The sequence below is a fragment of the Chiloscyllium punctatum genome, chromosome 49 (assembly GCF_047496795.1).
Source record: "Chiloscyllium punctatum isolate Juve2018m chromosome 49, sChiPun1.3, whole genome shotgun sequence".
Lineage (NCBI taxonomy): Eukaryota > Metazoa > Chordata > Chondrichthyes > Orectolobiformes > Hemiscylliidae > Chiloscyllium > Chiloscyllium punctatum.
The window spans coordinates 31,001,376-31,072,581 of NC_092787.1; the positions used below are offsets into that span (position 1 = coordinate 31,001,376).

Genomic DNA, 71,206 nt, shown 5'->3' on the forward strand with positions numbered 1-71,206 from the left:
TTCTAATCTAAAAAAAGTGAGATAACAGAGTTTTACATAAATTCATGCAGATGATGGAAACAAATTGAGGAGTAAATTACACATCATTTCCAATGCGTGGGTGGGAGCGGCAGGGGAATGAAGAACCAGTCTATGGTCGCTATGATTGCTTCGTCAACCGTTATCAGACAAAAAAAAACTGCAAATGCTGGAATCCAAAGTAGACAAACAGGAGGCTGGAAGAATACAGCATGCCAGGCAGCATCGGGAGGTGGAGAAGTGGACGCTGCAGGTGTAAATCTTCTTCAGGACCCATTATACTGGGAAGTCTCTTCGAAGGATGCCAACATTGAAGAAGGTCTCTGCCTCCCTGAGAGATGCACTCAGTGAGTCCCTTTCTCACTACCATAACACTGTGACCTCCTTAGCCCTCCAGCTCTTTGGCCACAGTGCCATTCCTCAGCTGCTATCTTTGCAACTTACACATGCCTCAAGGCCTCCGAGTACATTTTAAACCCTCCAAATTTGGACCCACCTTTGATGCTCCATACTTGCAATACCTCCACAAACAATTCTCTCTCTGGAATCTCTGCTCCACCGTCTTGGCTTTGTGGAGACACCTCCATTCCCTTGCCTCATCCCTCACCCAGCCCACTGCCACCTCCCTTTCCCAAACGTGTGGAGGACCTCAACTATACGACATCCAATGGCGAATCCACCAGCTCAACAAGTCCTGAAGAAGGGTTACACCTGAAACATTAACTTCTCCATCTCATGATGCTGCCTGGCTTGCTATGTTCTTCCAGACTCCTGCCTATCTACTTTAGTCAACAGTTATGTTCAGAAAGTAGAAGCAAGAGGCTGTTTAAGCTGATTTTAATTTGTTTTTAAAAACAATAGAGATGTCTGTGTATGGGTGTTTGTTGAGAGGGAGCGTGCAGTATCCAAGAACACAGTGGTGGCCTTTCAAGACCAGTGGGCATCACAGAGACTGGGGCGCATAATCGGAAAATAACATTTTGATGTAATATTGATAAGTTTCCATGAATTTTTGATTTTGTTACTATGCCTCACCAAAGGATATTGAAACTGTTTATTTTAAAAGAATCAAAAGTAGAGGTGAAAATCGAAATACATTTGGAAGTCCATTCACAATAAATATGATGTACTACTTGAAGAAAATAAAGAAAAAGGTCAACGTAACATTGGATCTCAACAGTTTGAACATCAGATGATACAGAGTCCACATTTGAATATTACGTACAATTCTGGGCATCACATCTCAGAGTAGATCTTGATTATGGAGACAGTACTCCGTCATTTAAGTAAAGGATGTGTCACTGATTAGGCCAACATTTATTGCTCATCCCATTAACAGTTGACAACATGGATGTGAAGTTGGAGTCACATGTATGCCAAACAAGTTAAGGATGACATATTTATTTCTGTAAAAGGCAGTAGTGAGCCAGTTGGGTTTTTACATCAATTGACAATGGTAATTCGGTTTTTATTTTTTAATCAAGATTTTTACTCAATTCCAATTTCACCATCTGTCAATGGTGAAGTTCAAACCCATGTCATCCAAGCTGGATTACGACAACACAGTCATTATTATTAGCCAACATCTCCCCATGTTAGTGAAGCAGTTCTAGGATTCTGATCCAGCAACAGTGAGGGAACAGTGATATATTTTCATGTAAGAATGGTGTTTGGTTTGGAGTGAAACCTGCAGATGGTTGTCTTTCCTGGTGTCTTCCATCCTTGTCTTTCCCCATGATAGAGGTCACAAGTATGTTAGGTGCTGTCAGAGGAGTCTTGGTGAATTTCTGCATTGAATCTTGTAAATTATACTCACTGCTGTAACTGTGCATTGGTGGTGAGGGTGTAAATTTTGAAAGTAATTTACCACAGAACTCCAGTCCTCTGACCTCTGGATGCACAGTTTCTACATAGCTGGTCCAGTTCAGTTGCTCACTACTTATCATCTTAAACTGCAATTGCCGAGATCTTGCTGCATTTGGACATGGACTGCTTCAGTATCTGAAGAGTTGTGAATGGTGATGAACATTATGCTTGGCTCCAGTTCTGTGTTCTTTTTTAGTGCAGATAAATAATGATAACCATTGAAAAGATGCAAGAGGCTGAATGACCTCCTAATCCCAAAACAAGAGTGAGGGCCTCTCCATATTCACCTTATTGCATATAATGTTAAACATTATACCTGAGGGTAGCAATGCTTGTTTAGCCCACTGACCCCATTCACACCCTCCTGAGCTATGAGCATAAACTCACAGTCTGTCAGGAACAATGATCACAGAACAAGATTTATGATGTCCCCAAAATGGTTGAGTGTTTGGACAAGTCTTTAAAAGGTCTCAGCATAAAAATAATACTTTACCACCCCCTGAGAAAAAGAACAGGAAATGACATCACCAACCCAAAGAAACCCAAACATACAAATAGAAAAAAGGAATCATCAGCAGTACTTCATCTGGAGGCTCACTAAAGATGTTACCTAGAATGGTGACGAAATGTCTGAAAATGAACCCTCCAGCTCAGCGAGCAAACCGACATCCAGAACCTCAACCTGAGCTACAAATCTTCTCAAAACTCTATAATACTTCACCTTCTGAAGAGTAAATCAGTACAGAGTTTCATAACTTGGTGATTTCTGTTTTTTGTGTTTTAAAATTTTAGTATCTGTACAGTTAACCTGACAGCAATCATATTGTATAGCACTTCTTAGCATTAACGGTGTGAGCAAAGGCTTTATGTTCAGCTAACAGGAAGCAAAAAAAGATAGAAACGAGAGGAGAATTGAGCTCAGTCAATTTACAGTTAGCAATACACATTGCACTTGAACATTAATTCCAAATTGATAACTAGTAAAACGTTTTGAGGAAAATGTAAAGCAACAGGAGGCCACTCAGCCCCTCAAGCCTTTGTTGCTATTCAATTACATCATAACTGATCTGTATCCTAACCCTGCCCATTCTTTGATCATAAGAAAATGCAAGACACCCGATCTGAAACAAGAATGCTGGGGATTGGAGAACCTTAACAGCTCTGGCAATACTTATAGACAGAGAAACAACATGACTCAAGACCAACATGACTCTTTCTTTCACTTTCCATCATTTTCTGATTTTATTTCAAACAGTTAGTCTGTGGTCTCCGAAAGTGTGATTGAGTCCCAACTGCACCAGGACTTTTCTGGAAGAGATTGACAGATTTTCACAGATTTGCAAAATATTTCCCAATGTTATCCTTCAACAATATTCGTCAAATTTTAAGATTCTGCTCCTTGTTCAGGACTCATTCTTACTGCAGGCATGGTGGCACAGTGGTTAGCACTAGGACCTCACAATGTCAAGGACCTGGGTTCGATTCCAGCCTCAGTAGACCATCTCAGTGAAATTTGCACATTCTCCCTGTGTATGCATGAGTTTCCTCCAGGTGCTGTGGTTTCCTCCCACAGTCCAAAAATATACAGTTTAGACAGATGGTGATTCAGCACAGCCACAGAGTGACCAGGGTTGTGCAGGCTAAGTGGATAAACCTGGGAAATGCAGGGTTAGAGGGATGGGGTGAGGGTGGGATGCCCTTCAGAGGGCGATGTGAATTTGATGGGCTCCTTCGTAACTTTACAGATTCTATGATTAAAGGAAATATAATTCGGTATCTATTGTGTTGAAGTTTTTAATCCAATGAAATATTTTGCTTGAGACACATTTAATTTCTTATTTTGAAGCAAATGCAAGGCTGAGTCTGCATCTGTCTTCACAAATCAATCCATCCATTCTGAAGGGTCCACAAGACCTGAAACATTAACTTTGTGTTGTTTCCTCCTTAGAAACAACAAAACTTGCCAAGTTTTTCTAGCTGCTTTCCATCATCATCAGTACTCTCATTTTTATTTTGTTTAATCCATTGGTTTCCAGGATTTTCTTCGTCAATTAGTGATGTGATCCTCACGGTTTGAAATGTTTGGCAAGATAACAGAGTTTCTGGAAACGATGGCGCCTGCAGCACAGAGTCTGAGAAAAGAAACTGCTCACCCTGTGCTGACCCTCCGACAATGCAGCACTCCCTCAGCACTGACCCACTGACAGTGCCCACTCCCTCAGCACTGACCCTCCGATAGTGCCCACTCCCTCAGCACTGACCCTCCGACAGTGCGGCACTCCCTCAGCACTGACCCTCCGACAGTGCGGCACTCCCTCAGCACTGACCCTCCGACAGTGCGGCACTCCCTCAGCACTGACCCTCCGACAGTGTGGCACTCCCTCAGCACTGACCCACCGACAGTGCGGCACTCCCTCAGCACTGACCCTCCGACAGTGCGGCTCTCCCTCAGCACTGACCCTCCGACAGTGCCCACTCCCTCAGCACTGACCCTCTGACAGTGCGGCACTCCCTCAACACTGACCCTGTGACAGTGCGGCACTCCCTCAACACTGACCCTGTGACAGTGCGGCACTCCCTCAGCACTGACCCTCCGACAGTGTGGCACTCCCTCAGCACTGACCCTCCGACAGTGTGGCACTCCCTCAGCACTGACCCTCCGACAGTGCACACTCCCTCAGCACTGACCCTCCGACAGTGCCCACTCCCTCAGCACTGACCCACCGACAGTGTCCACTCCCTCAGCACTGACCCACCGACAGTGCGGCACTCCCTCAGCAGTGACCCTCCGACAGTGCAGCTCTCCCTCAGCACTGACCCTCCGACAGTGCGGCACTCCCACAGCACTGACCCTCCGACAGTGCGGCGCTCCCTCAGCACTGACCCTCCGACAGTGCGGCGCTCCCTCAGCACTGACCCTCCGACAGTGCGGCACTCCCCCAGCACTGACCCTGTGACAGTGTGGCACTCCCTCAGCACTGACCCTCCGACAGTGCACACTCCCTCAGCACTGACCCTCCGACAGTGCACACTCCCTCAGCACTGACCCTCCGACAGTGCACACTCCCTCAGCACTGACCCTCCGACAGTGCCCACTCCCTCAGCACTGACCCTCCGACAGTGCCCACTCCCTCAGCACTGACCCTCCGACAGTGCGGCGCTCCCTCAGCACTGACCCTCCGACAGTGCGGCGCTCCCTCAGCACTGACCCTCCGACAGTGCCCACTCCCTCAGCACTGACCCACCGACAGTGCGGCACTCCCACCGCCGCCTCCCCCTCTCGGGTCAAGTCCGTTATTTCGATCCCAGTATTTACTGCCTCACTGCGCCTGCGTGCCCCTTGCTTGCTGGGATCTGTAGGCCGGGCTGGTGGTCTCCGCGCGCAGCAAGAGGGATAGCCAGAACTACAACTCCCGGCGGCCACTGCGCAATCCCCGCGCAGCCGCATTCTCTGGGCGCGCTCCGCACGACCGTCAAGGTAGCGACGGAAAGAGGTAACGGAGAGAGAGGGAGAACCGGGCGGGGGGAGCGGGAACTGAGGGGGGCGCAGAGAACTGGGGGAGAGAGAGGAGGGGGACGAAGAAGTGGGGGGTCGGAGAACTGGGGGAGGGGGATGGGGGAGTCGGAGAACAGGGGGGTGGGGGGGTCGGAGAACTGGGGGGAGGGGGGTGGGGGGGGTCGGAGAACTGGGGGGAGGGGGGTGGGGGGGGTCGGAGAACTGGGGGGAGGGGGGTGGGGGGGGTCGGAGAACTGGGGGGAGGGGGGTGGGGGGGGTCGGAGAACTGGGGGGAGGGGGGTGGGGGGGGTCGGAGAACTGGGGGGAGGGGGGTGGGGGGGGTCGGAGAACTGGGGGGAGGGGGGTGGGGGGGGTCGGAGAACTGGGGGGAGGGGGGTGGGGGGGGTCGGAGAACTGGGGGGAGGGGGGTGGGGGGGGTCGGAGAACTGGGGGGAGGGGGGTGGGGGGGGTCGGAGAACTGGGGGGAGGGGGGTGAGGGGGGTCGGAGAACTGGGGGGAGGGGGGTGAGGGGGGTCGGAGAACTGGGGGGAGGGGGGTGGGGGGGGTCGGAGAACTGGGGGGAGGGGGGTGGGGGGGGTCGGAGAACTGGGGGGAGGGGGGTGGGGGGGGTCGGAGAACTGGGGGGAGGGGGGTGGGGGGGGTCGGAGAACTGGGGGGAGGGGAGGGGGGTGGGGGGGGTCGGAGAACTGGGGGGGGGAGGGGGGTGGGGGGGGTCGGAGAACTGGGAGGGGGGTGGGGGGGGGAGGGGGGTGGGGGGGGTCGGAGAACTGGGGGGGGGAGGGGGGTGGGGGGGGTCGGAGAACTGGGGGGGGGAGGGGGGTGGGGGGGGTCGGAGAACTGGGGGGGGGAGGGGGGTGGGGGGGGTCGGAGAACTGGGGGGAGGGGGGTGGGGGGGGTCGGAGAACTGGGGGGAGGGGGGTGGGGGGGGTCGGAGAAGTGGGGGGAGGGGGGGGTCGGAGAAGTGGGGGGTGGGGGGGTCGGAGAAGTGGGGGGGGAGGGGTGGGGGGGGTCGGAGAAGTGGGGGGGGAGGGGTGGGGGGGGTCGGAGAAGTGGGGGGGGAGGGGTGGGGGGGGTCGGAGAAGTGGGGGGGGAGGGGTGGGGGTGGTCGGAGAAGTGGGGGGGGAGGAGTGGGGGGGGAGGGGTGGGGGGGGTCGGAGAAGTGGGGGGGAGGGGTGGGGGGGGTCGGAGAAGTGGGGGGGAGGGGTGGGGGGGGTCGGAGAAGTGGGGGGGGAGGGGTGGGGGGGGTCGGAGAAGTGGGGGGGGAGGGGTGGGGGGGGTCGGAGAAGTGGGGGGGGAGGGGTGGGGGGGGTCGGAGAAGTGGGGGGGGAGGGGTGGGGGGGGTCGGAGAAGTGGGGGGGAGGGGTGGGGGGGGTCGGAGAAGTGGGGGGGGTGGGGGGGGGGGGTCGGAGAAGTGGGGGGGGAGGGGTGGGGGGGGTCGGAGAAGTGGGGGGGGGTGGGGGGGGGGTCGGAGAAGTGGGGGGGGAGGGGTGGGGGGGGTCGGAGAAGTGGGGGGGGTGGGGTGGGGGTCGGAGAAGTGGGGGGGGAGGGGTGGGGGGGGTCGGAGATTGATTTCTTTCTTCCACAGATGCTTTCTGGGGGGGGGGGAACTCGGAGAAGTGGGGGGGGAGGGGTGGGGGGGAGGGTCGGAGAAGTGGGGGGGGAGGGGTGGGGGGGGTCGGAGAAGTGGGGGGGAGGGGTGGGGGGGTCGGAGAAGTGGGGGGGGAGGGGTGGGGGGGGTCGGAGAAGTGGGGGGGGAGGGTGGGGGGTCGGAGAAGTGGGGGGGGAGGGGTGGGGGGGGTCGGAGAAGTGGGGGGGGAGGGGTGGGGGGGGGTCGGAGAAGTGGGGGGGGAGGGGTGGGGGGGGTCGGAGAAGTGGGGGGGGAGGGGTGGGGGGGGGTCGGAGAAGTGGGGGGGGGTCGGAGAAGTGGGGGGGGAGGGGTGGGGGGGGTCGGAGAAGTGGGGGGGGAGGGGTGGGGGGGGGGGTCGGAGAAGTGGGGGGGGGAGGGGTGGGGGGGGGTCGGAGAAGTGGGGGGGGGAGGGGTGGGGGGGGGTCGGAGAAGTGGGGGGGGAGGGGTGGGGGGGGGTCGGAGAAGTGGGGGGGGGAGGGGTGGGGGGGGGTCGGAGAAGTGGGGGGGGAGGGGTGGGGGGGGTCGGAGAGTGGGGGGGGGGGGTCGGAGAAGTGGGGGGGGAGGGGTGGGGGGGGGTCGGAGAAGTGGGGGGGGAGGGGTGGGGGGGGTCGGAGAAGTGGGGGGGGAGGGGTGGGGGGGGTCGGAGAAGTGGGGGGGGAGGGGTGGGGGGGGTCGGAGAAGTGGGGGGGGAGGGGTGGGGGGGGGGGGTCGGAGAAGTGGGGGGGGGGGTCGGAGAAGTGGGGGGAGGGTGGGGGGCGAGAGTGGGGGGAGGGGTGGGGGGGGTCGGAGAAGTGGGGGGGGAGGGGTGGGGGGGGGTCGGAGAAGTGGGGGGGGAGGGGTGGGGGGGGGGTCGGAGAAGTGGGGGGGGAGGGGTGGGGGGGGGTCGGAGAAGTGGGGGGGGGAGGGGTGGGGGGGGGTCGGAGAAGTGGGGGGGGAGGGGTGGGGGGGGAGGGGTGGGGGGGGGTCGGAGAAGTGGGGGGGGAGGGGTGGGGGGGGGGGTCGGAGAAGTGGGGGGGAGGGGTGGGGGGGGGTCGGAGAAGTGGGGGGGGAGGGGTGGGGGGGGGGTCGGAGAAGTGGGGGGGGAGGGGTGGGGGGGGTCGGAGAAGTGGGGGGGGAGGGGTGGGGGGGGTCGGAGAAGTGGGGGGGGAGGGGTGGGGGGGGTCGGAGAAGTGGGGGGGGAGGGGTGGGGGGGGTCGGAGAAGTGGGGGGGGAGGGGTGGGGGGGGTCGGAGAAGTGGGGGGGGAGGGGTGGGGGGGGTCGGAGAAGTGGGGGGGGAGGGGTGGGGGGGGTCGGAGAAGTGGGGGGGAGGGGTGGGGGGGGTCGGAGAAGTGGGGGGGGAGGGGTGGGGGGGGTCGGAGAAGTGGGGGGGGAGGGGTGGGGGGGGTCGGAGAAGTGGGGGGGGTCGGAGAAGTGGGGGGGGAGGGGTGGGGGGGGGTCGGAGAAGTGGGGGGGGAGGGGTGGGGGGGGGTCGGAGAAGTGGGGGGGGGAGGGGTGGGGGGGGGTCGGAGAAGTGGGGGGGGAGGGGTGGGGGGGGGTCGGAGAAGTGGGGGGGGGAGGGGTGGGGGGGGGTCGGAGAAGTGGGGGGGGGAGGGGTGGGGGGGGAGGGGTGGGGGGGGGTCGGAGAAGTGGGGGGGGAGGGGTGGGGGGGGGGTCGGAGAAGTGGGGGGGGAGGGGTGGGGGGGTCGGAGAAGTGGGGGGGGAGGGGTGGGGGGGGTCGGAGAAGTGGGGGGGGAGGGGTGGGGGGGGTCGGAGAAGTGGGGGGGGAGGGGTGGGGGGGGTCGGAGAAGTGGGGGGGGTCGGAGAAGTGGGGGGGGAGGGGTGGGGGGGGGTCGGAGAAGTGGGGGGGGAGGGGTGGGGGGGGGTCGGAGAAGTGGGGGGGGAGGGGTGGGGGGGGGTCGGAGAAGTGGGGGGGGAGGGGTGGGGGGGGGTCGGAGAAGTGGGGGGGGGAGGGGTGGGGGGGGGTCGGAGAAGTGGGGGGGGGAGGGGTGGGGGGGGAGGGGTGGGGGGGGGGTCGGAGAAGTGGGGGGGGAGGGGTGGGGGGGGGGGTCGGAGAAGTGGGGGGGGAGGGGTGGGGGGGGGTCGGAGAAGTGGGGGGGGAGGGGTGGGGGGGGTCGGAGAAGTGGGGGGGGAGGGGTGGGGGGGGTCGGAGAAGTGGGGGGGGAGGGGTGGGGGGGGTCGGAGAAGTGGGGGGGGAGGGGTGGGGGGGGTCGGAGAAGTGGGGGGGGAGGGGTGGGGGGGGTCGGTGAAGTGGGGGGGGAGGGGTGGGGGGGGTCGGTGAAGTGGGGGGGGAGGGGTGGGGGGGGTCGGTGAAGTGGGGGGGGAGGGGTGGGGGGGGTCGGTGAAGTGGGGGGGGAGGGGTGGGGGGGGTCGGTGAAGTGGGGGGGGAGGGGTGGGGGGGCGGAGAACTGGGGGGGCGGAGAACTGGGGGGGAGGGGTGGGGGGGCGGAGAACTGGGGGGGGCGGAGAACTGGGGGGGAGGGGTGGGGGGGTGGAGAACTGGGGGGGGAGGGGTGGGGGGGCGGAGAACTGGGGGGGGAGGGGTGGGGGGGCGGAGAACTGGGGGGGGAGGGGTGGGGGGGCGGAGAACTGGGGGGGGAGGGGTGGGGGGTGTGGAGAACTGGGGGGGGAGGGGTTGGGGGGCGGAGAACTGGGGGGGGAGGGGTGGGGGGTGTGGAGAACTGGGGGGGGAGGGGTGGGGGAGCGGAGAACTGGGGGGGGAGGGGTGGGGGGGCGGAGAACTGGGGGGGGAGGGGTGGGGGGGGGGTGGAGAACTGGGGGGGGGAGGGGTGGGGGAGCGGAGAACTGGGGGGGGGGAGGGGTGGGGGAGCGGAGAACTGGGGGGGGAGGGGTGGGGGGGCGGAGAACTGGGGGGGAGGGGTGGGGGAGGCGGAGAACTGGGGGGGGAGGGGTGGGGGAGGCGGAGAACTGGGGGGGGAGGGGTGGGGGAGGCGGAGAACTGGGGGGGGAGGGGTGGGGGGGGGGCGGAGAACTGGGGGGGAGGGGTGGGGGGGGCAGAGAACTGGGGGGGGAGGAGAGGGGGCGGGGGGGCAGAGAACTGGAGGGGGAGGAGAGGGGGGCGGGGGGGAGAGAGAGGGGGAGGAGATGGGGGCGGGGGGAGAGAGAGGGGGGCGGAGAACTGGGGGGGAGGAGAGGGGGGCGGGGGGGAGAGAGAGGGGGGCGGAGAGGGGGGCGGGGGGGAGAGAGACGGGGGCGGAGAACTGGGGGGGAGGAGAGGGGGGCGGGGGGAGAGAGAGGGGGGCGGAGAACTGGGGGGGAGGAGAGGGGGGCGGGGGGGAGAGAGAGGGGGGCGGAGAACTGGGGGGGAGGAGAGGGGGGCGGGGGGGAGAGAGAGGGGGGCGGAGAACTGGGGGGGAGGAGAGGGGGGCGGGGGGGAGAGAGAGGGGGGCGGAGAACTGGGGGGGAGGAGAGGGGGGCGGGGGGGAGAGAGAGGGGGGCGGAGAACTGGGGGGGAGGAGAGGGGGGCGGGGGGGAGAGAGAGGGGGGCGGAGAACTGGGGGGGAGGAGAGCGGGGCCGGGGGGAGAGAGAGGGGGGCGGAGAACTGGGGGGGAGAGAGAGGCGGCGGTGGGGGAGGAGAGGGGGGCGGTGGGGGAGGAGAGGGGGGCGGGGGGGAGAGAGGGGTGCGGAGAACTGGGGGGAAGGAGAGGGGGGCGGTGGGGGAGGAGAGGGGGGCGGAGAACTGGGGGGAAGGAGAGGGGGGCGGTGGGGGAGGAGAGGGGGGCGGAGAACTGGGGGGGAGGAGAGGGGGGCGGGGGGGGCGGAGAACTGGGGGGGAGGAGGGGGGGGCGGGGGGGAGAGAGAGGGGGGTGGAGAACTGGGGGGGAGGAGGGGGGGCGGGGGGGAGAGAGAGGGGGGCGGAGAACTGGGGGGGAGGAGAGGGCGGCGGGGGGGAGAGAGGGGGGGGCGGAGAACTGGGGGGGGAGGAGAGTGGGGAGGGGGGGCGGAGAACTGGGGGGGAGGAGAGGGGGGCGGGGGGGGCGGAGAACTGGGGGGGAGGAGGGGGGGGGCAGGGGGGCGGAGAACTGGGGGGGAGGAGGGGGGGGGCAGGGGGGCGGAGAACTGGGGGGGAGGAGGGGGGAGCAGGGGGGCGGAGAACTGGGGGGGAGGAGGGGGGGGAGAGAGGGGGGGGTGGAGAACTGGGTGGGAGGAGAGGGCGGCGGGGGAGAGAGGGGGGTGGAGAACTGGGTGGGAGGAGAGGGCGGCGGGGGGGGAGAGAGAGGGGGGCGGAGAACTGGGGGGGAGGAGAGGGGGGCGGAGAACTGGGGGGGAGGAGAGGGGGGCGGAGAACTGGGGGGGAGGAGAGGGGGGCGGGGGGGACGGAGAACTGGGGGGGAGGAGAGGGGGGCGGGGGGGAGGAGAGGGGGGCGGAGAACTGGGGGGGAGGAGAGGGGGCGGGGGGCGGAGAACTGGGGGGGAGGAGAGGGGGCGGGGGGGCGGAGAACTGGGGGGGAGGAGAGGGGGCGGGGGGGCGGAGAACTGGGGGGGAGGAGAGGGGGGCGGGGGGGCGGAGAACTGGGGGGGAGGAGAGGGGGGCGGGGGGGGCGGAGAACTGGGGGGGAGGAGAGGGGGGCGGGGGGGCGGAGAACTGGGGGGGAGGAGAGGGGGGCGGGGCGCGGAGAACTGGGGGGGGAGGAGGGGGAGAACTGGGGGGGGAGGAGGGGGAGAACCGGCGGGGGGAGAGGATGGGGGGGGGGAGGGGAGAGGAGGGGGAGAACCGGGGGGGAGGGGAGGGGGGCGGGAGAGGATGGGGGGGGAGGGGAGAGGAGGGGGAGAACCGGGGGGGGGGGGGGGAGAGGATGGGGGGCGGGGGGGGGAGGGGAGAGGAGGGGGAGAACTGGGGAGGTGGGGGGAGGAGAGGAGGGGGAGAATCGGGGGGGGCAAGGATGGGGGTGGGAGGGGAGAGGAGGGGGAGAACTGGGGAGGTGGGGGGAGGAGGGGAGGGAGAGAGGAGGGGGAGAACCGGGGAGGAGGGGGAGAACCGGGGGTGGGGGGAGAGCGGAGAACTGAGGGGGCGGGGAGGACATCGGGGAGGGGAAGAGGGAGCACTGTGGTGGGGGCGGGGGAGAACATCGGGGAGGGGAAGAGGGAGCACTGTGGTGGGGGCGGGGGCGAGAGGGAAAACCGGTGGGGGGGGGGAAGAGGGAGGGAAAATGGCGGGGGGGGGATGGGGATGAGAGGGAAAGGGGGGGTTGGGATGGAGGCAGTAGTTTTGGGGGATTGTGAGGGAGCGGTGAGTGGGGCGGTTGTGGTGGGTTTTGAGAAGAGTTGGTGAGGGGTGAAGGACCTTTGTGATGTATTTGTGAGTAGAGACTGCTTCCACAGGGAAGGTAACTGAGGTTTCTGTGGGGGAAGTGCTTGGGGCCAGCGACCATAATTCTATTAGTTTTAAAATAGTGATGGAACAACATAGACCGGATCTAAAAGTCGAAGTTCACAATTGGGGAAAGGCTAATTTTGAGTGTATTAGACAAGAACTTTCAAAAGTTGAAGGGGACAGATGTTCACAGGTAAAGGGACGGCTGGAAAATGGGAAGCCTTCAGAAATGAGATAACAAGAATCCAGAGAAAGTATATTTCTGTCAGGGTGAAAGGAAAGGCTGGAAGGTATAGGGAATGCTGGATGAGGTAAAGAAAGTGAGGGTTTGGTTAAGAAAAAGAAGGAAGCATATGTCAGGTATAGACAGGATAGATCGAGTGAATCTTTAGAAGTGTATAAAGGAAGCAGGAGTATACTTAAGAGGGAAATCAGGAGGGCAAAATGGGGACATGAGATAGCTTTGGCAAATAGAATTAAGGAGAATCCAAAGGGCTTTTACAAGTATATTAAGGACAAAAGGGTAACTAGGGAGAGAATAGGGTCCTAGGAGAAAGTGAGGACTGCAGATGCTGGGGTACCAGAGCCGCCTTCAGGAAGGCTTATTCCCGAAATGTCGATTCTCCTGCTCCTCGAATGCTGCCTGGCCTGCTGTGTTTTTCCAGCACAACATTTTTCAACTCAGAGAATAGGGCCCCTCAAAGATCAGCAAAGCGGCCTTTGTGTGGAGCCACAGAAATTGGGGGAGATACTAAATGAATATTTTGCATCAATATTTACTGTGGAAGAGAATATGGAAGGTATAGACTGTCGGGAAATAGGTGGTGACACCTTGCAAAATGTCCAGATTACAGAGGAGCAAGTGCTGGATGTCTTGAAACTGTTAAAAATGGAAAATCCCCAGGACCCGATCAGGTGTACCCGAGAACTCTGTGGGAAGCTAGAGAAGTGATTGCTGGGCCCCTTGCTGAGATATTTGTATCATTGATAGTCACAGATGAGGTGCCGGAAGACTGGAGGTTGGCAAACGTGCCACTGTTTAAGAAGGGCGGTAAAGACAAGCCAGGGAATTATAGACCGGTGAGCCTGACCTCGGTGGTGGGCAAGTTGTTGGAGGGAATCCTGACGGACAGAATGTTCATGTATTTGGAAAGGCAAGGACTGATTCGGGATAGTCAACATGGCTTTGTGTGTGGGGAATCATGTCTCACAAACTTGATTGAGTTTTTTGAAGACATAACAAAGAAGATTGATGAGGGCAAAGCAGTAGATGTGATCTATATGGACTTTAGTAAGGCATTCGACAAGGTTCCCCATGGGAGACTGATTAGCAAGGTTAGATCTCATGGAATACAGGGAGAACTAGCCATTTGGATACAGAAGGTAGAAGACAGTGGGTGGTGCTGGAGAGTTGTTTTTCAGACTGGAGGCCTGTGACCAGTGGAGTGCCACAAGGATCGGTGCTGGGTCCTCTACTTTTTGTCATTTACATAAATGATTTGGATGCGAGCATAAGAGGTATAGTTAGTAAGTTTGCAGATGACACCAAAATTGGAGGTGTAATGGACAGCAAAGAGGGTTACCTCAGATTACAACGGGATCTGGACCAGATGGACCAATGGGCTGAGAAGTGGCAGATGGAGTTTAATTCAGATAAATGCGAGGTGCTGCATTTTGGGAAAGCAAATCTTGGCAGGACTTATACACTTAATGGTAAGGTTGTGGGGAGTGTTGCTGAACAGAGAGACCTTGGAGTGCAGGTTCCTAGCTCCTTGAAAGTGGAGTCGCAGGTAGATAGGATAGTGAAGAAGGCGTTTGGTATGCTTTCCTTTATTGGTCAGAGTATTGAGCACAGGAGTTGGGAGGTCATGTTGCGGCTGTACAGGACATTGGTTAGGCCACTGTTGGAATATTGCGTGCAATTCTGGTTCTCCTTCCTATCGGAAAGATGTTGTGAAACTTGAAAGGGTTCAGAAAAGATTTACAAGGATGTTGCCAGGGTTGGAGGATCTGAGCTATAGGGAAAGGCTGAACAGGCTGGGGCTGTTTTCCCTGGACCGTCGGAGGCTGAGTGGTGACCTTATAGAGGTTTACAAAATTATGAGGGGCATTGTTGTGGTTCTGTTCGCCGAGCTGGGAATTTGTCTTGCAAGACAAATTCCCAGCTCGGCGAACAGAACCACAACAATGAGCACCCAAGCTACAAATCTTCTCCCAAACTTTATGAGGGGCATGGATAGGATAAATAGGCAAAGTCTTTTCTCTGGGATCGGGGAGTCCAGAACTAGAGGGCACAGGTTTAGGGTGAGAGGGGAAAGATATAAAAGAGACCTAAGGGGCAACTTTTTCATGTAGAGGGTGGTACGTGTATGGAATGAGCTGTCAGAGGATGTGGTGGAGGCTGGTACAATTACAACATTTAAGTGGCATTTGGATGGGTATATGAATAGGAAGGATTTGGAGGGATATGGGCTGGGTGCTGGCAGGTGGGACTAGATTGGGTTGGGATATCAAGTCAGCATGGGCAAGATGGACCGAAGGGTCTGTTTCCATGCTGTACATCTCTATGACTCTAAATGAGATAATGAGAGTCCGGAGCTAGTATGTTCCTGTTAGGGTGAAAATGAAGGCTGGTAGGGAAAGGGGATGCTGGATGACGAAAGAAATTGAGGTTTTGGTTAAGGAAAAGAAGGAAGCATATGTGAGATATAGACAGCAGAAATCAGCTGAATTCTTAGAAGAGTATAAAGGCAATAGGAGTATACTTAAGAGGGAAATCAGGAGGGCCAAAAGGGGACATGAGATAGCATTGGCAAATCAGGTTAAGGAAAATCCAAAGGGATTCTGTGAATACTTTAAGGGCAAAAGGGTAACTCAGGAGACAATAGGACCCCTCAAAGATCAACAATGGGCGAGATACTAAATGAGTATTTTGCATCAGTGTTAATTTTGGAAAAGGACATGGAAGATATAGAATGTGGGGAAATAGATGCTGACATGTTGAAAAATGTCCATATTACAGAGGAGGAAGTGCTGGATGTCTTAAAACACACAAGGCTAGATAAATCCCCAGGATCTGATCAGGTGTACCCTAGAATTCTGGGAAGCTAGGGAAATGATTGCTGGGCCCCTTGCTGAGATACTTGTATCATCGATAGTCACAGGTAAGGTTCTGGAATACTGGAAGTTGGCAAACGTTGTGCCACTGTTTAAGCAAGGTGGTAAGGAAAAGCCAGGGAACTATAGACCAATGAGCCTGACACTGGAGGTGGAAAAGTTGTTTGAGGGAGTCTTGAAGGACAGGATTTATGTGTATTTGGAAAGGCAAGGATTGATCAAAGATAGTCAGCATAGCTTTGTGCTTGGGAAATCATTTTTGAAGAAGTAACAAAGAGATTGATAAGGGCAGAGCAGTGGACGTGATCTATTTGGACTTGAGTAAGGTGTTTGACAACGTTCCCCATGGGAGACTGGTTCGTAAGGTTAGATCTCATGGAATACAGGTAGGACTAACCATTTGGATACAAAACTGGCTCAAAGGTAGAAGACAGGTGGTAATGGAGGGTTACCTTCCAGACTGGAGACCTGTGACAGTGGGTCCACTGCTTTTCGTCGTTTATATAAATGATTTGGTTCTGAACATAAAAAGTATAGTTAGTAAGTTTGCAGATGACACCAAAATTGGAAGTGTAGATTAGATTAGGTTAGATTAGATTACTTACAGTGTGGAAACAGGCCCTTCGGCCCAACAAGTCCACACCGCCCCGCCGAAGCGTAACCCACCCATACCCCTACATCTACATCTACCCCTTACCTAACACTACGGGCAATTTAGCATGGCCAATTCACCTGACCTGCACATCTTTGGACTGTGGGAGGAAACCGGAGCACCCGGAGGAAACCCACGCAGACACGGGGAGAACGTGCAAACTCCACACAGTCAGTCGCCTGAGGTGGGAATTGAACCCGGGTCTCTGGCGCTGTGAGGCAGCCGTGCTAACCACTGTGCCACCATGCCGCCCTGAGCAGCAAATAAAGTTACCTCAGAGTACAACGTAATTTTGATCAGATGGGCCAATGGGCTGAGGAGTGGCAGATGGAATTTAATTTAGATAAATGTCAGGTGCTGCATTTTGGAAAAGTAAATCTTAGCAGGACTTATACACTTAATGGTAAAGTCCGAGGGAGTGTTGCTGAGCAAAGAGACCTTGGAGTGCAGGTTCATAGCTCCTTGAAAATGGAGTTGCAGGTAGGTAGGATAGTGAAAAAGGTGTTTGGTATGTTTTCCTTTATTGGTCAGAGTATTGAGTACAGGAGTTGGGAGGTCATGTTGCAGCTGTACAGGGCATTGCTTAGGCCACTGTTGGAATAGACTTCAGAAAAGACTTACAAGGATGTTGTCAGGGTTGGAGGATTTGAGCTACAGGGAGAGGCTGAATAGGCTGGGGCTGTTTTCTCTGGAGCATTGAAGCCTGAGGGGTGACGTTATAGGGGCTTATAAAATCATGAGCATGGATAGGGTGAATAGTTAAGGTCTTTTCCCTTGAGTAGGCAAATCCATAACTAGAAAGCATAAGTTTAGGGTGAGAGGAGAGAAATCTAAAAGGGACCTGAGGGGCAATGATCCCACACAGAGGGTGGTGTATGTATGGAATGAGCTGCCAGAGGAAGTGATGGAGGCTGGTAAAATTATAACATTTAAATGGCGTCTGGATGGGTATATGAATTGGATGGGTTTAGAGGGAAATGGGCTAAATGCTGACTAATGGCACTAGATCAGGTTCAGATATCTGGATGGCATGGACGAGTTGGACTGAATTGTCTGTTTCCATACTGTCCATCTCTATGACCACCGTCCCTGCCTCCAGCACCGAATTCCCTAGCATCCAGCCATTCATCATATGCCCCCTTGCCTTGCCAGTCCTCATGAGTTGCACCACTTCACAGTTTTCACTTTTAAATTCAATTTGCAATTGTTCAGCCCGTCTGACCAGACCAACCACATCTCCTGCAGACAATGGCTTTCTCCCTGAATATTGACTGTCTTCTACGAACTTGCTCATCAATCCTTCAACATTTATGGTTTGATCATTAATGTCCACTCCAAACAACCACAAGGGACTCAGAACTGAACCCTGTGGTATGCCCTGAACCCAGGCTCCAAGTCACAAAAACAACCTTCACCCAGCAGCCTCTACATTCTGCTGTTTGGCTAATTCTGAAGAAGTCCCAATTTGAACTGAAGTCACTGCCAGGTTTCTGTCTCCACAGTTGCTAAATTTGTCCAGCATTTTATGTTTAGTTTTGGGCTCTACTTTATCCTCGATTATTCTTTGCCTCAAATATTCTTCTAAAATGCCTTTGAAATTTCCAATATTTCACCTGCTGGTGTTCTTTCATTCCCCCTCTTTGGTTTCCTAACATAAAACAGCCCCTTGCACTTTCTTTATGTTACTGTGAATTTCCATGCCTACCTTGTATCTTACTGAGTTCTTGTTACTGCCACCAAAGTGCACCCCCACTGTTATTTTATCTGTTGGCCTGGCTTCGTTCATAAGGACAGGAGATGGCCATTCAGCCCCTTGAGCACTTGCAGGTATTCAATGAGATTATGCCTGATCTGTGGTCTCACTCCATATCTCTTAGAACATTTGTTTAACCAAATTCCCTAAAATTATGTGCAGCACCACCTTTTTTTGGATTCTGTATGTGGGCTTAAAAAGCTCTTCTGGATACATTTTAAGAATTGCACCCCTTCTCAAAACTCGCTAATTGCCTTCCCTGTAAGCCTTTCGCATTTCGTCTTCCCTCGTTAATTTTGAGGAACTTGAATTCTGCTAATATTACGACCCAACTATTCTTGCAATTCTCTGATGTTGGTGGAATTTCTGGCCATCTCTGTCCCTGAATTATTTTGATTCATTTATACGATGTGGGCCTCACTTCTGGACCAATGTTATTGCTTGTCCCTAGTTGCCCTTGAGAATGTGGTGGTGAGCTGTCACTTTGAGCTACTGCAATTTGGTGTTGGTAGACCACAGTGCTTTAAGGGAGCGAGTGCCTGAATTTTAACCCAACAGTAGTGATGACATATTTCCAAATCAAGATGGTGTGTGGCTTGGAGGGGAACTTGAAGCTGGTGGTGTTCACATATAACTGCTGCTGATGGCTCCTTCTTTGATTTTAAGTTTTAGCCATATGGTCTGAATTGAGGAACAATATAAGATACTAGCCTTTCTTATAGTAGAAATTGATCAACGTTGTTATACCGCTTCCTTTTATCGCCATCCCTGTATTGCCTGAAGACTCTACCATGGAATCGTGATCTGCCAGTCCTCCACTGCCCCAACTCTGTGTGTGTGTGTGTGTGTGTGTGTGTGTGTGTGTGTTAATCAGCACCGTCCTCTCATCAGTCATACTTTTCCCACCTCAAGCAGCTATCTCTTTCCCTAAAATTTCCCCCTCCAACCCAAGGGCGTACTTTCAGTCTACCCAATCCAGATTTCAATAATTGTCCATCTTTGTATTTTTAAATACATTTCAAACTAAGTAGGTTTTAATTAAAATTAGTGGCCATATATTTTTTGATTGTTCATCACTGCTGCTAATTGAGTTGGCACACAAATATTGTGTTCCGCTGGTTCTTGGTTTTGGAGGCTCAGGTATAATGACGTGATGTGGGATTTGACATGTATCCCATAAGTGGGTAGGTAATACCTTAATTAATGATTTAGTTTTCCTTGTTTGACTCATGATCAAAAATGGGGTCATGACTAGAAGCAGGGTCACTGATTACAATGAAAATAAATTGCATTCCATGCCTATTATATGATCTTTAAAATTTGCTGCTTTGAGATCTCATTCTATTATTCAATTAATTGGTGACTGTCGTTATTGAGTACAGTACAACCTTGACTATTCAAGCATCAGTTATCTGAATTTTAGATGATCTGAACCAGATCTTAAGGTCCCGTAAAAATGGCATCTGGCAACTCAGCATTCAGTTATCAGTTAAACAGCATCATGGCGTACAATGTCGAATAACCGAGGCAAGTCCGATAACTAGCACTCAAATTATGATTAGATTAGATTACATTACAGTGTGGAAACAGGCCCTTCGGTCCAACAAGTCCACACCGACCCTCCGAAGAGCAACCCACCATTCCCCTACATTTACCCCTTCACCCAACACTACGGGCAATTTAGCGTGGCCAATTCACCTAACCTGCACATTTTTGGACTGTGGGAGGAAACCAGAGCACTCGGAGGAAACCCACGCAGACACGGGGAGAATGTGAAAACTCCACACAGACAATTGCCTAAGGCGGGAAATGAACCCGGGTCTGTGGCGCTGTGAGGCAGCAGTGCTAACCACTGTGCCACCGTGCTGCTTGTTTACGATCAGATCAGTTGTCTGAATGATCCATTATCCAAACGAAATACTCCCTGCCAGTCTAGTTCAGATAATCGAGATTGTTGTGAATAGCCTGAGGTTCCATAGGGTGCTCTGATATCCCAGTTTGTAAAGTAACAAATTAAAATCATACTATTTTGCAGTATGCCACATACCATGTTTTATAGTGAGGGCGTCTTGGTGTGTTATGGGATATTTGATGTATTTTTGTGGCTTGTGTTGTGTTTGATGTTGAGTTTGAGTGTTTCTGCTGCCGTGATGAAGTGAACAACAATAACTTGCAATCATATAGCATCACTAACATAAATGTTCCAAAACCTTTCTTGTAAAGCTTCGCATCCTTCCTAAAGCCACTAGACTTTTCCCAAAGTGCAGAACCTGACACACATGAAACAGGAATTCTCAGTGGGGGTTGTGGTCATGTTTTTGGATAAGTGGTGTAAAAGGGCAGTGTGAGCACTTCCATCATGTGTCACTGACATTGATCATGAGTAGGAATCCCAACTGATTCTTATTTCCCAGTTAATGAGTGCTCAGTACAATTATGACCAACATAGACTGGTTCACTGTTGCTGCTTTGGCTGTTTCTGAGTCTTCCTCTTTCAGTGAGTGGTTTTGAGTTGTTTCTTGTATTTGGTACTTCATATTTTGTCATTGCCTGAACCTGTCAGCAAATCCGAAAGGAACTAGTTAATGTAAAATGATCCATGTTGCAGATTGTATTATTTGATAACCTTGGGTCTGGTGGCAGTTGTCCTATGCAAGTTTTCAGTTGTTCGGTTTTAAAGCTGATGTCAATGTTTTGAAATGTTCATCCTGTGATTGAGATCTGGTGGGTATTTTGAATTCCCTGTTTCATTACCTTGGTCCCAGCTCGGTTTGTACATTAGAGATGCTGCTTCTTTGCACCTGGTGCCAGCACTGTTTGGTGACGTGTTTTCTTGTATAAAGAAGGCAGGATCTGCCATTGCTTGGAGTCTGGAATCCCTACAATCCTGAGGCTTGTATTTGGAAATCCTTCCACAAGGAAGGCATGGATTATTGAGAGGGTATGCATGAATGTAAGTTAATTCCACAATCAAGCCCTGACTGTATTAAATGTCGGAGTAGTTTTGAGGGTCCAAATGACCGACCCCTACTTCTGATTCTTATGTTCCCAAACAGCACAGTGACTGTCAAAAAAAAATCTCTCTTTGGACAAAACAATTTACTACGTTGTAATGTTCCTCATTAGTACTGTGCCTCAGGCAGTACCTCTTCCAAAATACTATCCAAATTCTTGATGTTTTCCTAATGGCCCTGGTGGTGCAGTGATATGTATATCATGATGCCTCCATGTGAAGCTGTTAAAGGTGGTGTATCTTTCATTCACTCCTGTTCTAACATGAGCCTTTGTTTCCACAGGTTGCACAGAGAGGGGAGGACTACTGGTTGGAATTAGGTTTTCAGCCGTGTTTGAGGAACACTGAATGCTGAGCACAGTCCAGAGATCACCATTGATGTGTGATGTTTGGTGGAGCCCGACATGTCAGGAGCAACAGCCCAGCTACTGGCCTCTGTTGGAACAGTCATCACTTCATCCCCAGAGACTATGAAACCCAATAAACGTGGCCGTGTGACTAACCAGCTCCAGTACATGCTGAAAGGAGTGGTAAAAACACTGTGGAAACACCAGTTCGCTTGGCCCTTCCATGTCCCAGTTGATGCTAAGAAACTTAACTTGCCGGTAAGTTGGGTTCTGGGGTGTGCTATTTGATTAAGGCATTCCCAGTGCAGATGGGATTGATTAATGGTTACACTTTATTTATTTTTATGTATTCTATTGGATAAATGCTTGAGAAGTGAAGCACACTGTGCAGTATTGAGTTTGACTGGTGACACCTTGTTCCAAACACCACCCCCTCGGCTCCCAAATTCTGGTCTGCACTTGTTTATTTCAGGTACAGGGGAAGATAATTATACTCAGTACCTGTCGGTTAGAGTGTGGAGATCAGCAGGGTTCCTGCGGTTTCACTGTTGAAAGATCACTACCTTGCAATATAGGGATATTTAATGGATGTGAATATAGATGGTGATACTGACTTTGTATAAGACTTCAGATGGATTATTGTATATAGATGTCGTTGCTACATTATAGGAAAGGCATGACTATGTTGGAGAGAGTACAGACATGATTTGTAAGAATGATTCCAGGAGTGAGAAATCTCAGTTATGGGACTGTTACCCTCAGAGAAAAGAATGCAGAACAAAGATTTGATAGAGGTTTTCAAATTCATGAGCAGGTTGGACAGAGTAGCTTGTAACAGTTTGTAAAAGAAAACTATGTGAGGACATAGATTTAAAGTGATATGCAAATGAAGCAAGGATGATGTGAGAAAAACATTTTCACACTGAGTAGTTAGGATCTGGGATACACTGCCAGGAAATGTGGTGGAGGCAGGTTCAGCTGAGGCATTTAAGAGGCTTTGGATGATTATTTGGTTAGAAATGAGGTGCGGGGTGGAGGAAAAAACAGGAGTAGAACAAGTGCAGGTACAATGAGCTAAATAGCCTGTTTCTATCCCATAATAATGCTGAGATTCTGTGATGTCAATCTTGTGGTAGGGTGTACTCCTCATTGAAAAAGCAAGTGGTGATTCAGTTGGCTCTGACTTTGGATCAGTAACTGCTTTCATTTTGAGTAAAACTGCGAAAAATAAGGCAACAGGGAGATCCAACTCAGGATTGACAGAGTAAATTGAGACAATCCTTTTCTCTATTTGCAGAGTCCAGAATGAGGGATAAAATCTGGGAAGTCTAACTGAGTCACTGAAAATCAAACCCAGAAAAACGTCTTTAGATAACAGTGTTCCAATGAATCACCCAGTAAAATGGAGAAACAGCATCTCATTTTCAGACCAGGCACTTCACAGTCTTCTGGACTTAATATTGAGTTCAAAACCGTGAATTGAAAAATGTTTGAGGTGTTTCAAAGCAAGATGTGAATTTACTTGAGGGGGAAGGGAATGTTTGAGATTTGTAAGTTGGAGCTATCAGTTTTGTGCAATGAATGACTCTATGGTTCTGATGTTATGAAGTATTGAGGTTTCTGGAGCAACCTATTCAGACACGTCGTTACACATCTCTGAAGCAGATGAGACTTAAAACTGGGTTTCCTGGTCCTGAAGTCAAGATGCTACCACTGCACCACAAGACACCACCTGAAGAAGTTTATTTTTATTCCAAATCAATCTGTTCAGAAGTTGTTACATGCCTCTGGAGCAGATAAGACTTGAATCTGGGTCACCTGACCTAAAAGTAGGGACAGTATCACTGCATCACAAGAGCCACGGATGTGGTTTCTTCCTTTCCATTTTTAATATTTATAAGTGCTGTTGCTTGCATCTGGAAAGCTTTATTCTCCAATCACTTGTGCAATTTTCTTTTTCATCTATGAACCAATTCTAGTAAATCAGCCGTGATTTCCAATTGATCAATTTCCACACAAAGTCCATTAAGGGTAGTGCAGGCTATTAAAGGTGAAGGAGAGGTAGGGAGGGAGGTGAGCGGGCTTATCTGTGTCTGTCTCTCTCTCTCTCTCTCACACTCTCAAACCTTTGAGGGTATTAATGGACAGTGCTCTCCCTCTCCAAGATACTTGGCACAAACATTCTGAAGTAGTCCTTTTTATTGTGTTTTCTCATCAACCTGTTCAGAGATGTTCTGACAGACCTCTAGAGCAGTGGGACTGGAATCTGTCTCACCTTACTCAAAGTTAGGGACACTACCACTGTACCTCAAGAGCCCTACCTGAAATGGTTCTTTTCATTTCCCTTTACTTATCTGTCTGGAAGTGTTTGAAAGGGGTCCTTAGCTGAGGAATAGAATAAACCTCACAGCTCAGCGAACAAACCTACATCCAAAACCTCAACCTGAGCTACAAATCTTCTCAAAACGCATTAAGGATTGGAACTACCTGTCCCGTGCAAAAATCAGTGGAAATGTTATCTGCATTTAATTCTGAATACGTATTATTCAGGGCTCAGCCTACGATGTAACTAATCTTAATTTAGTTTACCAGTGGATTTAAATTGAGTGCTGTGTGGTCAGACTTCTGTTGTTCTGCATTGTTGCTGCTGATTTTCCAAAAGAAAGTACGATTACTAAACCAGTAGTAAGTTTGGGCTGATACTGTGGCAGGTTGAGCTTTTGTGAATAACAAGTTAATGTTTCTGACTGGGTGAATGGGCAGGATGCAACAGAGTGGGCAGGTGGTGATGTTTGGATAAATGTGAGGCCGGCAAAATGATGGTTGTGAGAGGGCTGAGGCGAGCAGTGGTTGGGAGAGAGTCCTGTTCGCATGCCCCATGTGTCTGTCCTTGGCATGTTGTAGTGTTCCAATGAATCATCCAGTAAAATGGAGAAACAGCATCTCATTTTCAGACCAGGCACTTCGCAGTCTTCTGGACTTACTCTGAAGGTCTTGAACTCAATATTGTGAAAATTTATTCCTTTTCTTGTAGTTTGTTATCAATTGAAACCAACACAACCACCAATCCCACTTACTGTCCATTCAATTCCAGGAGGAGACATGCCATTGTTCTGCCATTCTCACATTCCAGTCACTTAATCAGAACTATCAACATCTTTTATTACCAGTCAACTGTAGCATAAATGCTGTCCCCTCCACAGCTTGCTTGAGCTCTGATGAAGAGTCATCTACACTCAAACTAGCAGCTTGCTCTCTCTCCATGGATGCTGTCTGACCCACTGTGATCTCCAGCATTTGTTGTTTCCAGTCATGAGAGAGTGGTGGATGTGATGTTAATGTATTAATATGCAAGAAGTGTACTCCTTTTTCCTTCAGGATTTTAAGTCATTTCCTGAAAAATCTCACTTCCAGGATTATCATAAAATTATCAAGCAACCTATGGATATGGGGACAATAAAGAAACGGTTAGAGAGCAATTATTACTGGAGTGCAAGTGAGTGCATGCAGGATTTCAACACCATGTTCACCAACTGCTACATCTATAACAAGGTAATATGTGGACCATATCAGTCTGTCTGTCTAATTCGAAATGAACAAATAAATGTTGACTCTTCCTGTAAGCTCCTGTGACTTGTTAGTCATTAATGCCCCCTACTCCCTCATGAATTACTCTATGCCCATGACTGATCCGCATTTTAAATCTGCCTTTCCTTATGAGCAGGTAAGGAAAGATATTGGTTATCCTATGCAATTAGTCCTCTCGAATGTTGCTCGTGATGAATCATCTGGGAAATCTAAATGTTAATTAATTAAGTCTGGCACAAAATACTAGACTCAGAAATAGTGCGTGTGAGACTACAGATTGTCTTTAAAACCCGTCTGGTTAACTTATGTCCTTTTACAAAAGAAATCTTGCTGTCCTTATCTGACCTGAATCCATACGTGATTCCAGAATAATGACACCTTGACTTGAATTGCCTCGTGAAATGGACAAGTGAGCCACATATTTGGGCATTTAGTACCACCTTCTCAAAGATAATAAGGATGGTACGAAATGCTGACCTTACAAATATCCTATAATTGAAAAATAAACAAATGGAACTGACAGTTTCCAGACCTTTGGTTTATTGAAATCTTGTTCAAAACCTAGTTTTTAATTAGCCTTTAGATCAATTCCCCTTGAAATAGCCAAGTCGTGGCTAGAAAGAGAATGACTGCGTGCATACTTTAACCATATCAACCCCTTGAGCAACTAAGACAATGTACCCCTGTAGTTGGAAAGGATAGATACCAGCATGCTGGGGACATTTACCAAGTGCATTAGCAGCTAACAGAGAGGGGGGTGTCCCCTCCTCTGAGGACCTACTCCTCTTTCTCTGGTGTTGACAGATGCATGGCTTGTTTCCAGAGCATTTCTTCCTTATTTCAGTCTCAGTTGTGCTGTATATTTTTATCTCATCTGGAAAGGAACATTCCAGACAAAAATGGAAGATTCTTCTTGCAGCAGGGTAGGTTAAGGGGAGATTGGATAGGTTTTAAAAAAGCTGGAATTTTGCTGGAATAACTAAGAAGAAACTGTCTAGTGGCAGTGGGACGCTACTTCACTTTAAGATATCCTGTAATGGAACATGAGGGTAGTATTGTTTCGTTGGATATAATATGAATGCCATTTCTCAGTAGTGCCATGCATGTAGCAATGCATTTTGCTACACTACAGCACTGTAGGGGTCTGTAAATTGTCTTCCAATATCTCTCGTTGCAGCAAATGTGAGAGAGATTTTGTGGCACATGTGCCATGACTTATGTTATTATGTAGCACCAACCTGTCACCAGTCCCTGTGTGCACATCCTTTTGAACCTCTTCCTGTCTCTCAGCCTGGCGATGACATTGTGTTGATGGCGCAGACTCTGGAGAAGATCTTCCTGCAGAAGGTTGCTCAGATGCCACAGGAGGAGGTGGAGTTGATGGCTTCATTGCCAAGGGGCAAAAGTCGAAAGCAGACAGGTAACTCAAGTTATCCAGGTGCAAGGTAATGATTTAGATTTTGTTTTATAACCTGGAGTCTACATTACCGAACCCCTGCCACCCCAGAAAAAGGCCATCACCTGGCCACACCACTGATCCCAGGTTCCAGCACCGATCTTTGCTGAACCAGTAAAACTCAAAGTGGCCGTTGGGGCAGAGACTCCCAACAGCTTTAGGGAGAGGAGATTCATAGATTCACACACCACACAGAAGGCCCTTTGGTCCATCAATCTGCACTGACATAGCTATCACGAAAGGGCACGCTAATCCCAATTTCCTGCACGGGTCCCACGTCCTTGAATGTTATAATATTTGAAGTATTCATCTAAATTTTTTCTTTTTGAAGATTGTAAGGTTTCCAGCCTCCACTATCTCCCCAGGCAGTGCATTCCAGATTCCCATCACCCTCTGAGTGAAAAAGCTTTCTTTCCCAAATCCCCTCTGAAGCTACTACCTCTTCCAACATAGAACAGTACAGACCCTTCGGCCCTTGATGTTGAGCTGAAAGTTTATCCTTCAGTAAGAGCAACTAACCTATATACCCTTCATGTTACTGTCATCCACGTGCCTATCCAAGGATTGCTTAAATGTCTCTGACTTTACCACCACCACCAACAGTGCATTCCACGCACTGACCACTCTGTGTAAAGAACCCACCTCTGACATCACCCCTAAACCTTCCTCCAGTCGCCCTAAAATTATGCCCCCTTGTGATAGCCATTTCTGCCCTGGGAAAATGTCTCTGGCTATCAACTCTATCTATGCCATTTATCATTTTGTACCTCTTCATCATGTCGTCGCTCACTCCTCTTTGCTCCAATGAGATAAGCCCTAGCTCCCTCCACCTTTCTTCATAAGACATGCCCTCCCCGTCCAGGCAGCATCTTGGTTAAAAACTCCTCCGCACCCTGTCTCAAGCTTCCATGCGGTTCCTATAACAAGGCAACCAGAACTGAACACAATATTCCAAGTGTTATCTAACCAGGGTTCTATAGAGTTGCAGCATAACCTCGCAGCTGTAAAATTCAATCCCCCTGCTAATGAAAGCCAACACACCATACACCTTAACAACCCTATCAACCTGGGTGGCAACTTTGAGAGATCTGTGCACATGGACTCCAAGATCCCTCTGTTCCTCCCCACGCTAAGAATCCTGCTTTCAACCCTGTGTTCTGCATTAAAATTTGACCTTCCGAAATGAATCATTTCGCTCTTTTCCAGGTTGAACTCTGTCTGTCACTTCTCAGCCCAGCTCTGCATCCTGTCAATGTCCCGTTGCAACCTACAACAGCCCTCCACACTATCCACCACTCCTCCAACCTTCTTGTAATTGGCAAACTTACTAACCCACCCATCCATTTCCTCATCCAAGTCCTTTATAAAAATCACAAAGAGCAGAGGTCCCAGAACAGATCCCTGAGGAACACCACTGGTCACCGAGCTCAAAGCTGAATACTTTCCGTCTCCTACCACCCTCTGTCTTTTATGGGCCAGCCAATTCTGTATCCAAGCAGCTAAATTTCCCTGTATCCCATGCCTCCTTACTTTTGAAATGAGCCTACTGTGGGGAACCTCATCAAAAGCCTTTCTAAAATCCATGTACACCACATCCACTGCTCCACCTTCATTAATCTGTTTTGTCACATCCTCAAAGAATTCACTAAGACTTCTGAGGCATGACCTGCCCCTTACAAAGCCTTATACTGGATTAGTGGTGCTGGAAGAGCACAGCAGTTCAGGCAGCATCCAACAAGCAGCGAAATCGACATTTCGGGCAAAAGCCCTTCATCAGGAATAAAGGCAGTGAGCCTGAAGCATGGAGAGATAAGCTAGAGGAGGGTGGGGGTGGGGGGAGAGTAGCATAGAGTACAATGGGTGAGTGGGGGAGGAGATGAAGGTGATAGGTCAAGGAGGAGAGGGTGGAGTGTTTTTACCTTACAAAGCCTTGCTGACTGTCTCTCATCAAACTATGGTTTTCCAAGTAATCATAAACCCTGTCTCAGAATCTTTTCCAAAAGTTTTTCCACCACAGACTGACTGGTATGTAATTCCCAGGAGTATTCCTATTCCCTTTCTTGAAATAGCATTTGCCACCTGGCACTATTCCAGTGGACAGTGAGGACACAAAGGTCATCACCAAAGGCGCAGCAATCTCTTCCCTTGCTTCCTGTAATACCCTTGGGTATAACCCATTTGATTCATCTCCCCATAAAACAATGCCGCCTTATGATTGATCCCTCAGGGCAGCATGGTGGCTCAGTGGTTAGCACTGCTGCCTCACAGCGCCAGGGATCCAAGTTCGATTCCGGCCTTGAGCAATTGTCTGTGTGGAGTTTGCACATTGTTCCTGTGTCTGTGTGGGTTTCCTCCAGGTGCTCCAGTTTCCTCCCACAATCCAGAGATGTGCAGATGAGGTGAATTGGTCATGCTAAACTGCCTGTAGTGTTCAGGGATCTTTAGGTTTGGTGCATTAGTTGGGGTAAATGTAGAGTAATAGGGTATGGGAATGGTCTGGGTGGCTTACTGTTTAGAGGGTGGGTGTCGACTTGTTAGGCCTAATGGCCTGTTTCCACACTGTAGGTTGTATGATTCTATGATTCAACCAAGGGAATCAACTGCTCTTTATTCACCTAGTCCATGACCCTCATAATCTTATACACCTCAGTAATTTCCCCCTTCTGTCCACTGGAAAGAAAACACTATATATCTATCTAGTTTCTCCTTATAGCTCAATTTCTTCATCCCAGACAACATTCTGGTGAACCTCCTCTGTATCCCCTCCAAAGCCATCACATCCTTAAGTGAGGTGACCAGAACTGCACACTGTCGTCCAGTTGTGACCTGACCAATACTCTGTACATCTCCAACTTTGCCTCCTTGCTCTTGTTCTCTACAGCAAGACTAAGATCAGCCAGCTCTTCATGAGCACGACTCAGCTGCCCATGGTTGAGTTTGGGCTGTGATACCCTCTGAAGAGGGAGATTGTGGTGATTGCTGAGCACTCATCCCACACCTCAGCATTAAACAGAAACAGGACCAGAACTGTTCCTCGGAAAGGGAAGGTTTTTAAAGCTGAATCCAGACTGTGTTTATTTCTGTCTCCTTTGTTTCTTTCTGGTCACAGCAGGATGAATCTTCTCAATATTTCCTTATTAACCTGTTCAGAGTAACTCTAGAGTAAGTAGGACGTGAACCTGAGTCTCCTAGTCCAGCATTAGGAACGCCACAAGAGCCTTCAGAATGGATTTCTAAGGCTGTAGGTAATGGCTGTGTCACTGGGGTTACAGCAGTGTGTTTATTGTGTTCTTATCCAAGGAATGGATCTAACCGGTATTGGATTGGCCACATTGAGATCCTGCCTTTCAGCGTTTGCAACAACTTTCCCAAAGGCCGTACAAAGTACCTACTTACAGCAGAGAGGAACAGTGATACTGAGGAGTTGATTGTACTGTTTGTGACTTCAACCGAGAACCAAAAGGCTTCATTGACCTGTATACTCTACATGCTTTAGTGCTGTCTAGTTTGGCTCGGGAGTTACTCTGCTCCTTCTCTTTCTCTGCAGGAGTGCAGCAGGTAGCAGCAGTGTCTTCAGCCAGTGAACCAACTGCCTTCTCAGGAGCCTCGACCACAGCCTATCCTTCTCCCATCATCGTCTCCACGGCAGTGCCAACAGCTTTGCTCAGCCAGGTCACAGCAGCTCCTGCTCAATCCTCCAGCTCAGTGATGCCGGTAACTGCTCCAGCCATACAGCTAATCACCAAGGTAACAACCCACTCCACATTTGGCTCCATTTATTGGCTGGTTACTCCACATACAGCTGCCCCTCTATGGGGCAGGCAGTCCAGGTTTTAAAGCAGGAGTTATTTCTGTGATGCCATTGGCCTGTCTTTGTGCAGTGAGCGGTTTCCAGGCAAATGGAAAAGTCTCATCTTCAATTGTTCATCTCTTGAACTGGGCAAAAAGTCCTGGACCCAGGAAGGTGGCTAGTATTGGCTGTACCAAGTAAGGGGAAACCAAACGAGAGGGAAAATGTTGAACCACAAACTGATCCCATTCAATTGGAACAGTGTATTTACTACATATGAGAATAATGATAAAGACCATTTATAGTCCTATCAAGAGTGGCCCATGGCACCTTGGCACACAAGCCTGTCAGAGACATTGGAGGGGAACGGTGATATGGTAATTAGATCGAATTCTATGAAGGAATCAAGTAAACACTAAACAGCATCAAGTGTTGAACATATCGAGCTGGTGAGTGTTCAGGTTCAGCATAGTATTGAAATGAAAACGAAGGCAATGAAGCTTGTGGACACAAACAGAATGCTAAAGAAAATCAGTAGGTCTGAGCAGCATCTGTGGAGAGAAAAATCAAGTTAAGTTTCAAGTCCAGTGAGAATTTCCAAGTTTGCAAAACGCAGAAGGTGGAACAGTGCTTCAAGGGGATTTGGCTAACTGAGTGGTCCGAAATGTGGCAGATGGAATACAGTATATGAAAGAGTTGTGAGGTTTTCCCCGGTGGTAGAATAAACAGAAATACAGAGTATCTCTTAAGTGGTGATAGGTTGGGACTTCAAAGCTGTGATGGATTGGGTCCTTGTACACAAGTCACTGAGCATTAACATGCAGATGCAGCAAACAATTGAGACAAATGGTGTGTTGGCCTTCTGTACAAGAGGGTTTGAGACAAGAATAAAGATGTCTTTCTTCAATGAAATTAAGTTTTGTGAGATCACAACTGGAACATTGCGTGCAGTTTTGGTCTCCATAACTCTAGAAAGAGAGAGCTGCCCCAGAGAAATACATCGCTGTTCAGCAGGGAAGTGCCTGGAATGTGCTGTCAGAGAAGGTGGCAGAGGAGGATACGAGAGTAACATCTAAGAGATGTTTGAACAGACACAAGAATGGACAAGGAATAGAGAGATATGGACCATGTGCACACAGATTAAATCATGGTTGGCACAGATGTGGTGGGCTGAAGGGCCTGTTCCAGTGCTGCACTGTACTGTTCTAGGTTGTATTATTACTGGGCCTGTCAGGGTACATCCAGGAAGGATGTCCCCTGGCATTTATTTTAGGTGGGAGAGAGGGTGTGTGGGTGGAATTCAAGAATAGGGTACATGATCTCAGAATTAGCAACATGCAATGTAGGGTTGAGATGAGGGAAAATCTCTTCAGTCAGAGGAGTGAGGATCAGGTGAGTATTTGGATTTGCTGCCACAGAGGGTGGTAAGCACATCGGTCATTGAGAATGTTGAAGTTTGATATTGATAAATTTCTACATATTAAAAACATCAAGGTATACCGGAAGTGTTAGGGATTAACCCTGACCTATCTCAGGAAAGTAATATTGAAGTAGAAAATTGGTCCTGGATATCATTGAATGATGGAGTGAGTTCAAGAGAATGCCTTCCTCCTGTTTGTTCTAAATTCCTAAAAACCTTTTGTTCCCTTGTTTTAGAAAAAGGGTGTGAAACGGAAAGCAGACACTACAACTCCCAGCACGTGTGCCATGGCTGCGAGTAAGTCCCCTCCTGCAGCCTCTGCAGAACCCAAACCTTCCAAGCTGGCATCCCGACGGGAGAGTGAGTGTCTCACCAAACAAACAAGGAAGGAAGTGGAGGAGGTGGAACTCCAGCCATCCGTGGGGAAGAAGGGGAAACTGACGGAACACCTCAGGCACTGTGACAGCATCCTGAAGGAGCTGCTATCCAAGAAACATGCAGCCTATGCGTGGCCTTTCTACAAACCTGTCGATGCTGAGGCCTTGGAACTGCACGATTATCATGAAATCATTAAGCACCCAATGGATCTCAGCAGTGTTAAAGTACGTTAGCTTCTCCTGTGCCCTAACAGAGAGGCAACTGTGATCGTTATTGAACAGAGGCAGTCTAGAATTTGGGATTCAAGCTCCGGTCTCCATCACTGTGTTGCGCTTATTTTCAGATTTTTGTACTGTTGCTTAGTGAGGTTTTGAGGATTGGTTCTGGGTTTGCTTTGGTCCGGAAAGATAGGAAGGCAAATCAAATCCAATTGTAAGCTCCATAGCCCATCAACCTTCGGGTTGAAATGTATTCCAAGAGCAGCAATATGTTCTCATGCCTTAGGGTGGGAGGAGTTAACAAGAAAGGATGTGCGTTTCTCTCACAGTCCTGGGACTTTGCTGAGAGTACTTTATACAAAGACAGTTTGAAGTGTAGTCACTGTCTTGTATGAAATGAGGCATCCAACTTGCACAGAATGAGCTCATCTACATGCCCACCCCTACACCCATGTGTGCGTGCACATAGCACTGGGGTGAAGAAATTGTAGAATCTCAAGACTTAGGATTCAGGTGGAGGCTGTTTGACCCATCCATGCTTGCACTGGATTTTCAAGTAAACATTAGACTATAATGTCATTAAACCCATTGAGTCTGCTCCACCAGACAGTGATCATCGCTAACCTGATCATCCTCAACTTTACTTTCCTGCTTTTTCCAAAAAAACGCATTCCCTGACTGATCGAAAAACTGTTTCTGTCAAACGTGAATATATTGAATGAACCAGCCTTGAGACCTCACCTACTACAAGCCCCCTAGAAATTTGGTATGCAAGAACAGCTTCTCTCCATCTTCATCTCGCCCTATGAAATAGCTTGGCTGTAAGGTCAGTGCATAACAACGATTGAGAGTCAAAACGTCAAAGTCCCACTTGAAGGATGTGGCCAAAAAACTCCAGGCTGTCTCTCACTGGTAGGACTGTTGGAGAATTCTGAGGAAGCACTTTCATTTCACAAATCCCAGCGGAACTATTCCATCAGAACTCTGCTGAGTTATGTCGTCTGTTGAAAATTCCAAAACTAAGGTTGATAGCGATTTATTTGACTTTGTTACTTGTTATTTTTCCTTTACTTGATTTGATGAGGAGCTGCCATGCACGTGAGTGTGTGTGTTTGATGTGCATTGTGGCAGGGTGTTTGTGCCTTGGTTCTGGAATAAACTGTTGGCGGTACGTGATCCTGATTGTCCTCTGCTTTTGCAGAAAAAGATGGACAGTCGTGATTATCAGGACCCCCAGGGATTTGCTGCAGATATCCGGTTAATGTTTTCCAACTGTTACAAATACAACCCTCCAGATCATGAAGTGGTGGCAATGGCCAGGAAACTGCAGGTAAAGAGGCATGCAACTACATTGCACACTGACTGCGCCATGACCCTGGCCCCGGTCCGTGACTATCACCATGACCCTGGCCCCGGTCCGTGACTATCACCGTGACCCCGGCCCCGGTCCGTGACTGTCCCCGCGACCCTGGTCTGTGACCCCGGTCCGTGACTGTCCCCGCGACCCTGGTCTGTGACCCCGGTCCGTGACTGTCCCCGCGACCCTGGTCTGTGACCCCGGTCCGTGACTGTCCCCACGAGCCCGACCCCTCTATGGGATCCTGGTCTGCACCATGGTTTAACACTGACTTGTTTTATTCCATGTTAGGATGTTTTTGAAATGCGGTTTGCAAAGATGCCGGATGAGCCTGCTGACATCTCCCTGCCCCCTCCCCTGCCTCTCCCAATCGTCTCCAAGCCCAAAGTGTTGTCGAGTGACAGCAGCCACGATTCCTCATCCAATTCCAATAGCTCGGATTCGGAAGAGGAGAGAGCGAATCGATTGGCAGAACTGCAGGAGCAGGTGGGTGTTGGCAACCCTTCCTCTCAGAGGACCATGGTAGATATCAGTACAGTACCTTAACATTATGCTTGCTTTTAATCATTGTGCATGCCCACTTGTTGTAGCTGCACTGGTCATTGTCCTGTTAGCATTCTGTATATGAATACAGAACATTCAGTCAGGCAGCATCTGAGGAGCAGGAGCATCAACGTTTTGAGAATAAGCCCTCTATCCTGATGAGTGTCTTATGCTCGAAACATCGATTCTCCTGCTCCTCAGATGCTGCCTGTCTAGCTGTGCTTTTCCAGCACAACACATTTTGACCTCCAAGGATTGTCAGGTTCAGAGTCTCATGGGTCGCACAAGAGTGTCTCAGCAAGTGTGTTTGCAGTCTGGATAGTGGTTTAGTGAATGGGTAACGAAGAGGACTGGACTAATGATCAAGCAATATTAGTTCAGATCCTATTTCCGCATCTGAACAATTTAAATTTTGTTAATTAACTAAATTGGGAATAAAAAGCTGGTATCAATAACGGTGACAGTGTTCCTCTGAGACAACCGTGAAATCTGTCTGGTTCACTCTTGTCCTTTCAGGAATGAAATCTGCCATTGTTCCATAGTCTGCCTTGGGTGAGAGTCCAAATGCTCCCCCTTCAATGTAGATGTGAGTTTTCACAATCTTCTGAACGGATCCAACAAAACAGCGAAACTCACCACCGACTGAAGCTCAACAAGCACAGAAGGATAATAAATGACGGTCTTGGCCTCATTCTATGTCTTCACTTCACTTAACAATAGAATAACTGAATATTATTCTTTAGATCAATGTTATTATATTTTCATACTGATTGGATGGTTACCACAAGGGTTTTTTTATACTAACTGTAGTGATAGGCAGCATTCTTAGGTGAAATAGGTGACTTTGGACCTTTGATGAACGGCACTCCAGTGTTAGCAAACACGCACTGACTCTCACTGGGGTACGGCTCCCACGCGCACTGACTCTCACTGGAGTACAGCTCCCACACGCACTGACTCTCACTGGGGTACGGCTCCCACACGCACTGACTCTCACTGGGGTACGGCTCCCACACGCGCTGACTCTCACTGGGGTACGGCTCCCACACGCGCTGACTCTCACTAGGGTACGGCTCCCACACACACTTACCCTCACTGGGATACAGCTCTCACACACACTGACTCTCATTGGGGTACGGCTGCCACGCACATTGACCCCCTATGGAAATAGATATTGGGGAGTGTTCGTACTTGAGTGTATGTTTCCAACACTATCGTGATTTTTTTGTGCATGTGCTGTTGCATCCATTTCATCACAGAATATCTGTGGTCATGATTCACTAGGCTTAAGTGGACTGAGATTTCAGAGGCAAAAGCATTTCTATGCTCATGACATCTTAACCATCGAAATGGAAGGCATTCCTGACTATTATTAAAGCAGAGGAGAACACCAAAGTCACAGAGTTAGTGTGCCTTTCACGAGAAAATAAGATTTTTGAAATCTCAGTTCTAGTAGGAGTGCCCTTGGCTTTGTGAAAGAGAAGACTGTTTAAAATGCGACACTGTCCGACAGTTATTGCTGCATCTTGCAATGGCATTGCCATCTTTATAGTTCCCCATTCAGGATGTGAGAGATATCCAAAATACTTTGCAGCTAGCTTACATGTGAATGTTAGTCACTGCTGTGAGCACAGAAATATGGCAGCAGAGTGCCAATAATCCGATGAAGTTGATTAAGGGATAAATATTGATCCCAACATTCCATGGAGTTTATCCATCTGATTCATTCATGTCCTCTTGGAAGGAAACCCAACCTTACGTAGTATGGCCCTCATGTGACTCTAGCAGTGTAGTTGACTAATAACTGACGTCTGGACAATTCGGGATGGGCAATAACTGCTGGCCTGACCAGTGACACCCACATTCCATGACTGAATTTAAAAGAAATCCCTGTGCATCAGTGAAATAGTACGAGACATATTAGCCCTGTAGAATCCTTCAGCCCAGTGGAGTAAACAGATATGATCTTATATAATGTACAGTCTAAAAGTGGGTATTTTCAATAGTCCAGCATTCCCTCTATGTTGACCATCGGGTGGGTTGCTCCTTGTGCTGACCCTCGGGCAGGGCAGCTCTCCCTCTGCACTGACACTTGGGCAGGACACTGGAGTGGGACTTGAACCACAATCTGGCTCTGAGGCCTGTGTACCGTACACCACTTACACCTGGAGTTGCAGTTGTACGTTTTGGCACCTGACAATGGGCTGGCTAAAAATCAGCACCAGTGTAAGAGTTACCACGTTTTCTTGAACATTGAAGAGAATCTTGATTTTAATTGTACTTGTCCCCTCAGCTGAAAGCTGTTCACGAGCAGCTGGCAGCTCTATCCCAGGCTCCTGTCAGCAAACCAAAGAAGAAGAAAGAGAAAAAGGAGAAAAAAAAGAAGGAGAAACACAAAGTGAAAGTGGAGGAGGAGGACAAGAAGTTCAAGACCTCTCAGGCGACCAAGCAAGCACAGTGCAAGAAACACAGCAGCAAGAAGCCCGGCAGTGCAAACTCACTGACCAGGTGCGACACCCAGAAACTGCTGGAGCAGCAGTGATTCTCTAGATAGTAATATGAATTGCAGGCATGGTGGATCTGTTCACAGAAACATAGACTGCAAAAACAAGGCCCTAAACACTTTAGACATCTTGGTAAGACATCGTCCCATCTGGACTTGTGTGTTCAGTCTGGACACTACATGTTTAGGAAGACTCTCAAGTTTCAGGAGGTGGCACATAGGGGATTTATTGGAACATTTTTAAGATGTGTATAAATTATTTTGGATATTGGAATTCAGTGTAAAATTTTGAAATTTACAGATGGACCCAAATGTGAAGTTGCAACAGTGAGGATGATACCACGTGACTTAAACTGGATGTAGGTTGACTAGCAGAATGGGTAGACTAATAGCTGATGGAATTTAATAGAGAGAAATGTGAGCTGATGCATTTTATTAGAAGAAGGAGGCAAAATAGAATTTAATGGCACATTGTTGAAGAGTGTGAAAAATGAGGACCTGGGCGAGCATGTGCATTGATCTTTGAAGGTGATTGGATATCTTGAGAGAGTGTTTAGTAAAGCATTTGTGGGATCCTTAGCTTCATAATTACTGACGTTGACTGCAAAAGTGAGGAAGTGATGCTGAACGTTTACAAACTTCCAGTTCAGTCACAATTAGAGCATTACATCTGATTCTGGTCACCATGCCTTAGGACGTAAATGAGAATCTTTTGTGAGTATGTCGAGGAGATTCACCAGAATGGTTCCAGGGATGAGGAGTTTCAGCGACCAGGTTAGGGTGGAGAACCTGGTGGTGTTCTCCTTGGGAAGAAGGTAATTGAGAAGAGATTGGATAGATGTGTACAAGATCAAGGCAGATTTAGATGAGGTTGGTAGAGATGTTAGCTGATGATACAGGGACGAGGGGATACGGGATTAAGGTCTGGGGTCATTGTTGGAGATTGTGTAGAACTTTCAGTGATTGCCCATGACCTGGAATTCACTGCCCATTAGAATGGTAGAGGTAGAGACAATAAATAATTTCAAAAGGAAATGTGACAAGAAGTTGAGTGAAGTAAACTTTCATGGCTATGGGGAGATTGGGACTAAAAAGCAAAATTCTGTGGATGCTGGAAATCTGAAATAAAAACAAAGTGCGGGAGAACTCCGCAGGTCTGGCAGCACCAGTGAAGAAAGAAATGGAGTTGACGTTTGGAGTCCAGTATGACTCTTCAGGGAAATAGGACTGCTATATGGGCAGCCAGCATGGAACTTTCCCTAGATCGCATGACTTGGAACATGAAGGAGAGATTTAATGGAAGTGTTCGGAATCATAAGAGAATTGTGTCAGCCCAATATGGAAAAGCTGTTTCCATCATCGATTGTTCAGTAGCCTCAATACCCTTTTAAAATAACTGCCAAAGAACCTGTGTAAAGATTGCAATAAGTTGTAATTTGGAATGGGGAAAAAGATTCAACAGAATTTACAAAGGGAAATTAAATATACATGGGAAGTGAAGAAATTTGGCAGGGCTGTTGGGAAAAGAGGTGTGTGGAAGAGAGTTGGAAGATCTGAAGCAGATTTTGATGAAGGGGAGAGGCAAATGATGACAGGAACAAACTGGAGTGGCAGGTTTCTCTATGATCATGGCCACTGAGTCGTCAGATATATTTTCAACACATTTACTCAAACTGAAGATGCTCATTAATCCCAGAAAATCTGTCCTTATTAGATCAACCTCTCATCTCTCCATCCTGCCATCGACCTGTAACCTTTCATCTGTTCTATCAGAAATTCTCCAGACCTCTCATAGTTGACCAGCTCATTTCCTGTGACATTCAAACATAATTCAGCTGCTCCCTCCAAGGATAAAATGCTTGACTTAACTTTTTTGTTTAACATTTTCTAATCAACCTGTTCAGCGATGTCATTACACACCTCAAGAGCCAGTGGGACTTTACCTTTTACTCTTAGCTTGCTTATTTTTTGTCCTTCCTATCGCTCCAACTCTTTTGCCCCAGCCAAAATTCCATGTTCCATCGTTGATATCCCTTGCCATTCCCTGATCTGCCAACCCTTACCATTCCTTTAGCTCTACCCCTAAACTGTAATGAATAGTTTGCAGTGACTGTATTCCCAAAGTAACCTTTTTGATAGGTATAATCAAACATCCTGAGGATATGAGGTGTTGCTCTTTGAATGCTCTTCTTCCTTTGGCATGGAATATTTCTGTTACTTCCTTTTTTGTTAGATCCCTGAAGCAAGCTACAAAGCTACCCCTGCTTTATGACTCCCAAGAGGAAGAGGAAGCTCAGCCAATGTCATATGATGAGAAGCGTCAGCTGAGTCTCGACATCAACAAACTTCCCGGTGAAAAACTGGGTCGGGTGGTGCATATCATTCAGTCGAGGGAGCCTTCTCTCAGGGACTCCAACCCTGATGAGATTGAAATAGACTTTGAAACACTGAAGCCCACAACTCTCCGAGAGCTGGAACGATACGTCAAATCCTGCTTACAGAGAAAGCAAAGAAAGTCACATAGTAAGTGAGGCTTATAATACAACACAAATGTTATGCATGTTGGGGATATGTACCTTTGCAATCCACATGTTGTGTTTGAAACTTGTAAAATTACGGTTTACTGTGTGTTTAGCTTCTGGATTAGTGGTGCTGGAAGAGCACAGCAGTCCAGGCAGCAGTAAAATCGACTGCTCCTCAGGCTCAATGCCTTTATTCCTGATGAAGGGCTTTTGCCCGAAATGTCGATTTTACTGCTCCTTGGATGCTGCCTGAACTGCTGTGCTATTCCAGCACCACTAATCCAGAATCTGGTTTCCAGCATCTGCAGTCATTGTTTTTACCCTGTGTGTTTAGCTTACTTGGTTCTGACTTTCACTTATTCTGTCATCTCTTCTGAAAGGGATACACTTCCAGAAGGAAATTGTTGAGCTTCACCCATCACCATTGTCTAAGTGTTACCCATTCTTGATAAGTGATGGTCATCACATTCTGTTCACTTATAGCCCAGGCAGCTCTGGTTTTCCTCTTCTCTCCCACAGTAGTTACAAGACAAGTACACGGTAACTGGGAGAGATGGTAGAGTCATGTTAAAGTGACTGGCCTGGTAATCCAGTAGCCCAGGTGACTACGGTTGGAACATGGGTTCAAATCTGTCATGGTAGCTGGTGGGATTTAAATACCATTTAGTAAAATCTGGAATTGAAATTCCGTCTCAGTAACGGTGACCACGAAGCTATCATTGCTCGTTGTAAATTCATACCATTTAGGGAAGAAATTCTGCTGTCCTTACCTGGTCTTGTATCCAGGTCTAAAGCAGTGTGGTTGGTTTTTAAAACAGTGCTTTGCCTCTCTGTCCACAGAGGAAGAAACGTGCCTGAAATTAATCTCCATAATGGAGAAATGTTTGAGACTGGAAGGTGACAAATCCCCAATGACCATCACCTGAGAGAGTTGGAAGAGATGGCGGAAGTTAGTGGTTACAATGGTGACCATCAATTAATGCTGCAACACGGCCTGCAGATTGGAATGTTGTAAATGGAACCGCACTGTTTAAGATTGGAGAAAGAGAAAACAGGAACTACAGTTAGCCAGATGTCAGGAGCAGGAAAAATAGTAGGATCTATTACAGAAGTGTTGATTACTGGATATTTAAAACTTAGAAAATAATTGTCTGATTGGGAAGGGTCAGCATGGGTTCATGAAGGAGACTCTTCTTGACAAACTGGTATGTTCAGAGGGTGTTTCTAGCAGAGTTGATAAAGGTGTCACAGTAGATGTGGTGCATTTAGATTTTCAGAGGGATTTTGACAAAGTCCTACGAAGGGGGTTCATAAACAACATGAAAGTGTTTCGGATTGAGGGTAATACGCTGGCATGGATTGAGGATTGGTTAACTTGCAGGAAACCAAGCAGGGAGAAATGGTTTGCAGACTGTGAGCTGTGTGGTATTGAGAGGCTGAGGTCATGGGACCCAGCTGTTCACAAGCTGTATCTGAGACCTGGGTGGGGGGGGGAAGTGGGTGGGGCCATGTCTGAGATCTGGAAGGGGGCCTGTTGTGAAATTTCCAAATTTGTGGAGGATACAAACCTTGGTGGGAATGTGAGTTTTGAGGAGGATACAAAGGCATTTTAAGGGATTTAAAGTCTGAGTAAGTAGGAAAGAGCATGGAGCGTGTACATAATGTGGATACGTTTGTGGGGTTAACAACTTTGGTGGGATGAAGGAGCTGCAGGGTATGTTTAAACTGGTGAAGGTTTGGGAAGTGTCAATATCCCAAAGGAACCTGGGTATCCTTCTTCAGACATCACTGGAATCGAACAAAACTATCTGCAACAAACACCTCGGAAGGGAAATGATAGGAGCATGCACCAGTTGTATGTGTGTCACGTTATGCTATCTTGGCAGCTGAGAGGTGTGGGTCAATTCGCCTTTGCATCTGGAACTGCTTGTAATCTTATTTCTGTCATGATCTTTGTTTCAAACACATTTTCAGACACATCGCCTGACATGTTCAGTGGTAGAGATGGTGAAGACCAGCACACTCTGTGGGATTCCAGCAGTAACCGACCCCCATTACCAGGTATACTATGAGATTTGGGTTACCTACTGTTCACCTCGTAACTTCCCACAAATATAATTCAACCAGTTTGCTCAGATTGATGTTGAGCATTTTCATGAACCTCAAAAAATCACTTGTGTTCAGCTGGTCAAATGGTGAATTGTTAATCATTCTTTTGAATAACCGATGGGCTGATCTAACTTCCATCCCAGTCTGAATGGTGACACACAATGGAGTTCCCTCCATGCCAAGGAATGGGACCAGAACCAAGCAAACAATGAGCACTCTTGGATATATGCCATCCTGATAAGTAATTAAAAGCTGAATGTCTTGTGACCAGTGTTCAGGTGTTAGTCCTGGCTCAGTTGGTAACATCTTCATCCGAGATAGCAAGTGCTGGGTTCAAGCTCCCAACCAGAGATCTTAGTGTAAAATCTAGGCTGATACTAGTTGAATTGCTGAGGGAGCACTGCACTGTCGGAGGGTCGGCACTGAGGGAGCGCCGCACTGTTGGAAGGTCAGTGCTGAGGGAGTGCCGTAGGGTCAGCGCTAAGGGAGTGCTGCACCTTAGGAGGGTCAGCGCCGAGGGAGCGCCACGCCGTCAGAGGGTCAGTGCTGAGGTAGTGCCGCGCCGTCTGATGGTCAGCACCGAGGGAGGGCCATGCTGCCTGAATGTCAGCGCCGAGGAAGCATGGCCCTGTCTCTGAGTATCTGTTGAAGGATGGCCCTGCACATGTGGCCCTTTCCACAGTGTTGTTTGAGATGTTGATGTGTGCAAATTGGCTGCTGTGCTTCCTATCTTAGTGTATTGACTCCATCAGCCTGTAAAACAATCTGAAAAACTTGACATCATGTGTCTCTTTTCTCAGAATATTTTGTTTATTTTACACACTTTATCAAAAAGATGCACCAGCGTTGATGTAAATCAAATATTTTGTCCTGTATTACATAGTGACTGTTGCTTGGATATAGGTTCCCCACGTACACAATCTCACTGGGGTTTGGCTCCCCCACACACTGACTCTAATCTGAGGTACAGGGTCTGACATACACTGAGCAAGTTCTAAGTGGAAGTGAGAATAACTAGTTTTCAATTTGGGCCAGGCCTTGTTCTCATTTGTCCCCTCCCCTTTCAGTCCATTTGTTGCAACATTTATTCCATAGTATTGGCCTCTATGTGTATAACTCATACATTTTATGATTCTGTTTATTATAAAATGTGGATATTTGTTGTTGCCTTGTGGTCCCAGTTATCCCAGTAGGTACTTTGACAGTGATTTTCACATCTGTGTGTGCATTGTGGAGTGACTTGATTGTACTTTTTCTTGGCTCTTGAAAATAGAATTGCTTTTCAAAAATTTGCCATGCTGTGATTCGATCTCAAAAGCTGCAAGCCATGACCACAATCCCTATGCCCTCTGTATCAGGCAGTGCAGCACTCCCTCGGCACTGACCCTCAGGCAGTGTGGCGCTCCCTTGGCACTGACCCTCAGGCAGTGCGGCACTCCCTCGGCACTGACCCTCAGGCAGTGCGGCGCTCCAATAGTGCTGACCCTCTGACAGTGCAGTGCAACTGTGTGTTAGTGTGGATTGTGTGCTGCACTCTCACACATGAGCTTCTGCCTTTGCTGAAGGTAAGCATGCAGGTACAGCAGGTAGTGAAGAAGGCTAATAGCATGCTGGCCTTCATAACAAGAGGGATTGAGTATAGAAGCGAAGAGGTTCTTCTGCAACTGTACAGGGCCCTGGTGAGACCACACCTGGAGTATTGTGTGCAGTTCTGGTCTCCAAATTTGAGGAAAGACATTCTGGCTATTGAGGGAGTGCAGTGTAAGTTCACGAGGTCAATTCCTGGAATGGCGGGACTACCTTACACTGAAAGACTGGAGCGACTGGGCTTGTATACCCTTCAGTTTAGAAGACTGAGAGGGGATCTGATTGAGACATATAAGATTATTAAAGGATTGGACACTCTGGAGGCAGGAACATGTTTCCGCTGATGGGTGAGTGCCGAACCAGAGGACACAGCTTAAAAATACGGGGTAGACCATTTAGGACAGAGATGAGGAGAAACTTCTTCACCCAGAGAGTGGTGGCTGTGTGGAATGCTCTGCCCCCGAGGGCAGTGGAGGCCCAGTCTCTGGATTCATTTAAAAAAAGAGTTGGATAGAGTTCTCAAGGATAGTGGAATCAAGGGTTATGGAGATAAGGCAGGAACAGGATACTGATTAAGGATGATCAGTCATGATCATATTGAATGGTGGTGCAGGCTCGAAGGGCAGAATGGCCTACTCCTGCACCTATTATCTACTGTTCAATTTTCTGGCACTGATCTGATTTTGAATTGTTATTGGTTTGTGATTTATCTGTGTGACTTAGCTACACCTTCAAAGAAACCGATTGGGAAAGCGAAGGAGGATCTTACTCTGGAGAAGAAGACAGAGCTGGAGAAACGTTTACAGGACATGAGTGGACATCTTAATCATAGAAAGAAACCCAACAAGAAAGGTAAATGCTCCCCTCCAGTTGTGGATGGACTCTTGCACCCGTAACCTTGGTAAGGATCTGTGCCATAAAAGCAATCCGATGATATCGAACAAAGCTGTGAAGATGGAGTAAATCCAATCATGTTTAACTGATACACGATGGCGACGGTAATAGGCTAAGTGCTGGCAAACAGGATTAGATTAATTTAAGATGGCTGGTCAGCATGGACGGGTTGGACTGAAGGGTTTGTTTCAGTGTCGTACATCTCCATGATTCTGTGGTTGAATGGGATGAAACCTTTCAGCTAACTTAAATGACTGAATGACCTTCTGTTTCTTATCATTCTAGTAGCATGGCAGAGTTTTCACGTTTTTGAGCTTGAGACACACGGACTGGATTCTCCAATTGCTGTTTCTTGGGCAAAGGCTGTGGAGTGAGGCTTAGGAGTAATTGGGTCAGAATGTGTCTTGCCAGACAACTCATGCACAGACTCTAGTGGCCAGACTCGAGCACTGGGTTGGGAGCAGGTAGCTGAAGCTCAGGAGCAGAAGCTGAGGGAGAAATTTAAAGCAGAACATGCTCCTGTTTTCCATTTGCATTCTCCCCACCTGTGTAGTCTGATCACCTATACAGCCTCTGCTGGTCACTCGACCCGAAATGTTAACACGGCTTTCTCTTCACAGTCCTGAACAAATTCAGTAATTTCTATTTTTGTACCTTTTTTCCTATATAGCTTGCTTGCTTATTCTCTCTTCTCTCTCTTTATTAGTTTTTTTGTTCTCTGTTGCTAGAATACAATTATTTTTTATTCATGAGGGGAACTGAGGTGTCACTGGGTGGCCAGCATGAATTTGTTGCCCTTGAGACGCTGGTAATGAGCTGCCTTCTTGAAACGCTACAATCCACTTGCTGTGGGTTGACCCCCCAATGCCTTTAGGGAGGGAATTTCAGGAGGTTGAGTGGCTTGGAGGATAACTTACCATGATTGAATGTCAAGGTATAGTGGTTAGGTTGTGTCTTTATTGGAACTGGCCATAGCCTAACGTTTGTATGCTGCAAATATTATTTGCCACTTGTCAGCTGAAACCTGGGTATTGCCCAGATCTTGTTCCACCTGAACATGGACTGTTTTAGTATCAGAGGAGTCGTGAATGTTGCTGAACATTGTGCAGTCATTGGCCAAAATTTAGGGTTGCACGGTGGCTCAGTGATTAGCACTGATGCCCCCCAGCGCCAGGGACCTGAGTTTGATTCCACCCTTGGGCGACTGTCTGTGTGGAGTTTGCACATTCTCCCCGTGTCAATTTGGGTTTTGTCCGGGTGCTCCAGTTTCCTCCCACAGTACAGAGATGTGCAGGTTAGGTGAGCTGGCCATGCTAAATTGCCCATAGTGTTCAGAGATGCACAGACTCGTTGGATTAGCTTTGGGAAATGCAGGGCTCAAGGGATTGTGTCGGGGATTGGGTCTGGGACTGCATGGGCTGCTGTTCGGAGGGTTGACATGGACTGGATGGGCCGTATGGCCTGCTTCCACACTGTAGGGCTTCTGTGATTCTGTGAATCTCGATTTCTGACCTTATGATGGAGGAAAGGTCATTGGTGAAGTAGCTAAAGATGGTTGGGCCGAGGACACTACCCTGAGAAACTCCTGCAGCAATGTCCTGGAGCTGAGATAACTGACCTCCAACAACCAAAACCATCTTCCTGTGAGCCAGGTATGATTCCAACCAGCAGAGAGTTTTCTCTTGATATTCATTGATTCCAGTTTTGCTAGGGCTCTCTGATATTACACTCTGTCAAATATAGCTTTGATGTCAAAGACTCAGTCTCCCCATCCCTCTGGAATTCAGCTCTGGTCATGTTTGAATCAGGCTGTAATAAGGTCAGGAGCTGAGTGGCCCTGGGAGAACCCAAACTGGGTGTCACTGAACAGATGCTGCTTGTTAGCACTGTTGATGACCCCTTCCATCACTTTACTGATGATTGAGAGTAGACTATGGGGTGGTAATTGGACGGAATGGATTTTTAATATAGAGGACATACCTGGGCAATTTTCCACTTTGTCGGATAGATACCAGTGTTCTAACTGTATTGGAAGAGCCCGTCTAGGGGAGCGACAAATTCTGGAGCACAAGTCTTGAGTACTATTGCCAGAATGTTGTCAGGGCCCTACAGCGTTTGGAGTATCCGGTATCTCCAACTGTTTCTTGATATCACGTGGAGCAAATTGAATTGGGCTGAAGACTGGTATCCATGATGGTGGAGACTGCTAGAGGAGGCCAAGATGGATCATCCACTCGACATGTCTGGCTGAAGATTCCTGTGAATTCTTTAGCCTTATTGTTTGAACTGATGTGCTGGGTTCTTCCTTTATTGAGGATGGGGATATTGGGAGTCGCCTCCAGTGAATTGTTTAATTGTCCATCACTATTTACAACTGGAGATGGCATGACTGCAGAGCTGAGATCTGATCCATCGCTTTGCTCTGTCTATCACTTGCTGCTTATACTGTTTGGCATGTAGTCGTCCTGTTTGGTAGCTTCACCAGGTTGACACCTCACCTTCAGGTCTACCTGGTGCTGCTCCTGGCATGCAGGAGGGTACAGATTATGCTGGAGTACAATTCTGCTGCTGCTGTTGGCCCACAGTGTCTCAATAAATGTCCAGTCTTGAGGTGCTAAATCTTTTGGAGTCCTGTCCTGTTTAGCACGGCGATAATGCCATGTAACACCATATATAGTGCCTTTTGTTGATATTATTTCAACGAATAACATCATTGGAAGTTATTCACAATGTAAAGGCAGGACTTCGTCTCTACTAGGACTTTGGTCATCACTTTTACCTATACTGTCATGGACAGATACACCTCCAGTCAGTGGATTGGTGACGATAGAAGTATGTTTTTCCCTCTTGGTTCCCTCCCCACCTGTTACAGGCTTAGTCTATCAGCTGTGTCCTTTAGGACCTGACCAGCTCAATCAGTTGTGCTGTTGCTGAGTCACCCTTTGTGATGGGGATTGAAATCTCCCACCCAGAGTACATTTTGCGCCCTTATCACCTTCAGTGTTTCCTCCAAGTGTTCAATGTTGAGGAGTACTGATTCACACCTGAGGATGGACAGTACATGCCTTTGAGCAGGAGATTTCCTCACCCATGCTTCAGCTGGAGCCATGGGACTTTATGGGGTCTGAATTCAGTGTTGGGGTCTCACAGACATCTCCCTTTTGACTGTGTCACCACCTCTGTTGGGTCTGGCCTGCTGGTGGCACAGGACAATCCAGGGACAGAGAAGGTTGTGTTTCAGACACATCAGGTATGGTTCTGTGAATATGACTATGTCCGGCTATTCTTGACTAAACTGTGAGACATACCTCTCCCAGTTTTGCCACTAGCCCCAGTTGTTAATGAAGAGGACTTTGAAGGGTTGATAGGGCTTCCAGTGCCAAAGTCATGCCAGATGATCCATCTAGTTTAATTTCTTTGTTGAGATTTCATTGCAGTTTATACAACTGACTGGCTAGCTTGATCATTTCAGAGGGCAGTTGAGCGTCAATCATATTGCTATGGATCTGGAGTCACATCTAGGCCAGGATGGCAAATTTCCTTCCCTGATGGACATAAATGAAGCAGATGGGATTTTCCAGTACTCAACAATGGTTTTGAGGTCATCAGTAGATTCTTAATTCTGGATTTTATTTAAATTGAATTCAAATTCTACCACTGACTGTGGCAAGATTCGAACCCGAGTCCCCAGAACATAAACTGAGTTTCTGGATTAATAGTCTCGTCATAATACCCCAAGGCCATCGCCTTCCCAATTTGCTTCTGTCATTGGGCCGACCACACTTGTTTTTGGGTAAAAAGAGAAATACGAATTTCGAGAGTAAATTAAAGAGGAAGGTTATAATCTCTGGATTACTCCACTGACGTGTATTAATGAGTATAGGGTTAGAAAGAACATGGGGCTAAGGGATAGTGGAGTAGGGATGGCTTTAGATTTTTGGATCATTGGGACAGCTTCTAGTGTATGTGGGACCTGTACAGGCTGAATGGATTGCACCTGAATGAGGATAGGTCCAAGATACTTGCTGGGAGGTTTTAAATTGATCTGGCAGAGGGAGAGGCCCAGTAGATGGAAAATCAGGAGCAAGATTCAGTCAGACATAGAAGGAGTATTGGGACATTTCAGTAGATGGAGAAGATGTCGGTGGGGTAAGGCACACAGGAGGACTAGAAAACCGAAATTGTATTTATTTTAATGCAAGAAGCCTGAATGGTAAGGCAGATGAAGTTACAGCATCGATCAGCATGTGGGAATATGATATTGTTGCAATCACTGAGACATGGGTGAAGGAAAGGCAGCTCAGCATTTCACAGTTTTGAAGTTTCAGGCAGGATGGGGGAGGCAGGGATGGAGGTGAACGTCATTAAGAGCGGGGGCACATTGCACTATAGAGAAAGGAAATGATCAGTGCAATCACGATGGAGGTTGTCCTAAAAGGGTCTTCAAATCAAGCTGTCTGGGTAGAACTTTGAATTAAAAAGGGTGTTTCTTTTGCTGGGATTGTATTACAGGTCTCCCAGCAGTTAGAGGAACAGAAATGCAAATCAGAGAGATACCAGTGGAACAGGATTACAGTTGTAGGGGATTTCAACTTTGCCGATGTTAACAGCGATTGTCTTAGTTTGAAAGGATTAAGGCAGGTTGGAATTTTTAAAGTACGCCCAGGCGAGCTTTCTGTGTCATTATGTAGATCGTCCTAGAGATGGGCAGTGCTAGTCTTTAATCCTAGGGGGTGAAGCTTGTCATGTGGTTGAAGTGTCAGTGGACAAGCATTTTTGGGGATACTGACCGTAACTCTCTAAGTTTCAAAGTTGTTATGGAAAGGGAAAAGGATAATGCAGAAGTTAAGTGTCTGAATTTGGGGAAAGTTGATTTCAATATCATTAGACAGGATCTGGCAAACATAGACTTGGAGCAGCTATTTGCAGGTAAGTACAAACTTTCAGAGTGCTGCTCCTTCGTTATGAGGGACTAGCTGCCTGACAAAGGAGCAGCACTCCAGAAACTTGTACTTCCAAATAAACCTGTTGGACTATAACCTGGTGTTGTGTGATTTTTAACTTTATCTAGACCAGTCCAACATTGGCATTTCCATATCATACGAAAGAAAGCAAATACACACTGAATGGTTAGTGTGTAAGGAGCACTGAGGAACAAGGGGATCGGAGTGTCCAAGTCCATGGATCCATAAAGGTCTTCAGTACAGGTAGATAGGATGATGAGGAAGGCATACAGGTTGATTGCCTTCATTAGCCAGGGCTTGGAATATAGGTGCAAGGAAGTCAATCACAACTTTATAAAACATTGATTAGGCTACAGATGGAATATTGTGTGCAGTGCTGATAGCTGCACTATTGGAAGGATGTGATTACATTGCTGAGGATACAGAGGAGATTCACCAGGATTTAATCTGGGATGCAAAGTCTCAGTTATAAGGAGAGACTGGATTTGCTGAATTTGTTTTCCTTGAAGTAGAAGAGGGACCTAATTGAGGTAAGCAAATTGAGGGATAGGTAAGGTACATTGTCTTCCGCATGGCAGACGTGTTTAAGAGCAGAGAACATAGGTTTAAGGTGAGGAGCAGGTGGTTGAGACTCTGAGAAGCTAAATTTTCACCCAAGGGATGTAGGCAAATGGGATGAGTGTGGTTTGTTCTTGGCATTGATGAGGGGGCTAAAGGGCATATTTTTATGCTGTATGAGCTTATGACTCTATGATTCCTATGAGCCACTTCTTTTGATCTTGTGTAAGTTTTAACTTTTGTTAAATAAGGTTGAAGCATCTTTCTCAATGGGTATTTGTGCATTCAAGAGATATATGTCTAGTATAGACCATTCAGATCGTAGCCACTGTCCGTATATCATTGAATCGTTTCGTGTATTTTCCCGATCGACCATAGCCAACCTGTCCTTCCCACCTTCACAGTTTCCCAAGTTTAGATTGAAGACCTTAATTTCAGAAGTTGTGGTGTTAGAAGGTTGATAATCTGAAAAAATAGATTTAAGGTCATTGACAAAAGAACTAAAGAGTGGAGATGACAAAAATGTTTTCTATAATTTGGAATGCATTACCTGAAAGGGCAGTGAAACGGGACCTTCAAAAGGAAATTTGATCATTGGCAGGTTAGGGGACAATCTCAAATGAGTTTCTAACTGTTTCACAGAGCCTGCAGTGGCACGGTAGACTGAATTAACTTGTTTTGTGTTGTACGTCATTAGTTAAAAATCCAGGAACTTTTAATATTACTGCATCAGCACAGCCCCTTCACCATATGGGTTGGAGGACAGGGTGACGAAGAGCAGCCGGGGATGGGCTGACATTGACAATGACCCAGAAATCCTGAAGTTAAAGTCAAATCCTCCTCATGAGTTTTACTCTAACTATTGTTTTTTTTCTCTAAAACCTACAGGAGAGAAGACAAACCTCAGGCAGGGAAGGGGTCCCTCCCGTCTCAGTGGCAGCAGCAGTTCATCTTCTGACTCGGGCAGCACCAGCTCCAGTGTCTCCAGCTCCTCAGACACCAGTGAATCTGAATAGACCTTTGAATCTGGGCTCTTAAAGAGTATAGTTTTGGCACAGAGTTCTTCCAGCTACTGGCCCACATGTTCAAATTTCCTTACCTCACCAGATTTGAAAGTTGTGCTGTGATTTGATTTGATGAATGAACCCAATGGGAGAGACCCTAACAAGCACATTACATTGCTGATCATTCACTCAGTTAAAAGCAGTGTGTGGCGCCTGACTGAAGGAAGTAGCCAGTGTCGAGCACACAGGGACTGGCTGAGTGCAAGTGAAAAAGCATGTTAACCCATGTGTATATACCTAATTTATTAACAACCTGGACAAATAAATCAACTCGGGACCAATAAGGAAGCTGCCAGGCAGGATTCTGATCATGTGTGTAGCCTGGCTTATGCTAGATTCTTGGTGTTTATACTGCCCATGTTACTGTGGGTGCTGAGATTTACAGATTCAATTTGTTGTGTTTCTTAAGCATTTTTAACATTCTATATAGGGTGAAGGGAGGAATGGGATGAGTAGGAGTCAATTGTACAGACAAAAGTGTTGAAACTTTAGATTATAGGATTTGAATAAGTCTCTTCTGATTTCTACAAAGGTCGTTCTGAAATAAACAGGATGGGATTTGGCCTTAGTACTAAAAGAGACTTGGAATTCTGGTTGTTTATTGTCGGATCATTTGTGGAACACTTCGTGCTCTAAGTTAGATAGAACATCTTGAGCTTTTCCATTGTTAGCCCCCTGCTGTTTGTATTCTAATCCGAGATGAGGAGTGAAGTTCAGACACCTTTGAGACAGCGACATACTGGTGGCTGTCGGCTGCCCAGCCCCCTTGCTGCAAACACACTCAGCGGATTCTCCCATTCTCTTGCTGTGAGCATGTTCTCTCTCTCTCTCACACACACAGGCAGCACGGTGGCACAGTGGTTAGCACTGCTGTCTCACAGCACCAGAGACCCGGGTTCAATTCCCGCCTCAGGCGACAGTCTGTGAGGAGCTTGCAAATTCTTCCCGTGTCTGCGTGGGTTTCCTCTGGGTGCTCCAGTTTCCTTCCACAGTGCAAAAATGTGGGCCGAAGGGCCTGTTTCTACACTGTAAGTAATCTAATCAAAGTAATCTCACACTCATTCTGTCACTCACACACTCCTGTCACTCACTGTAAGCTCATTCTTTCCTTTGCTGAGGGTAAGCTAACTCGTCTCTCTGTCATTGCAAACTCACTCGTTCTCTCTCTCATATGTGGCAAACACTCAGTCTCTCGCTGTCTTTTCCCCCAGTGTTTCTGATCTCCCATGCTCATTGACCATGGCCTGTTATCTTGTTCATTTAATAATTGCTACAGCCTTCCATGTTCAATAGTTTACTCAATTCCTGAATCTATTTCTGGTTTCTTTCTTCAGCTCAGATAATTTTTTTGATACTCAAACAGCTTTATCAATGACTTGCACTACATCATAAATCAGAAGTGAGGATGTGCAATCCCCTTGAACAACATTGGGGACCATTTGTGATGACTCAGGTACTGATGCAATCTATATTCAAACGCAGCATGACCTGGACATTATCCAGGGTTGGGCTGCTAATGGCAAGTAACATTTGTGCCACACAAATACTACGCAATAGCCATCTCCAACAAGAGAGAATCTAACCATCACATTTGACATTTAATGATATTCTCATCACTGAATCTCATACTATCAACATCGAGGTGTGTAGTTACTATTCTCCAAAAGTTGAATTGGACCAGCCATATAAATACTGTGGTTACAAGAGCAGGTCAGAGATTGGGCTGCAGCAAATAACTCACCTCTTGACCCTCCCCAAAGTTCATCCACCATCTGCAAGGCACAAATCAGGAGTGTTATGGAATATTCCCGACTTGCCTGGATGGTGCATCTCCAACAACACGCAAGCATCTTGACACCACCCAGGACAGCATTCCCACTTGACTGGCACTTCATCCACCACCACAGCTCAGTAGCAGCAGTGTGTACTATCTACCAGATGCACTGCAGAAATTCACCAAAGATCCTTGGACAGTCCCTACCAAACCCATGACCATGTCCACCTTGACAACAAGGGCAGCAGATGGGAACACTACCCCCTGCAAGTTTCTTTCCAAACCACTCACTATTCTGACTATATTGCCATTCCTTCAGTGTTACCAAGTCAAGAGCTTGGAATTCCCTCCCTAACAGAATTGTGGGTGTCTCTGGACACAACAATTGCAGTAGTTCAGAAGGTGGTTCACCACCACTGCTATAGGGATTGACAATAAATGTTGGGCCAGGCAGCAATACCAACATCCCTTGAATTAATGATTTTTGAAAAAAAAGGTTGAATATGAGTGGATTGAAAGAAGCATTGCTAATTAACTTCCCAGCTTAGCAAACATACCCACAACAATGGCAAGCGTTGCTGAATTTTGACAACTATATTTTGAGTTGCAGCGGTTCAGATATTCCTGGATTTGGACCCAAACTGAAGAATCATTGCAGGTTTTCCTGAGTTCTGAATCTTGTCCTTCTCTGAAACTTATCTTCAACACATTCCACTTGGAGCTTTACAGTAATTCTGAATAAATTTGCTCTTTATAATTTTAAATTCTGTTTGTTGGATACATTAAGTATAAGTTGATTTGCGTGATGTTTACTGTACAAAGCTTTGTGTCAGCACTGGATGCCTGAAACAAGAAATCTACTTAATATCAAGTGAGTTTTTATTAATTTTTTTCCGATTGATATTGCAAAGAGAAGAATCTGAGGTTAGCATTGTGGGAATTGCAGGTTTCATAATAAAATTCAAAATGTTATCTACAAATGTAACTTTCTGGCTGCACACCCCTCCTCAGCTTTACATTTTGGTCCTCCCATTTCCTTCTCCTTCATCCCTTCCCACTTTACTCTCAACTTCTGGTCTCTCACCCAGCCCAGTGTCTCCCTGAGCTCCCCTCTCTGTCTGTCTCTCAGTGCTTCAGTAAACCTTCTCTCTCCGGTTCCTCAGCACACATCTCTACTTCTCTGTCCTCCCTCAGCCCCCATCTCTCTGCCTCTCTCTCTTCCCTCAGCTCCACTTCTCTCTCTTTATCTCTACTCCCTCAGCCCTTCCTTTGTTCCCTCAGTTGCCTCTCGCTCTCTTTGATCCCTCAGCACCCCCCATCACCCCATCACCTTTCTCTTATTCTTCAGCCAAGCCCCTTCTCTGCACAGTCAGCACCCTGACTCTTTTTATTGTCAGGAGTTATAAGTACAATTGACATGTGATACTGTGGGTTGCTCTAGTTGAAACTTTTAGATAATGTTTTGGTCAAACACTTGATCTTGTTACATTACAGATGGCTAAATATCAAATTTACTTTTCTTCCTTTAAATTTTCACTTTTGTCTCTTAGATATTTGCAGAAAATGTCCAAATCAAAAATACATAAAGATAAAAGAAAAATTGTTTGATGTTTTCAGATCCATTTTGTGGGAGGAGGTGAGAACCCTCTTTTAGGACGGGATGGGGAGAGGAGGTGAGAGCCCCCACTATTGAATTGTGGGGGAAGGGCGGGGGGAGGAGAATGAGAGCCCCTCCAATTGGCAACCTCTCCAGCAAAGATTGGGTGCGGGGCACCTGAGAGACCCCCCCCCCCCAAATCCCTGCAGGAACAATAGGAGGCGGAGCCCCTCCTGCACAACGTACCCTCTTAGATCAATTCCTGAGCATTCTAAAGTTTCTGAAACTGGCACATTTACGGAGGCTTGGAAGACAGTGGTTGGGGGGGGGGTGGAAGTTGAGAAAATGGTGAAATCGCTGTTGATGCCATGTGGTTGGAGGGTCCCAAGGTGGGACATGAGGTGTTCTTCCTTCAGACGTCGAGTGGCTAGGATTAGGTGGTAGAGGTAGCCAGGGCTTGCATGTCCTTGGTGGAATGGGAGGGGAGCTAAAATGGTCAGCCACAGGGAGGTGGTGGTTTGGTCGTGTCCCACAGATGTTCTCTGAAACGTTCCTCAAGTTGGTATCCTGTCTCCTTGATGTAGAGGAGATCGCATCAAGAGCAACGGACACAGTAGATGAGGTATTGGATGTGCAGGAAAATCTCTGCCAGATGTGGAAGGATCCTATGGGGCCTTGGACGGAGATGTCGGTGCAGGTTTTTATCCTCTTGCAGTGGCAAGGGAAGGTGCTGGGAGTAGAGGATGGGAGGTGTGGACCTAACGAGTGTTGTGGAGGGAAATATATCTCTAGTAGTGTGGTTTGTTGGTGGTCGAAATTGTGGAGGATGTTGCAGTGTGGCTGGAGATTGAACATAGAAAAATACAGCGCAGTACAGGCCCTTCGGCCCTCGATGTTGTGCCGACCGAAGCCTACCTAACCTACACTAGCCCAATAACCTCCATATGCTTGTCCAATGCCCGCTTAAATGACCATAAAGAGGGAGAGTCCACCACTGCTACTGGCAGGGCATTCCATGAACTCTCAACCCGCTGAGTAAAAAATCTACCCCTGACATCTGTCCTATACCTACCACCCCTTAATTTAAAGCTGTGTCCCCTAGTAACAGCTGACTTCATTAGCGGAAAAAGGTTCTCACTGTCAACCCTATCTAAACCCCTAATCATCTTGTACACCTCTATCAAGTCACCCCTAAACCTTCTTTTCTCTAATGAGAAAAGCCCCAAGTGCCTCAGCCTTTCCTCATACGATCTTCCTACCATGCCAGGCAACATCCTGGTAAACCTCCTCTGCACTCGTTCCAATGCCTCCACATCCTTCCTATAATATGGCGACCAAAACTGCACACAATACTCCAGATGAGGCTGCACCAGAGTCTTATACAACTGCAACATGACCTCAGGACTCCGGAACTCAATTCCTCTACCAATAAAGCCCAGTACAACATATGCCTTCTTCACAGCACTATTTACCTGGGTGGCAACTTTTGGAGATCTGTGTACATGGACACCAAGATCCCTCTGCTCATCCACACTACCAAGTATCCGACCATTAGCCCAGTAATCCATCATCTTGTTACTCCTACCAAAGTGAATGACTTCACACTTAGCTACATTGAATTCCATTTGCCACTTTACTGCCCAGCTCTGCAACTTATCTATATCCCGCTGTAACCTGCCACATCCTTCTTCGCTGTCCACAACTCCACCGACTTTCGTGTCATCCGCAAACTTGCTCACCCAGCCTTCAAGCCCCTCCTCCAGGTCATTTATAAAAATGACAAACAGCAATGGTCCCAAAACAGATCCTTGTGGAACACTGCTAGTAACTGCGCTCCAAGATGAACCTATACCATCAACTACTACCCTCTGTCTCCTTCCAGCCAGCCAATTCCTAATCCAAACCTCTAATGCACCCTCAATGCCATACCTCCGTAGTTTTTGCATTAGCCTGCCATGGGGAACCTTATCGAACGCCTTGCTAAAATCCATATACACCACATCTACTGCTTTACCCTCATCCACTTCCTTGGTCACCTTCTCAAAGAATTCAATAAGGTTTGTGAGGCATGACCTGCCCTTCACAAAACCATGCTGATAACCTTGATCACATTATTCCTATTCAGATGTTCATAAATCCTATCCCTTACAATTCTCTCTAAGACTTTGCCCACAACAGAAGTGAGACTCACTGGCCTATAGTTAGGGCTATCCCTGCTGCCCTTTTTGAACAAGGGGACCACATTCGCTATCCTCCAGTCTTCTGACACTATTCCCGTAGACAACGACGACATAAACATCAAGGCCAATGGCTCCGCTATCTCCTCGCTAGCTTCCCAGAGGATCCTAGGATTAATGCCATCAGGCCCAGGGGACTTATCTATTTTCATCCTTTCCAGAATTTCCAACACCTCTTCCCTACATACCTCAAAGCCGTCCATTCTAATTAATTGTGACTCAGTATTCACATCGGCAACAATGTCCTGTTCCTGAGTGAACACTGACGAAAAGTATTGATTTAGTGTCTCACCGATCTCCTCCGCCTCCACACACAACTTCCCACTACTATCCTTGACTGGACCGATACCTACCCTAGTCATCCTTTTCTTCCTGACATACCTATAGAAAGCCTTTGGGTTTTCTCTAATCCTACCAACCAAGGACTTTTCATGTCCCCTTCTCGCTGCTCTTAGCTCTCTCTTTTTAGATCCTTCCTGGCTACCTTATAACTCTCAATCGCCCGAACTGAACCTTCACGCCTCATCTTTACATAGGCCGCCCTGTTCCCTTTCACAAGGGATTCCAATTCCTTGTTAAACCACGGCTCCCTCACAAGACCCTTTACTCCCTGCCTGACTGGTACATACTTATCAAGGTCACCCATTAGCTGTTCCTTGAACAATCTCCACATATCATTTGTGTTCTTCCCTTGAAGCCTATTTTTCCAATCAACGCATCCTAAGTCATGCCTCACCGCATCATAATTTCCCTGCCCCCAGCTATAACTGTTGCCCTGCAGTGCACACTTATCCCTCTCCATCACTAGAGTAAAAGTCACCGAGTTGTGGTCACTGCCCCCGAAGAGCTCACCTACCTCCAAGTCTAACACCTGGCCTGGTTCATTACCTAGAACCAAATCCAGTATAGCCTCACCTCTTGTTGGCCTGTCTACATACTGTGTCAGGAAACCCTCCTGCATACATTGGACAAACACCGACCCATCTAACGAACTCGAGCTATAGCTTTCCCAGTCAATATCTGGGAAGTTAAAGTCCCCCACAACAACCACCCTGCTACTTTCACTCTTCTCCTGAATCATCCTCGCAATACTTTCCTCTACTTCTCTCAGACTATTAGGAGGCCTGTAGAAAACTCCTAACAGGGGGACCTCACCTTTCCTATTTCTAACCTCCGCCCAAACTACCTCAGATGGCAAGTCTTCCTCCATCACCCTTTCTACTGCTGAAATACTATCCTTGACAAGCAATGCCACACCTCCCCCTCTTTTACCCCCATCTCTGACCCCACTAAAACATTTAAACCCTGGAACCTGCTACAGCCATTCCTGTCTCTGTTCTACCCACGTCTCTGTAATGGCCACAACATCAAAGTCCCAGGTACCAACCCATGCTGCAAGCTCATCTACCTTATTACTTATACTTCTGGCATTGAAGTATACACACTTCAAGCCACCTTCCTGTTTACAGGCACCCTCCTTCAAGATCGATGCCATGTTCCTAACCTCCCTACACTCAAGGTCCTGTACCGTAAAGCTACACTCCAAGTTCCCATGCCCCTGCAGAGTTAGTTTAAACCCTCCCAAAGAGTACTAGCAAAGCTCCCCCCAAGGATACTGGTGCCCCTCAGGTTCAGGTGTAGACCATCCTGTTTATAGAGGTCCCACCTTCCCCAGAAAGAACCCCAGTTATCCAAATACCAGAATCCCTCCCTCCTGCACCACCCCTGTAGCCACGCATTTAACTCCTCTCTCCCCCTATTCCTCGACTCTCTATCACGTAGCACGGGTAACAAACCAGAGACAACAACTCTGTTCGTTCTAGCTCTGAGCTTCCAACCTAGCTCCCTGAAAGCCTGCCTAACATCCTCACCCCTCTTCCTACCTATGTCGTTGGTGCCAACGTGGACCACAATCTGGGGCTGCTCCCCCTTAAGGACCCGGAAAACACGATCAGAGACATCACGTACCCTTGCACCTGGGAGGCAACATACCAATCGTGAGTCTCTGTCGCCCCCGCAAAACCGCCTATCTGTGCCCCTCACTATTGAGTCCCCAATAACTATCGCTCTACCTTTCACCACCCTTCCCTTCTGAGCAATGGGGACAGGCTCCGTGCCAGAGGCCTGAACCTCGTTGCTTACCCCTGGTAAGTCATCCCCCCAAGTATCCAAAACGGTATACTTGTTCTTGAGGGGAATGACCGCAGGGTGTCCCTGCACTGGCTGCTTCCTCCCACTCCCCCTCACTGTCACCCATCTCTCTATAACTTTCGGAGTAACTACTTCCCTAAAGCTCTGATCTATGACCACCTCTGCCTCCCGAATGATCCGCAGTTCATCCAACTCCAGCTCCAGTTCCCTAACACGGTCTTGGAGGAGCTGGAGATGGGTGCACTTCTTGCAAGTGTGATCAGGAGGGACGCTAATGGCTTCTCTCACCTCATACATGTTGCAAGAGGAACATTGCACTGCCTTTGCTGCCATCCCTCTAAAAGGTAAACTTTAAAAACTAGATCTAAAGAAACAAACAAGCAAAATGCAGCACTTACCTGCTTATCACAACGGGTCGTATTATTAGGCGGGTGGGAGGCTCTACCCCTGTAGTGCCTCGGGTTCCTCGCCTGCGCGCTTTTATAAGAAAAAAAACCTTCCCAGGTAAGCTAGCACGACACCAGCTTCCATTAAACCGCGACTTAAAAAGAACACCACCAGACAGCTGTTACCTGCTCCGCCCAGAGAGTGAGCCAGAGAGTGGTGGGGTCGAAGGTGAGGACAAGGGGGAATTCTGTCCTTGTTGCAGTTGGAGGGGTGTGGGTCAAGGGCGAAGGTGTGGGAAGTGGAGGAGATGCATTGGAGAGCATCATTGACTACATGGGAGGGGAAATTGCGGTCCTTGAAGTAGGAGGCGACCTGGGTTCGCCTAGAGTGGACTTGCTCTTCTTTGGAGCAGATGGGGCAGAGGAATTGGAAGTCAAGTATAACGCTTTTGTGGGGCTAGTGTTCTGCCTGTTTGTCCAATATGTTTATTACAGTTTTTTAGATTAAAATACCTACAGTGTGGAAACGGGCCCTTCAGCTCAACAAGTCCACACTGACCCTCCGAAGAACAACCCACCCAGACCCAATCCCCTACGTTTACCCCTGACTAATGCACCTAACACTACAGGCAATTTAGCATAGCAAATTCACCTAACCCGCACATCTTTGGACTGTGGGAGGAAACCCACGCAGATACGGAGAATGTGCAAACTCCAAGTTCTTGCAAGGTATTTTGTAAATGACATTATCAATCCACCATTAATAATACCCTTACTGGCATAAAATTCAGTAAAGTGGAGGACAACAACAACACATTGCCATTCTTAGATGTCATAGTAGAGCGAACAGCCAATGAGGAACTTCAAACCAGCGTCGACAGGAAAACAACACAGATGGACTAAATATTGAACTACAGAAGCAATCATCCCAACACCCACGAACAAAGTTGCATCAGAACATTATTTCAATGAGCTAATACACACTGCAGCGCAAAGGAACTATACAGAGCAGAGGAAAATCACCTCTACCGTGTATTCAAAAAGAATGGGTACCTAGTGAACACAGTCCACAGATTTCTCAGCAACAAACCCAAACAAGCAGACAAAACATATCCAGAAACCCTAGCCACTCTCCCCTACATCAAAGACATCTGGGAAATGACTGCCAGACTACTCAGACCCCTTGGCATCATGGTAGCCCACAAACCCACTAAAACAGCAGCTGATGAACTTGAAAGACCCTACACAGACAACAAGCAAAATTAATGTCATTTACAAAATACCATGCAAGAACTGTAACAAACACTACATTGGACAAACAGGCAGAAAACTAGCCACCAGGATACATGAACACCAACTAACCACAAAACGACATGACCCACTCTCACTAGTATCCTCACATACGGATGAGAAGGACACCACTTCGACTGGGACAACACATCCATCCTCAGACAAGCCAAACAAAGACACACACAAGAATTATCCAGAGGCTCACTGAAGATGTTACCCATGACGGCGACGAAACATCTGAAAACTAAACTTCCAGCTCAGCGAGCAAACCTACAGCCATATAAAATTATCATTAATAATTCCAATTTGGAATTTAGGAAAAACCCCTCTACCCAGAGAAAATGTGGTTCACTATTACGGGGAATGGTTGTGATTAATAAGATGTAAACAAGGGAAGGTAAATAAAAGGATAATCTAATATCGCGAGATGAAGAGGGGTTCAAGGAAGCATGTGTGGAGCAGAAACATTGGTGTGAACCAGACGACTTAAATCTATGCTGTAAATAAACAATGCCCTCACATTAACATTAAAAGCTTATTGAATACTATCTGCTGACATTAGGCTCCCAGTATCAGCTAAGTATTATCTGACACAATCCTGGGTTTATGAACTGCATTCCAACAACAACTCCAATATGCATTTGTACAGTACCTTTTCATAGCTTAAAAAAAATCAGAAGTGCTTCAATAGGAGCATCATCTTCACCATTTACACTTGCTGCTTCAGAAAGGCAGCCATCATCAAAGACCGCTCTACCCTGGTTATAATCTCTTCGGTCAGGCAGAAGATACAAAAGCTTAAAAATAGCTTCTTCCCCACTGTTATCAGACTTCTGAATGGGCCTCTCAACTTTCAAATTTATGTTGATCTCACTTTTTGTGCTCCTTCTCTGCAGCTGTAACATTGTATTCCTTATTCTGTTGTATCACCTTATGGACTTCATATGTATTTTCTGCTTGTACTCAGAGCTGCAGAGCATAGAAACAGACCCTTTGGTCCAACTTATCCATGCCAACCAGATATCCTCTATTAATCTAGTTCCATTTACTACCATTTGGCTCATATCCCTTTAAAAGTTTCCTATTCATCTACTCCTGATGCCTTTAAATGTCATAATTGTTTAATCTTCCACCACTTCGTCTGGCAGTTCATTACATACACGCACCAATCTGTGTGTGGTAAAGTTGCCCCTTAGCTCCCTTTTAAATCTTTCCCCTCACCTGGATCCTATGTCCTCTAGTTTTGGATTCCCCTAGGTTGGGGAAAATACCTTGTCTATTTACCCTATCCATGCACTTCTTGATTTTATAAACTTCCATAAGGTCACTCCTCAACCTCCAATGCTCTAGAGAAAATAGCCCCAGCCCATTCAGCCTCTCCCTATAGCTCAAACCCTCCAACCTGGGCAACATCCTTGTCAATCTTTTCTGAACCCTTTCAAATTTGTCTTTTCTATAATAGACACGGAAAACAAAATGTTTCACTGTACTTAGGTACATATGACAATAATTAATCAAGTAAATTTAATATTGAACACCAAGTTATTAGGTTATACAATCCTTAAAGGAGGGAGAGAGAGCTGGAGAGATAGCTTCATGAAGGAATCAAACAGCACAAGCAACTGAAGGTATTTGGCAGAATTATTAAAAATCACAAATGCTCAAGAAGCTGGAAATCATTCGCTGTGGATTATCTGAGACAGTTTTGTCAATGTGAAAATTGCTGTATGAGTAAAATTGTCAATTAAAAGCAAGCCTTGCTCAGTAAGGAGTGATGCTAACACAAATGCTTTAAATATGGTAATTCTACTCTAACACATAACTTCTGTCACTTTTTACACAGAAGAAAGTTTGTCCTGTATGGCTTAATACAGTCTCATCACCTGTGTGGCCATTAGACACCTGAAAAATAGGAGGCAATCTCATAATCCTGGCCTGATTGGCCCAGAAGGGTTCTATTACAGATTTGTTCTTCTGCTCAATCCGAAACACTCATGCATTCCAGCTCAGGCATTGATCAATAAATAAAATCAGTTAATAAATAAATAAATTAAATAAATGCATCAACCAATGACTATTCCAGGCAGGATGAGTACAGAGAGTGATGATCTTTGCATAGGCCCGGTCTCCAAGCAGATTTATGCTGGCTATTAATCCAGGAGAGTCACTGCGTAAATACTGTGGATGTGCATTGTAATTTGCAATATTGATCCAGATGGTGCTCATCTGGTTGCAGAGCTGCACTGGGTCATAAATACTCCAGCTACTAATGAATGTTGGTATTACTCCTGGTGTGAAAAATCATTTAGACTTGAAACGTTAACTTGCTGTCTCTCCACGGATGCTGCCTGATCCATGATCTCCAGCATTTGCTGTTTGCAATTGATCTGGGAAAGCTCCGGTTGTCACCGGAACTGTCTATCCATGTGTTAATCTGGGAGTTGCTCAGGTTGTTATAGATCTCCTCAACTTTTTGAACATTTGCTTTAGGCCAATTTGCTTTTATGAAAGACCTACATCAGTTTTCGCTAACAGAGGATTTTTGCTTTTATGAAAAAGCGTAGAGTGGCACCACTAAGCACTTTCCCCGGAAATGTATTTGGATGACCCTCTTCCTCTCCCTCTCCCTCCTCCACCCCAGTCTCTTGTACCTCCGACCACCCTGACCTCTGACTCAGCCTAACATACCATTATCATCACCAATTCTCAGGTTTCCAGTGTGCTCACTGTCTTCCCAATTCTGGTGAGTGGAACTACACTGTATGTACATTATTTCTACTTTATATAGGCTGTGTATTTATCATACCATCCTGCTTTTCCAAAATGTTAGTGTTATTTTAGGTTTTGTGTGTTATTTGGTATGATTTGGTAATTATTGTTTGGGGTCTGGGAATGCTGAATACTTTTTTCATATATAAATTAATGATAATTGTTTCTTCGCTTTACGCCATTTCGGCTGACTAAAGGTCTCACAGGAACGCTCGACTTGAAGATAGCGGGGAAGACCTGCACTGGGACAGATGCTCCAGTTGTTACTTCAGGAGTTCCTCCTGATGTCCCTCCGGTTGTTACTGGGACCGTGTGTCTCTCCGGTTGTTACTGGGTCCGTGTGTCCCTCCGGTTGTTACTGGGACCGTGTGTCTCTCCGGTTATTACTGGGACCGTGTGTCTCTCCGGTTATTACTGGGTCCGTGTGTCCCTCCGGTTGTTACTGGGACCGTGTGTCTCTCCGGTTATTACTGGGTCCGTGTGTCTCTCCGGTTGTTACTGGGTCCGTGTGTCTCTCCGGTTGTTACTGAGACCGTGTGTCCCTCCGGTTGTTACTGGGTCCGTGTGTCCCTCCGGTTGTTACTGGGACCGTGTGTCTCTCCGGTTGTTACTGGGACCGTGTGTCTCTCCGGTTGTTACTGGGTCCGTGTGTCTCTCCGGTTGTTACTGAGACCGTGTGTCCCTCCGGTTGTTACTGGGACCGTGTGTCTCTCCGGTTGTTACTGGGACCGTGTGTCTCTCCGGTTGTTACTGGGACCGTGTGTCTCTCCGGTTGTTACTGGGTCCGTGTGTCTCTCCGGTTATTACTGGGACCGTGTGTCTCTCCGGTTGTTACTGGGTCCGTGTGTCTCTCCGGTTATTACTGGGTCCGTGTGTCTCTCCGGTTGTTACTGGGACCGTGTGTCTCTCCGGTTGTTACTGGGTCCGTGTGTCTCTCCGGTTGTTACTGGGTCCGTGTGTCTCTCCGGTTATTACTGGGACCGTGTGTCTCTCCGGTTGTTACTGGGACCGTGTGTCTCTCCGGTTGTTACTGGGTCCGTGTGTCTCTCCGGTTGTTACTGAGACCGTGTGTCTCTCCGGTTGTTACTGGGACCGTGTGTCCCTCCGGTTGTTACTGGGTCTGTGTGTCCCTCCGGTTATTACTGGGTCTGTGTGTCCCTCCGGTTATTACTGAGACCGTGTGTCCCTCCGGTTATTACTGAGACCGTGTGTCTCTCCGGTTATTACTGGGACCGTGTGTCTCTCCGGTTATGACTGGGTCCGTGTGTCTCTCCGGTTATTACTGGGTCCGTGTGTCCCTCCGGTTGTTACTGGGTCCGTGTGTCTCTCCGGTTGTTACTGGGACCGTGTGTCTCTCCGGTTGTTACTGGGATCGTGTGTCTCTCCGGTTATTACTGGGTCCGTGTGTCTCTCCGGTTATTACTGGGTCCGTGTGTCCCTCCGGTTATTACTGGGTCCGTGTGTCTCTCCGGTTATTACTGGGTCCGTGTGTCCCTCCGGTTATTACTGGGTCCGTGTGTCTCTCCGGTTATTACTGGGTCCGTGTGTCCCTCCGGTTATTACTGGGTCCGTGTGTCCCTCCGGTTATTACTGGGACCGTGTGTCTCTCCGGTTATTACTGGGACCGTGTGTCTCTCCGGTTATTACTGGGTCCGTGTGTCCCTCCGGTTATTACTGAGACCGTGTGTCCCTCCGGTTATTACTGGGTCCGTGTGTCTCTCCGGTTATTACTGGGACCGTGTGTCCCTCCGGTTATTACTGGGACCGTGTGTCTCTCCGGTTATTACTGGGACCGTGTGTCCCTCCGGTTATTATTGGGTCCGTGTGTCTCTCCGGTTATTACTGGGTCCGTGTGTCTCTCCGGTTATTATTGGGTCCGTGTGTCTCTCCGGTTATTACTGGGTCCGTGTGTCTCTCCGGTTATTATTGGGTCCGTGTGTCTCTCCGGTTATTACTGGGTCCGTGTGTCTCTCCGGTTATTACTGGGTCCGTGTGTCTCTCCGGTTATTATTGGGTCCGTGTGTCTCTCCGGTTATTACTGGGTCCGTGTGTCTCTCCGGTTATTACTGGGACCGTGTGTCTCTCCGGTTATTACTGGGTCCGTGTGTCTCTCCGGTTATTACTGGGTCCGTGTGTCTCTCCGGTTATTACTGGGACCGTGTGTCTCTCCGGTTATTACTGGGACCGTGTGTCTCTCCGGTTATTACTGGGACCGTGTGTCTCTCCGGTTATTACTGGGTCCGTGTGTCTCTCCGGTTATTACTGGGTCCGTGTGTCCCTCCGGTTATTACTGGGACCGTGTGTCTCTCCGGTTATTACTGGGACCGTGTGTCTCTCCGGTTATTACTGGGTCCGTGTGTCCCTCCGGTTATTACTGAGACCGTGTGTCCCTCCGGTTATTACTGGGTCCGTGTGTCTCTCCGGTTATTACTGGGACCGTGTGTCCCTCCGGTTATTACTGGGACCGTGTGTCTCTCCGGTTATTACTGGGACCGTGTGTCCCTCCGGTTGTTACTGGGTCCGTGTGTCTCTCCGGTTGTTACTGAGACCGTGTGTCTCTCCGGTTGTTACTGGGTCCGTGTGTCCCTCCGGTTGTTACTGGGTCCGTGTGTCTCTCCGGTTGTTACTGGGACCGTGTGTCTCTCCGGTTGTTACTGGGACCGTGTGTCCCTCCGGTTATTACTGAGACAGTGTGTCCCTCCGGTTATTACTGAGACCGTGTGTCCCTCCGGTTATTATTGGGTCCGTGTGTCCCTCCGGTTATTACTGAGACCGTGTGTCCCTCCGGTTATTATTGGGTCCGTGTGTCCCTCCGGTTATTACTGAGACCGTGTGTCCCTCCGGTTATTATTGGGTCTGTGTCTCTCTGACCCGGTTTCGTCCTGAATCCGGATCCAGTTCACATCAATGAGCAAATACGGGAGCGGCCTGAATCTGGAGTCAGGCCTGTGCCGGTGAAGGTCCCCGGGCTCAGTTTGCTCCTGTCCCGGACCAGAATGGGCTGATTGCCGAATTGTCGGTACCACATGCTGTGGCTGCGGCCCAGGAAACTGTCGGGTCCGGGTCCCGGACCTGAGCCCAGCGTCCGCCGCTCCAGCTCCAGCTGCTGCTGCCTCCAGATCAGGAACGCAGTGTCTCGGTACCGGAGCCGGGCGTAGCCTTCAGACACGGCCTTATCGGCCAGCAGTGTCCGCCCGCGGGAGGCCCCGGCTCCACTCATTCCTCAGGCCGCCATCGAGAAGCCATGGCCATGGCGACGGTGACGGCGACCGCAACCAGGCCCCGCCCCCGAGAAACCATGGCAACACAGGCCCCGCTGTCGAGAAACCATGGCAACCCGGCCCCGCCTCCGAGTAGCCGTGGCCGCCCTGTCCCCGCCCCCGAGAAACCATGGCGACACCGACCCCGCCCCCGCGAATCCATGGCAGCCCCGCCCCCGAGAGGCCATGGCAGCCGCGCCCCCGAGAGGCCATGGCAGCCCCGCCCCCGAGAGGCCATGGCAGCCCCGCCCCCGAGAGGCCATGGCAGCCCCGCCCCCTAGTCGCCATGGCAGCCCCGCCCCCGAGAGGCCATGGCAGCCCCGCCCCCGCGAATCCATGACGACCCGGCCCCTCCCCCCGGACAGGCCGCCCCTGGAGGAGGCTCGTTGTGTTTCTCTCTGTAGGCGCGGCCCGGACCTGCTGAGATTTCCCAGCGATTTGTGTTTCTGACTCAAGATTTTCAGCACCCGCAGTGTTTTATTTTATTGAGGTTGAACTGAATTTAGATTGTGCCTAAAATTACCCGGGACAGTGTCGTCTGCTTTAAAACTGTGCAACAAACTTCCAGGAGAATGGTAAAAACAATGACTGCAGATGCTGGAAACCCAAATACTGGATTAGTGGTGCTGGAAGAGCACAGCAGTTCAGGCAGCATCCAACGAGCAGCGAAATCAACGTTTCGGGCAAAAGCCCTTCATCAGGAATAAAGGCAGTGAGCCTGAAGCGTGGAGAGATAAGCTAGAGGAGGGTGGGGGTGGGGAGAGAGTAGCATAGAGTACAATGGGTGAGTGGGGGAGGGGATGAAGGTGATAGGTCAGGGAGGAGAGGGTGGGGTGGATAGGTGGAAAAGAAGATAGGCAGGTCGGACAAGTCCGGACAAGTCAAGGAGACAGTTACTGAGCTGGAAGTTTGGAACTAGGATGAGGTGGGGGAAGGGGAAATGAGGAAGCTGTTGAAGTCCACATTGATGCCCTGGGGTTGAAGTGTTCCGAGGCGGAAGATGAGGCGTTCTTCCTCCAAGCGTCTGGTGGTGAGGGAGCGGCGGTGAAGGAGGCCCAGGACCTCCATGGCCTCGGCAGAGTGGGAGGGGGAGTTGAAATGTTGGGCCACAGGGCGGTGTGGTTGATTGGTGCGGGTGTCCCTGAGATGTTCCCTAAAGCGCTCTGCTAGGAGGCGTCCAGTCTCCCCAATGTAGAGGAGACCGCATCGGGAGCAACGGATACAATAAATGATATTAGTGCATGTGCAAGTAAAACTTTGATGGATGTGGAAGGCTCCTTTAGGGCCTTGGATAGAGGTGAGGGAGGAGGTGTGGGCACAGGTTTTACAGTTCCTGCGGTGGCAGGGGAAAGTGCCAGAATGGGAGGGTGGGTCGTAGGGGGGTGTGGACCTGACCAGGTAGTCACGGAGGGAACGGTCTTTGCGGAAGGCGGAAAGGGGTGGGGAGGGAAATATGTTCCTGGTGGTGGGGTCTTTTTGGAGGTGGCGGAAATGTCGGCGGATGATTTGGTTTATACGAAGGTTTGTAGGGTGGAAGGTGAGCACCAGGGGCGTTCTGTCCTTGTTACGGTTGGAGGGGTGGGGTCTGAGGGCGGAGGTGCGGGATGTGGACGAGATGCGTTGGAGGGCATCTTTAACCACGTGGGAAGGGAAATTGCAGTCTCTAAAGAAGGAGGCCATCTGGTGTGTCCTATGGTGGAACTGGTCCTCCTGGGAGCAGATACGGTGGAGGCGGAGAAATTGGGAATACAGGATGGCATTTTTGCAAGAGATAGGGTGGGAAGAGGTGTAATCCAGGTAGCTATGGGAGTCGGTGGGTTTGTAAAAAATGTCATTGTCAAGTCAGTCGTCACTAATGGAGATGGAGAGATCCAGGAAGGGGACACCCACGTCCTCCACCTCCTCCAAGACTTCCGTTTCCCCGGCCCCCAACGCCTTATCTTCACCATGGATATCCAATCCCTCTACACCTCCATTTGCCATGACCAGGGCCTCCAAGCCCTCCGTTTTTTCCTCTCCAGACGTCCCCAACAGTACCCTTCCACTGACACTCTCATTCGTTTGGCCGAACTGGTCCTCACCCTTAACAATTTCTTCTTTGAATCCTCCCACTTCGTCCAGACCAAAGGTGTAGGCATTGGCACTGGCACATGGGCCCCAGCTATGCCTGTCTCTTTGTTGGCTATGTAGAACAGTTGATCTTCCGTAATTACACCGGCACCACGCCCCACCTCTTCCTCCGCTACATTGATGACTGCATTGGCGCCACCTCGTGCTCCCGCGAGGAGGTTGAGCAATTCATCAACTTCACCAACACATTCCACCCTGACCTTAAATTTACTTGGACTATCTCTGACACCTCGCTCCCCTTCCTGGACCTCTCCATCTCCATTAGTGACCTCATCCTAGTTTCAAACTTCCAGCTCAGTAACTGTCTCCTTGACTTGTCCGGACTTGTCCGACCTGCCTATCTTCTTTTCCACCTATCCACTCCACCTTCATCTCCTCCCCCACTCACCCATTGTACTCTATGCTACTCTCTTCCCACCCCCACCCTCCTCTAGCTTATCTCTCCACGCTTCAGGCTCACTGCCTTTATTCCTGATGAATCGCTTTTGCCCGAAACGTCGATTTTGCTGCTCGTTGGATGCTGCCTGAACTGCTGTGCTCTTCCAGCACCACTAATCCAGTTCCAGGAGAATGACCGAGAGAGACGGTGGGATTGTGAGCGGCCTTTATTGTGATGTCAAGCAGGAAGGTGTCACGGGCACCGGCGGGCGGTAATCTCTGCACAGAGATAAGTTACCGGATCATTTTGATGTCGGTTTGATGAGGAAGGAGGTATATTTGGACATGGAGCGGGGAGTGTGAAGGTGACAGATTGATAACTGCACTGAAACCATTGTGTCTGCACTCCCCTGCATCAGGATTCAGAACATTGTGCCATTGTCGTGCTCCTCCTCTTACCCCACACCTTGTTCCTGTTTAAATAATAAACAAACACCCTCTTGAGTGCCTGAATTGAACCTACGTGTGCCAACCCAGCATAAAATTGTCGTGTAACTATACAAAAGAACAAGGAACATTCCAGAAGAACGATAACTATTTAGTGGTTAGCCAACTTTTTCAATGAGGTGAGAGTGGTCTAACCCAAATCACACATTAGCTGACGTTTGGAGTCTAACTGACCCTTTGTCAAAGCTTTGACTCTAAACGTCAGCTCTTTTCTCTCCTTACAGATGCTGCCAGACCTGCTGAGACTTTCCAGCGTTTTTTCTTTTGGTTTCAGATTCCAGCATCTGCAGTAATTTGCTTTTATCGTAGATTAGCTGTTCCAGTAAAACTGTTCCAGGACAATAGGTTACCTAGACTTTCAGAAGGATGAAGTTCAGGAGAAGAATTAAGAGGTCTAAGAAAAGGTAGAGTGAGTAAACTGAAACCAAAAAAAAAAGGCACTTACATAACAGATATCAAGTGGAGAACACAATTCTGATCCAGGCTGAAAATACAAAACTTGGAGGGGAAATGAGAAATAAGAGAAGCAAAAGGACATGTGTGAAGAAAATGGCAGAAAACATAAAAAGGGAATCCAGATTGCTTCAGTCTGCAAATAACTAATAAATGTGATGAAGGACCTTTGCCCGAAATGTCGATTTCGAAGCTCCTTGGATGCTGCCTGAACTGCTGTGCTCTTCCAGCACCACTAGTCCAGAATCTGGTTTCCAGCATCTGCAGTCATTGGTTTTACCTCCTAAATAACTAATAAAGGCATGGTAAAAGTGAGACTCAATATTGAATCGAACAATTTTAGGGCTTCAGCATCTCCCATGTTCCTACCCCAACACCCACACATCAGGCCCTGTCATCACATGGTCTACTACCACAAACCAAACCACGGTCACCCACCAATGGTCCCCATAAATAGCTATTAATTCTCACAGACTTACCTTCCTTTGTCTGCCCAACTGCTTTTCTCTCTCTGGGCTCCTTCTCCATCTATCATTTACTTCTCTCCCCTTCCCCCACCCCAGCTTTAGCATTTACAGTATACCAATGTTTTCTTAGTTACAATCCGTTCTGAAGATGGGTGACTGAACCTGAAATGTTAACTCTGCTTTGTCTCCAGAGTGAGGCTGAGTAGTGACCAAAGGTAAGTCTACAAATGGAGGCAGAGGATTTGGCTCAACTACTAAAGACTATTTGCATCCTTTTTTATCAAGAAAAATCTCAGCTCTGGGATCTCACTACTTACAATGGATGAAGGTACCAAATATATAATTATTAAATTTATTGATAACACAAAAATAGGTAAGAACATATGTGTGGTGGGGACATAAGGAGGCTACAAACAGATTTAGGTAGGATATATAAGAGGGCAAAATATTGACAATTGCAGAATGATGTGGGAAAATGTCATAATCATAGGAATAGCACAGAAACAGACCCTTTGGTCCAACTTGTCCATGCTGACCAGATATACTAAATTAATCGAGTCCCAATTGCCAGCATTTGGCCCACATCCCTCTAAACCCTTCCTATTCATGTACCCATCCAAGTGCCTTTTAAATATTGTAATTGTACCAGCCTCCATCACTTCCTGAAGAAGGGTTACATCTGAAATGTTGACTTCTCCACCTCCTCATGCTGCCTGGTTAGCTGTGTTTTTCCAGCCTTCTGCCTGTCTGTTTTGGATTGCAGCATTTGCAGTTTTTTGTCTCCACCCCTTCCTCTGGCACCTCATTCCATATACGCACTACCCTCTGCATGAAAAAGTTGCTCCTTAGGTCCCTTTTATATCTTTCCACTCTCATTTTAAATCTATGCTCTTTCCCATCTTACTCAACCTCTCTGCCCTCTAGTTTTAGACTCCCCCACCCCAGGGAAAAGACCTTGCCTATTTATCCTATCCATGCCCCTCATGATTTTATAAACCTCTGTAAGGTCACACCTCAGCTTCTGATGCTCCAGGGGTCATCCATTTTAATTGGAAGAACAGAAAAACAACATTTATATTTATATAGAGAGAGACTGCAGAATTCTGCAGTACAGGGGATTTGGGTTTCTTGGTACATGTGAAGTAGTGGCATGCTGTTGTATATTTCAAGGGCATATAGTCATAGAGTCATAGAGATGTACAAGCATGGAAACAGACTCTTTGGTTCAATCCGTCCATGCCAACCAGATATCCCAACCCAATCTAGTCCCACCTGCCAGCACCCGGCCCAAAATCCCTCCAAACCCTTCCTATTCATATACCCATCCAAATGCCTCTTAAATGTTGCAATTGTTCCAGCCTCCACCATTTCATCTGGCAGCTCATTCTATATACGTACCCCTCTCTGTGTGAAAAAGTTGCCCCTTAGGTCTCTTTTATATCTTTCCCCTCTCACCCTAAACCTATGCCCTCTAGTTCTGGAGTCCCCAACCCCAGGGAAAAGACTTTGTCTATTTACCCTGTCCATGCCCCTCAGCCTCCGACGCTCCAGGGAAAACAGCCCCAGTCTGTTCAGCCTCTCCCTGTAGCTCAGATCGTCCAACCCTGGCAACA

At 48.6% G+C, this 71,206-nt stretch overlaps 2 protein-coding genes across 4 annotated transcripts; one reads left to right on the forward strand and one right to left on the reverse strand.

The window, feature by feature from the left end:
- Positions 1–5,317: 5,317 nt before the first annotated feature.
- On the forward strand, positions 5,318–50,771 carry LOC140469519 (bromodomain-containing protein 3-like). 3 transcript variants are annotated; one of them, XM_072566113.1, is made up of 13 exons: positions 5,318–5,378; positions 21,180–21,501; positions 24,658–24,795; positions 26,122–26,251; positions 29,835–30,034; positions 31,734–32,099; positions 33,295–33,423; positions 33,742–33,936; positions 36,287–36,501; positions 38,730–39,019; positions 40,993–41,079; positions 43,438–43,566; positions 50,019–50,771. In XM_072566113.1, exons 2-13 carry the CDS (start codon positions 21,301–21,303, stop codon positions 50,144–50,146), a joined length of 2,208 nt encoding a protein of 735 aa, XP_072422214.1. In that variant the 5' UTR covers positions 5,318–5,378; positions 21,180–21,300; the 3' UTR covers positions 50,147–50,771. The 3 variants fall into 3 exon arrangements, with proteins under 3 accessions (XP_072422214.1, XP_072422216.1, XP_072422215.1); XM_072566114.1 differs by lacking the exon at positions 5,318–5,378 and adding an exon at positions 12,336–12,554; XM_072566115.1 differs by lacking the exon at positions 24,658–24,795.
- A 10,584-nt stretch (positions 50,772–61,355) lies between these two features.
- Positions 61,356–65,693, reverse strand: LOC140469532 (putative uncharacterized protein BRD3OS). The gene has a single exon (XM_072566138.1). The coding sequence runs from the start codon at positions 65,616–65,618 to the stop codon at positions 65,298–65,300; it is 321 nt and encodes a 106-aa protein (XP_072422239.1). The 5' UTR covers positions 65,619–65,693; the 3' UTR covers positions 61,356–65,297.
- Positions 65,694–71,206: the final 5,513 nt, after the last annotated feature.

What these genes read in the sequence shown, in the direction of transcription:
- LOC140469532 (XM_072566138.1), bottom strand. Translation starts at nt 65,618, where the DNA reads ATGAGTGGAGCCGGGGCCTCCCGCGGGCGGACACTGCTGGCCGATAAG.
- LOC140469519 (XM_072566113.1), top strand. Translation starts at nt 21,301, where the DNA reads ATGTCAGGAGCAACAGCCCAGCTACTGGCCTCTGTTGGAACAGTCATC. An exon ending in TGGATCTCAGCAGTGTTAAA is followed by an intron (nt 32,100 to 33,294) that starts GTACGTTAGCTT and finishes CTGCTTTTGCAG; the next exon opens with AAAAAGATGGACAGTCGTGA. An exon ending in AAAGAAACCCAACAAGAAAG is followed by an intron (nt 43,567 to 50,018) that starts GTAAATGCTCCC and finishes TAAAACCTACAG; the next exon opens with GAGAGAAGACAAACCTCAGG.